The 71124-nt window shown below is 33.2% G+C and overlaps 9 protein-coding genes and 1 long non-coding RNA gene across 12 annotated transcripts; 8 read left to right on the top strand and 2 right to left on the bottom strand.

The window, feature by feature from the left end:
- The first annotated feature begins 5937 nt into the window (after window positions 1-5937).
- LOC114718818 (UPF0481 protein At3g47200-like) lies at window positions 5938-7263 on the top strand. The gene has a single exon (XM_028904260.1). The coding sequence runs from the start codon at window positions 5938-5940 to the stop codon at window positions 7261-7263; it is 1326 nt and encodes a 441-aa protein (XP_028760093.1).
- Window positions 7264-11423: 4160 nt separating this feature from the next.
- LOC114718817 (UPF0481 protein At3g47200-like) lies at window positions 11424-12758 on the top strand. Its single transcript, XM_028904259.1, has one exon. The coding sequence runs from the start codon at window positions 11424-11426 to the stop codon at window positions 12756-12758; it is 1335 nt and encodes a 444-aa protein (XP_028760092.1).
- A 5029-nt stretch (window positions 12759-17787) lies between these two features.
- On the top strand, window positions 17788-20053 carry LOC114718816 (UPF0481 protein At3g47200-like). The gene is made up of 3 exons (XM_028904258.1): window positions 17788-18720; window positions 19761-19876; window positions 19963-20053. Exons 1-3 carry the CDS (start codon window positions 17788-17790, stop codon window positions 20051-20053), a joined length of 1140 nt encoding a protein of 379 aa, XP_028760091.1.
- Window positions 20054-26309: 6256 nt separating this feature from the next.
- Window positions 26310-28794, top strand: LOC114718814 (UPF0481 protein At3g47200-like). The gene is made up of 4 exons (XM_028904257.1): window positions 26310-26346; window positions 27409-27901; window positions 27985-28094; window positions 28136-28794. Exons 2-4 carry the CDS (start codon window positions 27412-27414, stop codon window positions 28727-28729), a joined length of 1194 nt encoding a protein of 397 aa, XP_028760090.1. The 5' UTR covers window positions 26310-26346; window positions 27409-27411; the 3' UTR covers window positions 28730-28794.
- Window positions 28795-32375: 3581 nt separating this feature from the next.
- On the top strand, window positions 32376-33707 carry LOC114718813 (UPF0481 protein At3g47200-like). Its single transcript, XM_028904256.1, has one exon. The coding sequence runs from the start codon at window positions 32376-32378 to the stop codon at window positions 33705-33707; it is 1332 nt and encodes a 443-aa protein (XP_028760089.1).
- An 8115-nt stretch (window positions 33708-41822) lies between these two features.
- LOC114718827 (UPF0481 protein At3g47200-like) lies at window positions 41823-43421 on the top strand. Its single transcript, XM_028904268.1, has 2 exons — window positions 41823-41900; window positions 41994-43421. Exon 2 carries the CDS (start codon window positions 42022-42024, stop codon window positions 43354-43356), a length of 1335 nt encoding a protein of 444 aa, XP_028760101.1. The 5' UTR covers window positions 41823-41900; window positions 41994-42021; the 3' UTR covers window positions 43357-43421.
- A 3323-nt stretch (window positions 43422-46744) lies between these two features.
- Window positions 46745-48752, top strand: LOC114718824 (UPF0481 protein At3g47200-like). 2 transcript variants are annotated; one of them, XM_028904267.1, is made up of 3 exons: window positions 46745-46824; window positions 47020-48156; window positions 48235-48752. In XM_028904267.1, exons 2-3 carry the CDS (start codon window positions 47073-47075, stop codon window positions 48405-48407), a joined length of 1257 nt encoding a protein of 418 aa, XP_028760100.1. In that variant the 5' UTR covers window positions 46745-46824; window positions 47020-47072; the 3' UTR covers window positions 48408-48752. The 2 variants fall into 2 exon arrangements, with proteins under 2 accessions (XP_028760100.1, XP_028760099.1); XM_028904266.1 differs by having other exon boundaries at window positions 47020-48752.
- Window positions 48753-50050: 1298 nt separating this feature from the next.
- Window positions 50051-54803, top strand: LOC114718823 (alkaline/neutral invertase A, mitochondrial). 2 transcript variants are annotated; one of them, XR_003737854.1, is made up of 7 exons: window positions 50051-50993; window positions 51529-51694; window positions 51946-52157; window positions 52882-53375; window positions 53493-53541; window positions 53655-54090; window positions 54723-54803. XR_003737854.1 is itself a non-coding variant. In XM_028904265.1 (6 exons), the coding sequence occupies exons 1-6, from the start codon at window positions 50253-50255 to the stop codon at window positions 53979-53981; spliced, it is 1989 nt and encodes a 662-aa protein (XP_028760098.1). In that variant the 5' UTR covers window positions 50051-50252; the 3' UTR covers window positions 53982-54282. The 2 variants fall into 2 exon arrangements, 1 of the variants encoding a protein (XP_028760098.1); XM_028904265.1 differs by lacking the exon at window positions 54723-54803 and having other exon boundaries at window positions 53655-54282.
- On the bottom strand, window positions 54727-58374 carry LOC114718828 (gibberellin 2-beta-dioxygenase 2-like). The gene is made up of 3 exons (XM_028904269.1): window positions 58040-58374; window positions 55467-55800; window positions 54727-55030 (listed from the first exon to the last, which is right to left on the bottom strand). Exons 1-3 carry the CDS (start codon window positions 58372-58374, stop codon window positions 54791-54793), a joined length of 909 nt encoding a protein of 302 aa, XP_028760102.1. The 3' UTR covers window positions 54727-54790.
- Window positions 58375-69105: 10731 nt separating this feature from the next.
- Window positions 69106-70283, bottom strand: LOC114718834 (uncharacterized). Its single transcript, XR_003737856.1, has 2 exons — window positions 70188-70283; window positions 69106-70005 (listed from the first exon to the last, which is right to left on the bottom strand). It is a non-coding gene; the product is annotated as an uncharacterized LOC114718834 (long non-coding RNA).
- Between the last annotated feature and the right edge of the window lie 841 nt (window positions 70284-71124).

Below are 71124 nucleotides of genomic sequence, written 5' to 3'. Positions count from 1 at the left end.
CACACAAAGAATTAGTATTTATTATAAAAGATCATAGAAAATTATAATTAAATTGAAGGATGAACAATAGCTAATTAATCATTGTGCCCTCATTTAAAAAAGCCTTTTTTTGGGAGAAAATTACCCAGAGCAGGGCTCGAGCGTCAAAAGTCATTGACAATCATTAAGCACAAAGCCCAATTAGAGAAGTCCAAGTCCGATTTGTTTACCCTTTTTGTTTTTTTGAGTAAAGATCAAATGATACTAATTAAAAAAATGTGACATTGCATACACATCACCGGAGCAGCACAAAGTAAAATTAGAATAAAGGCAAGATGAAGGATTTCAAAACTAGAAAATAATTTATAAAAAAAGAAGAATATCCCTAATGATAATTTCTTATGCTCCTTCTACAGAGTTACTTGCACTGGTCGTACATACTAAACTAATTACACATATTAATCTCTATAGTAGTTGGATACATTAAGGAGTTCCTATAAATAGGTAATTTAAACATACATGATTAATAAAGATATTTTATGAAATATAATATCTATTTACTACAAATAACTAACTTAACTAATTTTTTTAATTTTTTCAAATTAATACTGGATCTTATATTAAAAATTGGAGGTAGTACTTCATGTTACTGGATACATATTCACCCAACAAAATGGACACAACGTCAATTCATCGTTCTTCCCTGCACGTCGCATGAAGTTTCACGGAATCAGGTTAACAAAAATCCAATTAATCTGGCCATTAAAAAATCCTACATAATCCACAACATATCCTGCCAATAATGACGGATCACTAAAATCAATATAATGCTTTACTCATATAACTTCAATTCCGCATACGACAGCCGTGAGCCGACGAATATTGAAATTGAAGGGTTGTTGAAGAGGGGAAAAAAACAGGTGTTAAAATATAGTGCAGTTATAATAATATCTCATATGTGTTTAATATAACAACTAGTTGAGAGGTCAAATTTAATCTTAGATATTAGACCTCAGTCCTTATTGTCTCCTAAATTCATATAATTTTCTTTTCAAATATCAATCAATAAGAAATCTGGTCAAGCATAGTTTCAATGTACGTGACTAAATATGATAGTTTAAAAAACCTAACATATATTTGTTACAAATAATTAACTTAAGTAATTTTTTTAATATCTTAAAAATAATGATCTAACTTTTAGATTAAGAACTTGAGGTAGTATTATTTAATAATTTGATTATACGTGAGTTTTATCAATTTGGATTTGGTGATGATAAAATACTCATCTTAATTATAATGTGAATGGCTCCTATTCATATTGAGCAATTCATTTTTTATTCTATTTTTATATTTTAATTTTTTATTCTAACAAGTACAAATGTAAAACAAAATAATCTTCTAATTATTAAGCATTTCCTCCCCCATCTCTCTTTTGAGAAAATGAATTATAAGATGTGAACCGGAACTGTACTGGTGTATGCTGGACACGTGTAACATGTTTCTGTATGTTTTTTATATATAGGGTAGGTACGGTTCAGCAGGGCTAACCATCAACAGGGAGAAAGAAAATTGGAAAAATATTATCAGCTTGAAAGAAGAAAAATAAAAAAAGTTAATCGTTGAAAAACAGATATATAAAAACAAAACCAAGAACAAGCAAGTCTGGAAAGACGACAAAGCTCTGATAGTATCAAATTTTAATCCTATTACACTAAGTATCAAAGATTTAATTTAACAAAACATATCATAATTCCAAGACTAAAATGAAAATCTAAATAAAAAATAAAAATCCATTAGCAAAAGAAGAAGCAGTGAGATGGAGAAGAGAGGGAGGGGAAATAAACACACACAGTTGAGAGCAAGGACAAGGCATGAAGAGAGAAGGAGAGAGAGCATGAATAGGAAGTTTAGCAACTAAGCTCCCGTTTGCTGCGAAACATTCAAAATGTGAGATTGAGATTGTGATTGTAATTAAAAAAATCATTAAAATAATATTTAACATGGGTAATTACTTATTATATAGGATTAAGCAAACCTATAGAGATGATGGGATTGGGGAATACCACTTCTCTTCATGGTATTCTCTAATATCACATATATGGGTTTAGCTAATCCCATATAACAAATAATCTCTTATACTAAATACATTTTTAGTAAATTTTTTTAATTGTAATCTTAATCCTAATATTTTATTTCCCGTACTTCCTACCTAACTAACAGATGAAGCAGACTGCAAGAAACAAAGCAAAGACTTAAGACCTTAGGCCAGGGAAATACTGAAGACTGAAAGCTAGGAAAGGGAATGTTGGGTTAAAAAAATAACTAATCAATGAACCTGGATGGAACTGACGCAGAAATTGATGATGGCGTGTCCCAGAAAGTTTCAGGAATTATGTATGATTGATTTCGGGGATTGTGAAAGACTTTGCTGCTTATTTGACTGCCAAAATTGCCAGCTGCGTGGGTTCCTTCTGTCTGCAGCTCACAAATTATATGACGCAATATTAGTAGCTACATCCTTAACATATCGTTGTTACGAGCACCGGTTTAATTTTCAATTTAATTTTAAATATGAATTTTTAATTATTTTATTTTTATATTTATCTTTTTTTTTTAAATAATCTTTGTAATATTGCACATATTAGAGATTATGTATAGCTAATATATATGATTAGTATTGATATTTTAAAAAAGACACTACTTATATATTTATTATAAATAACTAAATAATTTTTTTAATCTATTTAAATTAGTTAATTAACTCTTATATTAAGGACTGGAGATAATATTAACTTATGCAAAATGTAATATAATAATTAAAGGTAAAGTAAGGAAGACAAAGTCTTTCTGGGAAACTACTAATTGACTTGGCCACTGCTTCACTGAGGTGACAAATATATATACACATTGTGCGAGAGGCCTAGTTAGTTCCTCAGTCGTCAGAAAAGCAAACTTGCGAGGAAGAAGAAAGGCCACCAGCTCATCATTTCTCCGCTGCTCCTATATATCACTAAAAATGTAAGCTTACTTTCATTCTCTAGTTAGTTTCTTTCTGCCTTCTTCTCAATGGATGAATCATTCCTCTTTTGTTCCTCGTACATATGCTGTTAACTCCCTATTCTGCACATATAGTGAGTCCATATATGCCTTTTATTATTCACAGTACCTGAGCTGAAGTTGTCTCTGTTCAAGGCCAACATCGAGTTTTCTTTTTATTATATATGGGCTTTAATATATATGTATCAAAATTTTGAAATTTTTACTTTTAATTGATTATATACTTTGTTTATCTCCTTTTTTCACTTATTCTTTCTCACTTTGATCCGTTTCCGCTCATTCCCTAACTTCTGCATAAATAAGAGTATTTAAGAAAATAAGTTACATTTTTTACATGTTTATTATCTTTAATCAATTTTAATTAACTTTTTAAATTGCATAATTTAGTTATTTGATACTTCTATTTTGAACAGGAGATAGTAGCAAGTTCCAATTTCTCTCAACTCCTTCTATTTTCATAAAAATTTTGGTTTTGATTTGATTCCTTTTGCTAATGACCCTTCCAGTAAGTCGAATGAAACTGTCTTAAATACTCCTAGTTAGCATATTAATTATTTTGAAAGATCAACATGTAAATTTGTTTCTAAAGTTTTTATCAATATTTTAAAAACCAGACCTATGTTTTAAAAACCGGACCTGCTAGTTTAAGCTGGAAACCCGCCAACCTGCCATCAGTTTGGTCTGGTTTAGTGGATAAACTAGGAGGAAACTGACTCAATGTCGATCAGAATGAACCGCTATAAACTGGTTATAACCCGCGTAACCTGCCGAGTTCAGGGATTATCCGAGTCGTGTTTTGAAAAAACCTAGATGCCAAAAAATAACAGAACGATGAGGGAGGCTGAAGAAGAAAGGGAGGTTGAAGACGAAGAGAATGCCAACATAAATTGCAGTGGAACTTAAATCTCTTTCGGAGATCTAGATCTCAGGAGTAGCCAAGAAATCTTCAGGGCAAGTAAGAAATTGAAAAGAAAATGTGGAGGAAAACGTGGGACTTAGATAATTTCATGTGAAGGGACTTGGAAGACGCCAGAGAATGGAGGGAGAAGAAGAAAGGTCGAAAGGGAGGCGATGGTAGAGATTAATCAGAGATGGTGACCTTGGGGATGACGGTGACGCTCGCTTGTTGATCTGTCGTCGCCGTCTCAGTATCAAGGCATGAGAAAATTAGAGATGATTGAAATCAAAATGGTAAAAAAGAAAAGAACTTAGAAGGTACTCTGTTAGCCAGAAAAACGAAAAAGAAGACAGAAGAGTGAGACCAGAATAAAGATGGGTACATTGGTTCATCTTCCCATCAAATGAAATAAGAGGAATTCTTACATGCACCGGGAGTGCCACGTAACTTGTGCTCTGACCAATAGAAATCCTCCAAATCACATGGTGGGACCCATTCTTGTTGCAGTCTTTTATATATCCTCTTTCCTTCTACACGCGCTTTCTTTCTTCTAACTGTCGACTCTCCCGCTCTCTTTTTGCCTTTTGATTTAATTTTCTCTCTCTTCCCAATAAAACTTCTTCCACCCACTTTAAATTTTGTCTCTTTATTTTATTTTCCCATGCCCTCACACGCTCTCCCTCCGTCCCTCTCTCTATCTCTTCTTTTTTTAATTTTATTTAATCTCTCATTTAAATAATACTGTTGCTTTTCCAAATATAAAATTCTAGAATAATTATATAAAAATTTAAATTTTAAAATATTTTGGATAAATAATTCATACCAGTCTTTAATATAAAAACTCGTTTGACTTTTATTACAAATAGCTAACTTAACTAGTTTCTTTAATCTATTTAAATTAGTTAACTAGCTCTTATATTAAGAATCGTAGTATTTTACAATTTAACCTTTAAATTCTTTCTCAACTTTTTAAAATTTCCTTCTTTTTTATGGTTTATTTTATGTTGACGTGTGAAAACTATTTGACAAAAAAAGGACATGTGAAAATTATAAGCAGACTTTGATAAAAGGAATCAAACTAAATAAAATATCCAGTTTGGCTCTTTTTAACTTCAGTGACAAACATTTGCTTATAATAACTTGTGTTTATAAAAGTATTTTTGTTTTTCTTTATTTTTTTCGTGAGATTGCTAGTGCATTAATGTTTTAATCCAACAAAGTAATCCTTCTTGTACCAAAAAATGAATTGTCAAACCTGTTTTACTGCTTTATTGATATTTACGGATGACAGCTTATGTTTATATAAGTATTTTATTTTTTCTTATTTTTTTTGATTAAATTGCTGAAACAATTATATTTTGATAAAAGGTAAACGAACCATTTCAATGTTTTTAGTAAAACTACTTCATAACTCCATTTAAAGCTTAAAACGAAGTGCTATTACTTAAATTATAGAGTAAATAAAATTAAAAATGAAGAAAGAAGGCGAGTGTATGCAAAAATAAGATATAGAGATAAAATTGAAAATGGGTAGAGAAAGTTTTACTGGGAAGAGAGAGAAAATTAAATAAAAAAGCAAGAGGGAAAGTACAGAGGAGAGAGCGTGTGGAGAAGGAAAAAAGATCCACAAAAGACTGCAACAAGCATGGGTCCCACTCTGTGATTTGGAGGATTTCTATTAGTCAGAGTACAAGTTACGTGGCACTCCCAGTGTATATAAGAATTCCTCTTGAAATACATCCGCATCCAAAGAAGCTTTCCGATCAACATCAATTTTAGCCAAAAAATTTTGGGGCAAATTTATACCTACACCGTATATTCAAATTATGTCGCCGTACTAGAGTTCCAAACCTCACAATCAAAGACGGGTATGATTAGCTTTTGTCTTTCAATCTTTACTTCATTCTATGCAGTGATGAAATGCACAACTTGATCCCCTTAATTTATTATTTCAAAATTTGAATATACATTTACACACACACACACACACTCATATACAGATAATGGGCGAAGCAGGCGTAACCGAAGGATTCAATAACATCACGGTCGACATATCGGATTCACTGGTGAAAAGCCTGGAAGACAAATTGCAGAAGCTTCCTCCTTTGTCCAGTAAATGCAGCATTTCTAAAGTTCCCGTTCATCTACGAGAACGAAATGAGAAAGCCTTCACTCCTCGGGAAATTTCAATTGGTCCGCTGCATCACAACAATGAAAGCCTCAAACACATGGAAGAACACAAACTGAGGTTACCAAAGAACTTTCTGTCACGAGCAAATGTAAGCCTACACGACTGTGTCCAACTTTTGAAGGAGAAAGAATTGTATCTACGAAACTGTTATGCAGACCCCATTGAATTTGACAGTGACAAGTTTATTGAGATCATTCTGGTAGATTCGACTTTCATTCTTGAACTATTCTTCAGAAATTTCTCAGATAATGACCTGTTGCAGGATCAGTATGATCATTCTTTTGGCGGCCAATGGAAGCTTATACGGTTCATTAAAACGGACATGCTTTTACTTGAAAATCAAGTTCCTTTCTCCATCATCGAGGACCTTCTTTCATTGACAAAATCAGACATTATTCCCATAAAGACCGGTGTTCGTCGTCCTGCAATCATGCTAACCCACCAGTTCTTCAAAAGGAAATTGAATCTGAGAGACATGGATAGCTCTGATATTGAGGAAAAAGTGGGTGAACTGGAAATACAACATTTCGTTGATTTTGCCAGAATTTGTTGCGTGCCTCCGGTGCTTCCATGCAAAAACAAATTAAAGTGCGTGACTACGCCTAGAGCAACAAAGTTACGTGAAGCTGGAGTGAGGTTCAAGGTGAAGAACAGTGGGACTCCTTTTGACATCAAATTCAAAGATGGGGTGTTAGAAATCTCGCGTTTGAGAATTAAAGATGACACAGAGATTCTTCTGAGGAATCTGATTGCATACGAACGTTGTCACTTGCTCGATAATTATGTGAATGACTTCGTGTTTATCCTGGATCGTCTGGTAGAGACACCAGGTGATGTGGAGTTGCTGATGCATTGTGGGATTATAGAGTCAAAGTTATCGGGAACTCAAGAAGTGGCTTCTCTTATGAATAACCTTTGTCCAGGAGCAACCACGGCGAGAAGAAGGTTCTACTTCTCAGATCTATGCGAGGAAGCGAGTGATTATTACAGAGTGCCTTGGCATAAATGGAGGCTAACTCTGAAAGAGAACTATTTTAGTAATCCTTGGGCCATCATCTCTGTGGTTGCAGCAATTTCCCTTCTCCTACTTACCCTCGTGCAGACTTTATATGAAGTTATCTCCTATTATTTCAAGTAGAAGGCGTGAGCTTCCCTTCCTAGGATCCATCACTTACGTACGAATACGTATGTGTGTCTGTGCCGGTCTCTCATTGCATCCACAGAGAAGATTATATTACTAACGATGTATATATGAGTATTGTATAAGTTGGTTGTACGTTAAGAATGTTTAATGGAAGTTGGTGTTTTAATTTCTTGAAAACGTGTATGTATGTTTGGATTAGATTTTTAGAAGTAATTTTATGATATTCAAAATAAATATGTGAGATAAGTTTTGTCTCAACTTAAACAAAAACATTTGTTTTAAAATGTTTTTGGTGTTTTCCAAACATCCCTAATAAATCTCTCTATTCGATCCGTTGTTATATATGTTTAAGAGAAAATTAATTATTAGCATAAATTAAACATTGCTGATGAATCATGATCAACCATAGTTTTATTAAGACGGGTATGTGTCTTGCTTCATTGGAATATATGCTAATTATATTTATTCAAGTATCTAATTTTTTAATGTCATTGGTATAAAAAGGTGCCATTTATAACCTATCTATTTATATTTCCATATATTGAGATAAAGTTTCAAATTTTAAGATTTGCCGGGAACAAGGTATTTGTATCATCTTCATCTTCGTCATTATTATTGCTGTTATGATTATATTTCAGGCAAAAATCCCTCTTAACACAAGTAATCCTTGCGTCATTATCCCTGGCATTAAAAGGCAGACACGTCTTAGAGCGGCGATATGCTTCTTTTTTTCCGCTCCCCAAATGGCGCTTTAATAATGTATTACTCCCTCCGTCTCTAATTATAAGATCCCTTTTTTTGAATGGATTTGTCCCTTTTTATAAGGTTCCTTTTGAGTTTGTCTAATATTTAATATATTGTTACCTATTTTACCCTTAATAAATTCTCATGTAATTCTCTCCCCATACATTCTCTCTCTATTTATCTCATTATTACTCTCTTACATTTATTAGGGGTATATTTGGAAAAAAAATTATATTTGCTACATATTAATTACTTTTAACTAATTTTAACTGTTTTCTTAAAAAGCGTAATTTGGCCAAAAGGTTTTTATAATTAGGGACAGAGTAGTATACGGTAAAAATTAATCTGAAAGTACTTATAATTTCTTTCAGTTTTGAAGTATCTCTAATTTTTTTCTTCTTTGGTTTAGTGCTTTTTAATTTTCCGCCATTAAATTTGTTATTTCCTGATATTTAAAACTATCAACCAAAGACTAATACTGTTGAAATTTTTTTGTTGGAAAGCCAAAATAAACTGATCCTGTGGAAGAAATGGAAGTAAAACATATTGCTGCAAATTAATCTGTTAATCCCAAGTCATGGGATTATACTTCCTGGCATCATTAATCCTTATTCAACAGTTTTAAATCTCAAGAAATAACAAACTTAGTGGTAGAAAGTTAAAAGACTCGGTAAAAAGGAAAAAATGGTTGAATTCAGTAAAAAGGAAAAAGAAATGGTTGGATCTGATTCAAAACTTATGTATAACTAAGAGAAATTATTATACTAAGAAAACCCTAAGAGTTAATATTCATTGTAAAAGACGATAAGAAATTATAATTTTATTGAAGGATGAGCAATAGCCAATTAATCATTATACCTCATTAAAAAAACACCTTTTTAAATAAAAAAAATTACAAAGAACAAGGCTCCAGCATAAAATAGTTTGATGCTGATCAAGTTTGTAAAATATAATAGTTAGTTGTAAGATTAGTTTTTGTTTTAAAAATAAGACCTCCATCTACTTGATTTCTTAAATTTATAATTTTTTAAAATATTCTTATTAATTAATTGTAAGAGATTTTTATCAAGAAATAGTTTCAATACACATGCTTATAGAAAATAGTTTATAAAAATCAACGTATATTTGTTACAAATAGTTGACAAAAAAAATTTGTCACAAATAACTAATTTATCTAATCTTCTTAATACTTAAAATTAATTGTCTAGCTCTTAATTTAATTAGGGGAGGGTAGTAAAATATAATGTGCGAAATCCCTCTGGACCGTCTTTGCTTATTGTTACAGATATACAAAGTCAATAGACTCTCAGTCTCTTAATGAAGTTCCACTGACCAAACGTTAATAAAATCCAATTAATATGATATTATTGCCATTAAAAGATCTTACATAATCCGCACCATATCATGCCAATAACATCGGGTCACTAAAATCAATATAGTGCTCATCGTGGCCCACCAATTTTTTTAAGAAAAAAATGCAATAGTTTTTGGATGATGTGAATAGTTGACTACTGGTCTACTGTCTCTCATTTAATAATATTAAAAAAATTACTAAATTATTTAATTATAGTATATGTTACATAATTTCTGTAAAATATTTATGTGTATCATTAGGTCATATATCAATTTATAGGTAAAAAATTTAGTTTAGAGAAAAATGATAAATATAAATAGTTTAAAGTAATTTACTAATTTTTTTTAATTTCTTTAAATTAATTAATTAGATCTTATGTTAAGTATTTGAAATACTACCTTCTATCCTAATTATAAGAACTAGTTGACTAATTTAAAAAGATTAAAAAAATAAGTTAATTTAGTTATTTGTAATAAATAGGTATTGTTTTTAGGAAAAATATCCTTGCTAATCAGGTGTATTGGTTAGAACTATTATTATTAGAAGGATTATCTTGAAAAAAAATACATATATATGAGAGACAAAATAGATTGAGATCTTATATTTAAGATTAAAATAAAAATTAAATAAGTTTTTATATTAAGAATAGAAGGGAGTAGTATTTAGCTTGAAATTTTATCATGGATTCTTCCAACCCACGTTGACGATTCTCATAGTGCTGTATTGGAAAACGAAAGATGCCCCCACGCGCACATGACGATGGATGAAAAGGCCTGATCCTCGCAATATATATATTACTGTATTGAAGCAGCAAGCTTGCTTTTTTTTTTTTTTTTAAAGATAAAGAAGTAACAACCTTTAATTAAACCCATTATAAAGCATGATGAAAAAGCCTAATCCTCTCAATATAAATATTACTGTATTGAAGCAACAAGCTTGCTTAAGAAGCAACAACCTTTAATTAGACCCATTATAAAGCATGACGATGGATTGAAAAAGCCTAATCCTCTCAATATAAATATATACTGTGTTGGAGCAACAAGCTTGCTTTTTTTTTTCAAAGATAAAGAAGCAACGACCTTTAATTAGACTCATGATAAAGCATATCCGTGCACGCGGAACTGATACGATAATTTTGACGATGACGTTTTGAAGATTCCCAGAAATCCTCAGGGGCTTTTTCATTTGAAATGAATTAAACCCCCAATTCTTTGGTGTTCCGTGCTAATTATATATGATGATTTTGATGAAAGAAGACACTGCTGGTTATCTGCCAAAATTGACCAAGCTTGGTGCCAGGTTGCTTCTGTGTCTATGCAACTCACAAATTAAATAACAAAATATTGTCAAATTCTGCAGAAGTTTAGTATTATTAAAGGAAGACTTGAATAATTGAATTCACTTGACTTGACCTGTGGCCTAGTTTACTGAGAAGACATATATATTACAGGTTCCTCAGTCATCACCAACCCAAAATTCCGAGGAAGACGAAAGGCCACGAGTTCACCATTCCTCAGATTCTTCCCATTACCCGTCAAAATGTAAGTTGATTTTCGTCCTCCAATTACTTTGTCTTTAATTTGTCTTTTTCTCAGTGGATGAATTGTTCCTCTTCCTCATATGTACGCCGTTGACTCTCCATTTTGCATATATATAGCAGAGTCCACACACACACACACACAGACACACAGAGTACTTGAACTGAAGCTATCTTTACTCAGGGCCAACATCTAGTTTATTTTCTCTTTTACAGCAAGTTTCAATTTCTCTCAAGCTAAGTCCTTCTGTTTTCACAAAAAATTTAGTTTTAATCAATTTGTTTCCTTTTGTTAACGACCCATCCAACCCGTCGATTGAAGCTTTCTGTTAAATGTTCTCTTGTCAGCAAATAATTTTCAGACTGCAGTTTCAATCCATACGACCAAAGACTCGTATCATTCAATCAAATAGCTTTTTTTTTATTTCCATCTTTACTTCATTCTTTGCAGTGATGAAATATACAACTTGTTGATTTGATCTCCTTATTTATCAAAATTTGAATACGCACACACAGATAATGGGGGAAGCAGTTGACCTAACCGAAGGATTCAATCACATCACAGTCGATGTAAAAATGCTACAAGATTCACTTGTAAAAAGCCTGGGAGACAAATTGAAGAAGCTTCCTCCTTTGTCCAGTAAATGTACCATTTGTAAAGTTCCTGCTCATCTACGAGAACGAAATGATAAAGCCTTCACTCCTCGAGAAATTTCAATTGGTCCGCTTCATCACAACAATCTAAACCTCAAACACATGGAAGAACACAAACTGAGGTTACTGAAGGACTTTCTGTCACGAGCAAAGGTAAGCCTACATGACTGGGTCCAACTTTTGAAGGAGAAAGAATTGTATCTACGAAACTGTTATGCAGACCCCATTGAATTTGACAGTGACAAGTTTATTGAGATCATTCTTGTGGATTCCGCTTTCATTCTTGAGCTATTCTTCAGAAATATCGCAGATAAGAACCAGTTGCAGGATCAGTATGATCATTTCTTTGGCGGCCCGTGGAAGCTACGGTTCATTAAAACTGACATGCTTCTGCTTGAAAATCAAGTTCCTTTCTCCATCATCGAGGACCTTCTTTTATTAACAAAATCAGACATTGTTCCCATAAAGAACGACGTTCGGCGTTCAGCAATCATGCTAACCTACGAGTTCTTCAAAAGGAAGTTGAATCTGCTAGATATGGATGACTTCAATATTGAGGAAAAAGTGGGTAAACTGGAAATACAACATTTTGTTGATTTTGCAAGAATTTGTTATGTCCCTCGAGTTCTTCCAAGCAAAAACAAACTAAAATGCGTGACTATGCCAAGGGCAACGAAGTTACGTGAAGCTGGAGTGAAGTTCAAGGTGAAGAACAGTGGGAATCCATTTGATATCAAATTCAAAGACGGGGTGTTAGAAATCTCACGGTTAAGAATTAAAGATGACACAGAGATTCTTCTGAGGAATCTGATTGCATACGAACGTTGTCACTTGCACGATAATTATATGAATGACTTCCTGTTTATCCTGGATCGTCTGGTAGAGACACCGGGTGATGTGGAGTTGCTGACGCATTGTGGGGTTATTGAGTCAAAACTATCAGGAACTCAAGAAGCGGCTTCCCTGATGAATAACCTTTGTCCAGGAGTAACCATGGCGAGAAGAAGGTTTTACTTCTCAGATCTGTGTGAGGAGGTGAGTGATTATTATAGAGTGCCTTGGCATAAATGGAGGCTAATTCTGAAAGAGGACTATTTTAGTAATCCCTGGGCCATCATCTCTGTGATTGCAGCAGTGTCACTTCTTCTACTCACCTTCGTGCAGACTTATTATACTGTCATATCCTATTATTTTAGCTAGTATATATATGTTTGTAATTAATAGGTTTCACCGCTTAGCAGATTATTGTTGTTATTTATCATCGATCACAAATATGTTTGTGTCCGTGTGTGTATATATACCCATCTCTCTATGTATATATAAGTAAGAGAGAGACTGATATTTTAATAATCTTCATGGACAGATCCATGGTTGGGTTACTGTGATTATCGTACTGTAGTTGGTTGTTAAATACGCGTGTGTGTAATGGAAGTTGGTGTTTTGTGAAGACATATGACATCTCTATTGGATCCGTTGTTATGATCGGACACAAAAAGAAGCTAGTGCAAACTCATCACATTCCACTAATAAGAAAAAAAATATTCTCTCTTCTGAGCAGAAGTACTTTCAATCGGACCCATATCACGTTCTCTAGGGTTGTTGAAGAGAACAAAGTTGTTAAAATATTTTTTTAAAAAACATGTTTAGCATCCTAAAATATTTTATGCATTCAACATCTTGAAATATTATTTTTTTTAATATGCTTTTCACATTCCAAATTATATTTTAATGCATCCACATCCTTAATTCCTAAGTATAAATTTGCAATAAAAAATATTTAGATGCTGAATACATCTGAAAAAATAGTTGAAGGCAATCCAAAATATTTTAAAACATTTGATATACCTGAAAATATACTACTTTCGGTCTTTAATATAAGAGTTAGTTTAACATTCAATTTGGTTACAAATATAAAATTTCAATTCACTATATCTTTAATATTTATCTATTTTGCTATTAAATAATTTTCATAATAGCTGCACATGTGTTAATGAAATACTATTAATGGGTAATTTAAACACACATGATTAATAAGAGTATTTTAAGAAATATAACATTTATTTATTACAAATAACTAATTTAACTAACTTTTTTTAATCTCTTCAAATTAATTAATTAAGTATTATATTAAAGATCGTTGGTGATACTTCATGTTACTGGATACATATTCACCCAACAGAAATTGACATAAGGTCAATTCATCCCTCTTCCCTCCATGTCTCTTTATGAAGTTTGACGGAATCAAGTTAACAAAATCCAATTAACCTTGCCAAAAAAAAATCTTACACAATCCACAACATATCCTGCCAATAACGTCGGATCACTAAAATCAATGTGATGCTTTGTTCATACAAAACTTCAATTCTGTATACGACAGTCGTGAGCCGACGAATATTGAAATTGAAGGGTTGTTGAAGAGTGAGGAAAAGGAGATGTTAAAATATAGTGCAGTTATAATAATGAGTCGTATGTAATTAATAATATAACAACTAGTTAGAGAAGTTCGATTTATCATAAATATAAGACTTCAGTTTACATTGTCTTCTAAATTTATATAATGTTCTTTTCAAAACATCAATCAATAAGGAATCCCATCAAGCATAGTTTCAATGTACATAATTGAATAGGATAGTTTAGAAAATCTAATAAATATTTATCACAAATAACTAATTTAAGTAATTTTTTAAATATTTTAAAATTAATTATCTAACTCTTACATTGAGAATTTGAGGTAGTTATTTAATTAATAATCTGATTATGTGTGAGTTTTATCAATTTGGATTAGGTGATGATAAAATACTCATCTTAATCATAATGTGAATGTCTCCCATTCATATTGAGCGAGTCAAGAGGACTAACCATCCACAAGGAAAAAGAAAAAATACAGGGTACGTACGGTTCAAGAGGACTAACCATCTACAAGAAAAAAGAAAATATTGACCAAAAAAAATCGAAAAAAATGATCAGGTTGAAAGGAAAAAAACCAAAAAATTAATCGCTGAAAAGTTTGATAATAAGCAAGTAAGAAACAGATATATAAATTCTGATACATAAAAACAACACCAAGAACAAGCAAGTCTCGAAACACCACAAAGCTATGATAGTATCAGATTTTAACCCTATTACACCCCCAAAACCATGGTTTGAGAGGCATCAACTTTGGAGAAATAATCCGAAACTATAGTTTGGGTCAAAACCATGGTTTTTAAGCCCAAAACCATGGTTTCAAAAGAAGTAAATCCATTCTGCTTCTGGCTCAAATCGAAGAGTATGATTATGCCTGTCAGAGTAGATCTTAATAATAATATGAATTTAACATCCCTCAATTATTTTTTTATAAACATATTTAATCTTATATTTTATAAATATATATACACATATTAATTATTTATTAATTATATTATCTTATGTATTATTAATTATGTTGGTAAAAAATATATTATTAACAATTTATTCCTTCAAATTAAAATATATAATAAAATCTATCTTTATGTAATTATCATATTAACTTATACTTTTTTTAGTAATTTGTATATATAAAAAGTGTTGCTGATAATAACTATCTAAACATTCTCACTTCTCATAATCACTTTTTCATAAAATCTATTCTTCTTATAATTTATTCTTTAGAAGCTATTCTCCAAATCATAGTTTGGTTTCATTCAAACATGTCCTAAGTATCAAAGATTTAATTTAACAAAACATATCATAATTCCAAGACAAAAATAAAAATCCATCGGTAAAAGAAGAAGCAGTGAGACGGAGAAGAGAGGGAGGGGAAATTAAAACACACACTTGAGAACAAGGACGAGGCATGAAGAGAGAAGGAGAGAGAGCATAAACCGGAAGTCTAGGAGCCAAGAGATGACGCAGACGGCAAGAAACAAAGTAGGGACTTGAGACCTTAGGGCCTAGGCTAGGGAAATACTCCCTCCGTTCCTTATTATAAGAGACATTTGATGCTTATAGCATGTTCCTAAATATAAGAGACACTTAAAAGTTGTCTCTACTTTTTTGTGTTGATTTCCTATTTTACCCATATTTATTGTCTCCAACTCACACACTCTCTCCCTCCCACTTCTCTTTTTTTTAATAATTTAATTGTTCTCTCTCATGCTCTCTCTCCTTATTAATGAGGGCATTTTTGAAAAAAAAATTATACTTTTTACACATTAATTGTTCTTAACTAATTTTAACTGTTTTTTTTATCAACGTAATTCGGTTATTCGTCTCTTATAATAAGGAACGGAGGGAGTACTGAAGACTGAAAGCTAGGAAAGGGAATATTGGGTTATAAAAAAAAAAAACTAATAAATGAACTTGGATGGAACTGACGCAGAAATTGATGATGGCGTTTCCCAGAAAGTTTCGGGGATTATGTATGATTGATTTTGGGGACTATGAAAGACGACTTTGCTACTTACTTGACTGCCAAAATTGACAGCTGCGTGGGTTCCTTCTGTCTGCAGCTCATAAATCAAATAACAATATTATTACTTCTATTTTTAGTATAATAACTAATTTAACTTTTAATTTAATATTAAATATAAGATTTTAATTTATTCTGTTTTTTATATTTATCTACTTTTTTTAAAATAGAAATATTTTAGTTAATATATATTATTAATAAATATATTTTAGGTAAGATAATACTTATGTATTTATTACAAATAACTAATTTAACTAATTTTTTTAATCAAATCAAATTAATAAACTAACTTTTATATTAAGAACTTTAGTATTAACTTATACAAAACGCAATATAATTGAGGGTAAAGCAACGAAGACTTGACTATTGACTTGGCCACTACTTCACTGAGATGACAAATATACACACAGTGTGAGAGGCCTAGTTAGTTCCTTAGTCGTCAGAAAAGCAAACTTGCGAGGAAGAAGAAAGGCCAACAGCTCACCATTTCTCCGCTGCTTCTATCACTAAAAATGTAAGCTTACTTTAATTCTCTATTTCGTTTCTTTCTGCCATCTTGTCAATGGATGAATCGTTCCTCTTTTGTTCCTCGTAAATATGCTGTTAACTTCCTATTTTGCATATATAGTCACTCCATATATGTCTTTTATTATTCACAGTACTTGAGCTGAAGCTGTCTCTATTCAAGGCCAACATCGAGTTTTCTTTTTAATATATACGGGCTTTAAAATATAAACATCAAAATTTTGAAATTTTTACTTCTAATTAATTATATACTTTGTTCATCTCTTTCTTTCACTTATTCTCTCTCAATTCCTTTTCCACTCATTCCCTCAGGCACTTAACCACTGCATATATAAGAGTGTTTAAGAAAATAACTTATATTTTTTATATGTTTATTGTCTTTAACTAATTTTAATTAACTTTTTAAGTTGCATAGTTTAGTTATTTGATATTTATATTTTGAACAATAGAAACTAGCAAGTTTCAATTTCTCTCAACTCCTTCGATTTCCACAAAAATTTTAGTTTTGATTTGATTCATTTTGTTAATAACCCTTCCAGTGAATGAAGCTTTCTTAAACATTCTTAGTTAGCATATTAATTATTTTAAAAGTTTAACTTGTAAATTTATTTCAAAATTTTTTATTTAAGAGCAATACTACCTAAAAAAATTTTTTAGGTTCAACGTTGCCACGAAATTATTAAAATAGAGCAATATTGAAAAATTTGACAATAAATGTTAATATTTTAACTCCCAAACACTAGTTTTCTAATGGGGTAGGACAATATTGCTATGTTTTGAAATATCTGAATCCAAAAATACTATCCAAAGAGGCTTTCGGGGCAACATTAATTTGAGCCAAAAACTTTGGGGGCAAATGCATACCTTCCGCGTATTTTCAAACTATGTCACTGAACTAGAGTTCCAAACCACACAATCAAAGACCGGTATCACTAGCTTTTGTCTTTCGATCTTTACTTGTTCTATGCGGTGATGAAATATACAACTTGATGCCCTTAATTATTTCATAATTTGAATATGCATTTGTACACACACACACGTATACAGATAATGGGGGAAGCAGACGTAACCGAAGGATTCAATAACATCACGGTCGATGTATCGGATTCACTGGTGAAAAGCCTGGGAGACAAATTGCAGATGCTTCCTCCTTTGTCCCGTAAATGTACCATTTGTAAAGTTCCTACTCATCTACGAGAACGAAATGAGAAAGCCTTCACTCCTCGAGAAATTTCAATTGGTCCGCTCCATCACAACAATCTGAACCTCAAACACATGGAAGAACACAAACTGAGGTTACTGAAGGACTTTCTGTCACGAGCAAAGGTAAGCCTACATGACTGTGTCCACCTTTTGAAGAAGAAAGAAGTGTATCTACGAAACTGTTATGCAGACCCCATTGAATTTGACAGTGACAAGTTTATTGAGATCATTCTGGTAGATTCCGCTTTCATTCTTGAACTATTCTTCAGAAATGTCTCAGGTAATAACCAGTTGCAGGATCAGTATGATCATTTTTTTGGCGGCCCATGGAAGGTACGATTCATTAAAACTGACATGCTTCTGCTTGAAAATCAAGTTCCTTTCTCCATCATCGAGGACCTTCTTTTATTAACGAAATCAGACGTTCTTCCCATAAAGAACGACGTTCGGCGTTCAGCAATCATGCTAACCTACGAGTTCTTCAAAAGGAAGTTGAATCTGCTAGATATAGATAACTTCAATATTGAGGAAAAAGTGGGTGAACTGGAAATACAACATTTTGTTGATTTTGCCAGAATTTGTTATGTCCCTCGAGTTCTTCCAAGCAAAAACAAACTAGAGTGCGTGACTATGCCAAGGGCAACAAAGTTACGCGAAGCTGGAGTGAAGTTCAAGGTGAAGAACGGCGGGAGTCCTTTTGACATCGGATTCAAAGATGGGGTATTGGAAATCTCACGGTTGAGAATAAAAGATGCGACGGAGATTTTTCTGAGGAATCTGATTGCATACGAACGTTGTCACTTGCACGACAATTATATGAATGACTACGTCTTTGTCTTGGATCGCCTGATAGAGACAGCAGGTGACGTGGAGTTACTGATGCATTGTGGGATTATAGAGACAAAGTTATCAGGAACTCAAGAAGTGGCTTCTCTGGTGAACGAGCTTTGGCCGGGAATGGCCATGGCGAGAAGAAGGTTCTACTTCTCAGATCTGTGTGGGGAGGTGAGTGAGTATTATAGAGTGCCTTGGCATAAATGGAGGCTAATTCTGAAAGAGGACTATTTTAGTAATCCTTGGGCCATCATCTCTGTGATTGCAGCAATGTCACTTCTTCTACTCACCTTCGTGCAGACTTGTTATACTGTCATGTCCTATTATTTTAGCTAGTGTATGTGTCATTAAACAAAATTTCTCTGCTTAGCAGATTATTGTTGTTATTTATCATCGATCACAAATATGTTTGTGTCTGTGTGTGTATACCCATCTCTCTATGTATATATAAGTAAGAGAGAGATTGATATTTTAATAATCTTCATGGACAGATCCTCCGTTGGGTTACTGTGATTATCGTACTATAGTTGGTTGTTAAATGTGTGTGTATAGTGGAAGTTGGTGTTTTGTGAAGAGATATGACATCTCTATTGAATCCATTGTTATGATTGGATACAACAAGAAGCTAGTGCAAACTCGTTACATTAATATCATCATCAATATCAATATCAATCAATATATATATATATATATATATAGAATCTTTTCCACCAAGCCAGCTCAAATATGGCTTATTCTCAGTCTTAGATACATATTACTGTTCGCAAGCCAGTTTAGTTTACCTTGGGCTTTGTTTGAGCCGACTTTAGTTAATGTCATGACTTGGGTTTCGCATTCAGCCCATTCGTTTCCACTTTCCAAGAGCTTTCTACCAATTCAAATTTCAAAATTCCCAAGCCTCCCACCGTGGCAAGTTCGGTTTCGTACTTCTCCTAGCACCTACCTCAGATGCTATAACTTTCCTATCTCCCTCATTCTCACCTCAAATTCTTCTTCCACAAACCGCTCTATGGTTTTTTCTTCTTCACAGTCTTCTTTCATGCTCGTCGATGAATCAGTGCTTCCCTCTTAAGCATTCGGCAAGGCATTTGTGCTCTCTGCTCTTCTTCTAATTTTCTTCATCTCTTCCATCTCCCTCTCACTATTGCTTCTGCTCCTCCCCTGCTCTTCTTTCAAATTTATCTCGTAGATCCCCATTACTGATTATGTAGATGTGTGTGAACGGTGGGGAGATATTCGACAAGCACTGCTCCCAGCAAAATCAAAGTTCTTACCGGGCATCTTCTCTTTCCATGTATGATTTCGTCTATCTACCAATGGGTTGCAGGTAAGTGCAATACGGTACCTACTATCGAAAATCAGTTCTATATCTTGCACATATTAATGGTTCATGACTGCATGCTTCTTTCTCAGGAAATTTGAGCATGACAAGGAGCAATCGAATATGGGTTACACGTTTGTGGATTACACATCAGTAAGAGCTGCGTTTCTGTGTTTCCTATAATTCAACGGGCAGAAGTGGCCTGGTAATGAGAACTGGAAGGTCTGCGAGGCAGCTAAGGGCCAGATTCAAGTGGGTTATCAATTCTTGGTTTGGACTATTTTTTTATCATTGTTATATTCAGTGGACTTTATTTTGGCAACTGTTATGGCAATTTTCTAGGACTTTGTGATATGTAATACATATTTCAAACCAATTTTAAACTTTGAATTATTTTATTGTGTGATGCACTGTCAGGCTTGGGCTCCTGCTGCACTTTATTATGTTTTTTTTTCCCCTTTTCATTCCTTCGTTTAATTAATTTGGGTAAAGTTTCATTTCTGCAAGTGCTCTATTATTCATTGGTGTATACTCAGTTCTTTACACTTAACAATAAACAGTTATTATGTATTTGTCCTATAAAGTCGATTCACAATTCTTATATATTTGTTTTCTTTGTTGGTATTCCAAGTGTAGGAGGTCAGCTCAAACATGCCATGCTGTGTGCCGGGATAATAATGAAGATCCTCTTTGATTGTGAGGCATGGGGTTTATTATTAAAAACTAAAATGATAAGGTTTTGAGTCTAAGGATCGACTTACTTATAATTTTAATTCTTTAACAACATATATAATCTGTGTTCTTGGACTACGTTACATGCACTTCATAATGAACATCTGGATTTACACTTATAATCAATTTAAGTGACATTATTATAATATGCTGATCCTTATAAACAAATGGGTAATGCTCCATCATCAATTTCCCAACTGTATATACAAAGTAGGAAGGACATGAAAGCTTCACATTCTCGATCTGCAAGAGTCAAGAAAAAGACCATAGCATTAATAACAATAATAATCCAATTCATTCTAACATAAACTCACAATATAAGAAGCAATGTTCACCATAAAACTTCAACAACTAACTCATCACTTACCAGAATATGCAAAAGTTATCTCAAAGTTTTCATTCCATGCAATGTTAAAAATTCAAACATTTGTTTTCAAATAAAAAAGTATCAGATCATGTATAAATCAGTGGAAACAAATTCAAATGCTTCTTTGCTGTCAAATACAACCGTGAAGTAACAAAGCACATGATTAAAAAAAAAGACAATATATTCTCATGCTCTGCCAAATGAGACGTGGTAAAAGTTGCAGGTGGATGCTTTTTCTTCTGAATCTAAAGTGCTGTGAGAGATTTTGGCAGTCCAGAAGTAAATGCAGGGAGAATCAGTTTTATATAAAATCAGAGATTTAGAGGATGACTTTTCTGAGGTATTGTCCCTTTCCTCTGCTACGTGTAGATTTCTACATCAGTTTTCTCTTCCTTCTTTTCTGTTTCACAGAGTTTAGCATCACTTAACCATTATTTCTTAAACGTGCGTGCATCAGGAAAACAAATAACATGCTTTGATCGCAAGGCTAACTTTGATTTGTAGAAAGTTTGGGGAAGGACTGTTTTCAGAAGTTTCATTCAGGTGATATTTCATAATTACTAATTACTGACAAAAGGAAATAGAAACATTATTGGGTGATATTGTAGGTATCTATATGAATGTAGATAAGAAAAGCTCTGTTTTGGCTGTCTGAAACTAATAAGCTGGCCCGACCAAGTTAATATATCATTGATTTACACAAATTGTTGAAAATATACCCAGCTTTTGAATAAATTCTAATGTTATGTACATATATTGGCTATCTTATTCTCTCACTGCTTCTATATCTTTTAATTACTACACCTCTCAGTTCCTGTGTTGTAAGCCAATAGCTTCTATATAAAATATGGTGTCGTGTTGTTGTTGTTTTTTTTTTTTTTTGTTTGGGTTGTATCTGGATCAGTGAGTCAATACGAGAAGATTTTCCTAATTTATGTTCTATCTCAGAAAGGAAATATTGTGCCTAAAAAACTTCAATGTAGCTTTATGCATTTTTGATGGAATTAAGAGGTGTAAGGGGGGTCTCTTTTTTAAATGCAGGCACAAGGAACTATAATCCATTAGAGGCTATTAGCTTTTTGTCTTTGGTATACCAGTGAAGCGGTACATGGCAATATCAATGCGTGTAAAAGAGATAAATAAGTTCGCCTGGCGATATGAGTGAGGAAATATTATGCAGAAGCTATCTTAGTGCAAGTTTCTTATTCGTATGTGCTATTGTTTATGCACGCCAAGTTGTCACCATTACGTTATCAACAGCCCTGTCTCTCAAAGATAAGGGTCATCTGCATCAAAGTACTGACCATTCTGTGTAGAACACATTGTTAGGAGTACTATGTCCGGTATTGTTTTATTGTTAGTATTAATCATGTAGATGTTATGAGACACGTTTCCCAGTGTAGCAATATCGTCAGTATGTATATATAATTGGTCAACCACAATGCCTGCATTATAGTTTAATTTTTAAAGCTTCTTTATGAAAAAGAATGAGGACAAACAATGAGGAAGTTTTAAGTGAAGGCGTCATTTTCCCATTTAAGTTACTTTTTTTTTAACATTTGTCTCTTAATCTGAATTCGTTGCACAATAGTATAAATCATGAAATCTAGAGGATCTTGATGTTTAAGGTTGGTAATTTCTATTGCACCTCATGAATCAATAATAAAATATATCATCCCTGTTAGGTGTTTTCCCCGACTTTCAGCACCTTGCAAGTGATGCTGTGTTTCTATTCTTTTATGTGATGCTCATGATTGATGTTATTTTAGTATGGAATTCTTCAAATTTTACACCTGCTCTAATTTTTTCCTTGAATTATTTGGGGGATGTAAGGCAATAAAATATGTATCCTTGACTTGGGATTTAGAAAATCATAATTACAAGAGGATGATTTGTTTGTTTGTTTAAACCAAGTTGGATTATTTGTTTGTTGATGCAATATGATTATTTGTAATTTTATAACCATTGAAGCCCACGTCCTCACACGTTCCATGAGGAAGTAAGCATTTTTTTATCTTGACATATAAAGATTTTTTCCATTATTTTTTATCATTGAAAAAGAAGGTACAGTTACTATTCAATAAATTTTCTATATGAGTTAGGAGCATAGTAGGATGGAAAATATTTTTCCATAATTGTGTGATGGTTGTTAAAAATCAACTATTATTGGAAGATGTAGGAATTTGCATTATGATATCTAAATGTCAACTGGAAGCATAGAGTCATAAAAATAAATTTTTTTTTTGGGGACCAGCCATAAAAGATAAAGTTGAATTCATAACTATGATTGCTACATTGCATTAAAGGCTAAAATGTCATAACTCTATCAATTAATAGTAGGAAATTATTTTAAATTAATTTGTACATGATACAAATGTAATGAAACAAATATGATCATTTAAATCAAGCTTAGAGATTGTGCTTAGAAATGTTCATATCTTCATTTTCTTATGTGTCATGAATTCATGTGAAATATCATGAATTATGATACATTTATGTGTAGTGAAAGGTGAGATTATTTTTTTGGATAAAATAAAATAAAAAATACTTCAAATTACAAGCTTTCCGCGCATTGCGAGAGAAGCACATGCTAGTTCCACTAATGAGGTAAAAAATATTCCCTCTTCTAGGCAAAAGCACTTTCAATCGCAGCCACATCACGTTCTTTAGATTTGTTGGAGAGAACAAAGTTGCTAGAATATATATTTTTTTAAATATATTTAGTATCATAAAATATTTTATGTATTTAACATTTTGAAATATTATTTTTTATATACTTTTTGCATTCTAAATTATATTTTAATGCATTCATCACCCTTAATTGCTAAGTATAAATTTTCAATAAAAAGTATTTAGGATGCTAAATACACCTGAAAAAATAGTTGAAGGCAATCCAAAATATTTTAAAACATTTGACATACCTGAAAATATACTATTTTTGATTATTAATATAAGAACTAGTTTAACATTTAATTTGATTATAAATGTAAAACTTCAATCCACTATATCTCTAATATTTATTTATTTTGCTATTAAGCAATTTTTATAGTAGTTGTGTGTGTGTTAACGAAATACTATCAATAGATAATTAAACACACACGATTAATAAGAAATTTTAGAAAATATAACATCTATTTATTACAAATAACTAATTTAATTAAGTTTTTTTAATCTCTCTAAATTAATTAATAAAGACAGTAGGTGGTACTTCATGTTACTGGGTACATATTCACCCAACAAAAATTGGCATAAAGTCAATTCATTCCTCTTCCCTCCGTGTATCTTTATGAAGTTTCACGGAATCAAGTTAACAAAAATCCAATTAATCTTGCCATCAAAAAATCTTACACAATCCACAACATATCCTGCCAATAACGTGGGATCACTAAAATCAATGTAATGATTTGTTCATGCAACTCAATTCTGTACACGACAGTTGCGAGCCGACGAATATTGAAATTGAAGGGTTGTTGAAGAGTGGGGAAAAGGAGATGTTAAAATATGGTGCAGTTATAATAATGACTCGTATGTCCTTAATAATATAACGACTAGTTGAGAGATTAGATTTGATTATAAATATAAGACTTGATCTACATTTTTTTCTAAATTTATATAATTTCTTTTCAAAATATCAATCAATAGGGAATCCCATCAAGCATAGTTTCAATGTACATATTTGTTCATATTTGTTACAAATAAATATAATTGAATAGGGTAGTTTAAAAAATCTAATACATTTGTTACAAATAACTAACTTAAATAATTTTTTTAATATTTAAAATTAATTATCTAACTCTTATATCAAGAACTTGAGGTAGTATTATTTAATTAATAATCTGATTATGTGTGAGTTTTATCAATTTGGATTAGATGATGATAAATACTCATCTTAATCATAATGTGAATGGCTCCTATTCATATTGAGCGAGTCAAGAGGACTACCCATCTAGAAGGAAAAAGAAAATATATAGGGTACGTACGGTTAAGAGGACTAACCATCCACAAGGAAAAAGAAAATATTGACAAAAAAAAATAAAATCGAAAAAAATATTATCAGGTTGAACGAAAAAAAGCCAAAAAATTAATCGCTGAAAAGTTTTATAATAAGCAAGCAAGAAACAGATCAGATATATAAATTCGGATACATAAAACAAAACCAAGAACAAGCAAGTCTAGAAAGACCACAAAGCTCTGATAGTATAAGATTTTAACCCTATTACACTAAGTATCAAAGATTTAATTTTACAAAACATATCATAATTCCAAGACAAAAATGAAAATCTACATAAAAAATAAAAATCCATCAGTACAAGAAGAAGCAGTGAGATGGAGAAGAGGGGGAGGGAAAATTAAAACACACACTTGAGAACAAGGACGAGGCATGAAGAGAGAAGGAAAGGGAGCATGAACAGGAAGTCTAGGAACTAAGAGATGACGCAGACGGCAAGAAACAAAGTAAAGACTTGAGACCTTAGGACTTAGGCTAGGGAAATACTGAAGACTGAAAGCTAGGAAAGGGAATATTGGGTTAAAAAAAAAAACTAATAAATGAACTTGGATGGAACTGATGCAGAAATTGATGATGGCGTTTCCCAGAAAGTTTCGGGGATTATGAAAGACGACTTTGCTACTTATTTGACTGCCAAAATTGACAGCTGCGTGGGTTCCTTCTGTCTGCAGCTCATAAATCAAATAACAATATTATAATTTGACCTTTAATTTAGTCTTAAAATGATATCTTAATTTACTCTGTCTCTATTTATTTTTTTGAGATAGTCTTATAACAGCTGCACATGTTAAAGATTCTAGTTAATACATATTATTAAACAATATTTATGTATTTATTACAAATAACTAGTTTAACTAATTTTTTTATTTACTCAAATTAGTAAATAGTTTTTATATTAATAACTGTAGTACTCCTCCGGTCCTAATTATAAGACAATTGACTTATTTGAGGAGAGATTAAGGAAATAAGTTAAGTTTGGTTATTTATAATAAATAGTGTTGCTATCCTAAAATATCCTTGTAATTAAGATATTGGCTTAAAACTATCATTATTAGAAGGATATCTTGGAAAAAATGCATAAATATAAGAGAGAAAATAATTGGGTCTTATTTAGAATCAAATAAATTAGTCAAATTGGGTCTTATAATAAGGACAACCGTAATATTAACTTATACAAAACGCAATATAATTGAGGGTAAAGTAAGGAAGACTTGACTATTGACCTGGCCACTACTTCACTGAGATGACAAATATATACACACAGCGTGAGAGGCCTAGTTAGTTCCTCAGTCGTCAGAAAAGCAAACTTGCGAGGAAGAAGAAAGGCCACCAGCTCACCATTTCTCCGCTGCTCCTATCACTAAAAACGTAAGCTTACTTTAATTCTCTATTTCGTTTCTTTCTACCTTCTTCTCAATCGATGAATCATTCCTCTTTTGTTCCTCGTACATGTGCTATTAACTTCCTATTCTGCATATATAGTGAATCCATATGTGTCTTTTATTATTCACAGTAATTGAGCTGAAGTTGTCTCTATTCAAGGCCAACATCGAGTTTTCTTTTTATGATATACTGGCTTTAAAATATAAGCATCAAAATTTTGAAATTTTTACTTCTAATTAATTATATACTTTTCATCTCCTTTTTTCACTTATTCTCTCTCAATTCCTTTTCCACTCATTCCCTCAGGCACTTAACCTCTGCATAAGAGTGTTTAAGAAAATACTTATATTTTTTTATATGTTTATTGTCTTTAACTAATTTTAATCAACTTTCTGAGTTGCATAATTTAGTTATTTGATATTTATATTTTGAACAATCGAAAGTAGCAAGTTTCATTTCTCTCAACTCCTTCGATTTCCACAAAAACTTTAATTTTGATTTGATTCATTTTGTTAATAAACCTTCCAATAAGTCGAATGAAGCTTTCTTAAACATTCTCAGTTAGCATATTAATTATTTTAAAAGTTTAACTTGTAAATTTATTTCAAAAGCTTTTTTTAAGTGCAATACTACCTAAGGAATTTTTTTAGGTTTAACGTTGCCACAAAATTATTAAAATAGAGCAATATTACCTCTTACCATTGAAAATTTAACAACAAATGTTAATATTTTAACTCTCAACACCAGTTTTCTAATGGGGTAGGAGAATATTGCTATGTATTGAAATATATGAATCCAAATAAACTATCCAAGGAAGCTTTCGGAGCAACATTAATTTGTGCCAAAACTTTGGGGGTAAATTTATACCTTCACCATTAATTTCAAACTATGTCACCGAACTAGAGTTCCAAACCACACAATCAAAGACCGGTATCATTAGCTTTTGTCTTTCAATCTTACTTCATTCTATGCAGTGATGAAATATACAACTTGATCCCCTTAATTATTTCAAAATTTGAATATACATTTATACACACACATATGCAGATAATGGGGCAAGCAGACGTAACCGAAGGATTCAATAACATCACAATCGATGTATCGGATTCACTGGTGAAAAGCCTGGAAGACAAATTGCAGAAGCTTCCTCCTTTGTCCAGTAAATGCAGCATTTCTAGAGTTCCTGTTCTTCTACGAGAACGAAATGAGAAAGCCTTCACTCCTCGAGAAATTTCAATTGGTCCACTTCATCACAACAATGGAAGCCTCAAACACATGGAAGAACACAAACTGAGGTTACTAAGGGACTTTCTGTCACGAGCAAAGGTAAGCCTACGTGACTGTGTTGAACTTTTGGAGAAGAAAGAAGTGTATCTACGAAACTGTTATGCAGACCCCATTGAATTTGACAGTGACAAGTTTATTGAGATCATTCTGGTAGACTCCGCTTTCATTCTTGAACTATTCTTCAGAAATATCTCAGGTAATAACCAGTTGCAGGATCAGTATGATCATTTTTTGGCGGCCCATGGAAGCTACGGTTCATTAAAACCGACATGCTTTTACTTGAAAATCAAGTTCCTTTCTCCATCATCGAGGACCTTCTTTCATTAACAAAATCAGACATTCCCAGAAAGAACGATGTTCGGCGTTCAGCAATCATGCTAACCTACGAGTTCTTCAAAAGGAAGTTGAATCTGCTAGATATGGATAACTTCAATGTTGAGGAAAAAGTGGGTGAACTGGAAATACAACATTTTGTTGATTTTGCCAGAATTTGTTATGTCCCTCGAGTTCTTCCAAGCAAAAACAAACTAAAGTGCGTGACTATGCCGAGGGCAACGAAGTTACGCGAAGCTGGAGTGAAGTTCAGGTGAAGAGCAGTGGGAATCCATTTGATATCAAATTCAAAGAGGGGGTGTTAGAAATCCCACGGTTGAGAATTAAAGATGACACAGAGATTCTTCTGAGGAATCTGATTGCATACGAACGTTGTCACTTGCACGATAATTATGTGAATGACTTCGTGTTTATCCTGGATCGTCTGGTAGAGACACCGGGTGATGTGGAGTTGCTGACGCATTGTGGGGTTATTGAGTCAAAATTATCAGGAACTCAACAAGTGGCTTCTCTGATGAATAACCTTTGTCCAGGAGTAACCATGGCGAGAAGAAGGTTCTACTTCTCAGATCTATGCGAGGAGGCGAGTGATTATTGCAGAGTGCCTTGGCATAAATGGAGGCTAACTCTGAAAGAGAACTATTTTAGTAATCCCTGGGCCATCATCTCTGTGGTTGCAGCAATTTCCCTTCTTCTACTCACCCTCGTGCAGACTGTATATGAAGTTATCTCCTATTATTTTAAGTAGAAGGTGTGAGCTTCCCTCCCTAGGATCCATCAATTACGTACGAACATGTATGTGTTTGTGCCTCTCTCTCTCTTTGCATCCAGAGAGAAGATTAAATTACTAACGATATGAATATCGTATAAGTTGGTTGTATGGTGTGTTTTAATTTCTTGAAGACGTGTATGTATATTTGGATTAGAGTTTTAGAAATGATTTTACAATGTTTGACATAAGAGAAGTTTTGTTCTGACTTACCTGAAAATACTTTTTTAAGTGCTATTAGTGTTTTCCAAACACCCCCAATAAATATCTCTATTCGTTCCGTTGTTATATGCGGTAAGTTTAGGAGAAAAATAATGACTACCGTGAATAAAACATTGTTGATAAATAATGATCAACCATAGTTTTATTAACACGCGTGTGTTGCTTCAGTGGAATATATGCTAATTATATTTATTCAAGTATCTCATTTTTTATTGTCATTGATATAAAAGGTGCCATTTAAAACCTATCTATTTATATTTCCATGTATTGAGATAAAGTTTCAAATTTTAAGATTTGTCAAGAACAAGGTATTTATATTATTATCATCATCATCATCTTGTTCATTATTATTACTGTCATAATTATATTTCAGGCAAAAAAAAATCCCTCTTAACACAAGTAATCCTTGCGTCATTATCCCTGTCATTAAAATGTAGAAACGTCTTAGAGCGGCGATATGCTTCTTTTTTTCCGCTCCCCAAATGGTGCTTTAATAATGCATTATATAGTGAAAATTAATCTGAAAGTACTTATAATTTCTTTCAGTTTTGAAGCATCTCTAATTTTTTTCCCTTCTTTTTATTAGTCCTTTTTAATTTTCTGCCGTTAAACTCGTTATTTCCTGATATTTAAAACTATTAACCAAAGACTAATAGTGTTGAAAAATTTTTGTTAGAAAGCCAAAATAAACTTATCCCGTGGAAGAAATGCCGTAAAACATATTGCTGCAAATTAATCTGTTAATCCCAGGTTATTGGATTAAGAGGTTGTGTGTACTTCCTAACATCATTAATCCTTATTCAATAGTTTTAAATCTCAAGAAATAACAAACTTAGTGGTAGAAAGTTAAAAGACTCAGTAAAAAAAAAAAATGGTTGAATTCAGTAAAAAGGAAAACGAAATGGTTGGATCTGATTCAAACCTTACGGATAACTAAGAGAAATTATTATAATAAGAAAACCCCTAAGAGTTAATATTTATTGTAAAAGACCATAAGAAATTAAAATTTTATTGAAGGATGAGCAATAACCAATTAATCATTATACCCTCATTAAAAAAAAACTTTTTAAAATAAAAAAAATTACAAAGAACAGGGCTCCAGCATCAAAAGTTTGACGCTGATCAAGTTTGTAAAATATAAAAGTTAGTCGTAAGATTAGTTTAAGTTTTAAAAATAAGATCTCAATCTAAATAATTTTAATACATATGATTGCAGAAAATAGTTTATAAATCAATCAATATATTTGTCACAAATAGCTGGCAAAAAAATTTTGCAGGTGAGAAAAATTAGTTTTAAAAGAATTAATAAATATAAATAGTTTAAAATAATTTAATAATTTTTAAAATTTTTTTAAATTAATTAATTAGATTTTATATTAAGCATTTGAAATAGTAATTAGCTTGAAGCTTTATCATGAATTCCGCCAACCCACGTTGGCGATTCTCATCGTGCTATATTGAAAAATGAAAGATGCCCCCGCGCACATGACGAAGGATGAAAAAGCCTAATCCACCTCAATATAAATAGTACTTTATTGAAGGAACAAGCTTGCTTTTTTTTTTTTTTTTCCCAAAGATAAAGAAGCAACAATCTTTAATTAGAGCCATTATAAAGCATATCCGCGCACGCGGAACTGATACGATAATTTTGATGATGACATTTTGAAGATTCCCAGCAATTTTCACGGACTTTTCACACACTCCAAAATGAAATCAACTAAACCCCACTGTGTTTAGTCAAGCTTTTGGTGCTCGGCAATATTTAACTACTACCTACTTCATTAAATATTATTGCTTTCTCAGTTAATGAATTGAGTCGGGTTGTATTAATAACTAACTTAACTAATTCTTTTTTTAAATGATCTTCCTGTAGATTATACATACTACTACCTCTAGTTCTTAATATAAGATCTTGTTTGACTTTTACTTTAGTCTTAAATATAAGACCCCAATCTACTTTGTCTCTCATATTTATGTATTTTTTTTCCAAGGTAGTCCTTCTAACAATGGTAATTCTAGTAACTAGATTAGCAAAGATTTTTTAGAAAAGACAATATTTATTTATTACAAATAGTTAACTTAACTTATTTTCTTAATCCCCTCAAATTAGTTAACTAGTTCTTATAATTAGGACCAGATGTAATATTATTGATGCTGATTGGGAATATACATTAGTCTGGTTTCACGGGCTTCTAAAAAGCAATAGATAGTCTATCATTCCAGCACTGAATCAGAAATAGAGTTCTTGCTGATGTTCTTTGCTTCGTGAATTTGGATTTTTCAGCAAATTATCGTTGTCTGAGCAATTTTCCGTCCTTTCCTGTCTTTTTCTGCTTTTTTATGTTGTATTAGCTCTATCTCAAAAATTAACGGAGGAAGTAGGGGATGAAAAAGCCTTGTCCTTTGAATATTGCTGTATTATTGAATCAACGATAAACTTCAATTACACCCGCTAATTACAAAGCATATCCATCCATCCATCCATCCATGTACGCGAAACTGATACGGTAATTGATGATGATGACAACGTTAAGAAGATTCCCCTCACGGGCTTTTCACATCAAATAAATTAATCCCCCAGTTCTTTGGTGTTCCGTGTGAATTATATATGATGATTTTGATTAAAGAAGACACTGCTGGTTAACCGCCAAAATTGACCCAGCTCGGGGCCGGGTTGCTTCTGTGTCTATGCAACTCACAAATTAAATAACAAAATTAAATTCTGCAAAAGCACAGTATTATTAAAGGAAGACTTAAAATAATTGAATTGACTTGACTTGACTTGTGCCCTAGTTTACTGAGAAGATGTATATATTGCCGCTTCCTCAGTCATCACCAACCCAAACTTCCGAGGAAGACGAAAGGCCACCAGTTCACCATTTCTCAGATTCTTCCCATTACCCATCAAAATGTAAGTTGATTTTCATCCTCCAGTTTCTTTGTCTTTAATTTGCCTTTTTCCCAATGGATGAATCGTTCCTCTTCCTCACATGCACGCCGTAGACTTTCCATTTTGCATATATATAGCAGAGTCCACACACACACACAGAATACTTGAACTGAAGCTATATTTACTCAGGGCCAACATCTAGTTTATTTTCTCTTGTACAGCATGTTTCAATTCCTCTCAAGTCCTTCTATTTTCACAAAAATTTTAGTTTTAATTAATTTGATTCCTTTTGTTAATGACCCATCCAATCCGCCGATTGAAGCTTTCTGTTAAATGTTCTCTGTCAGCATATTATTTTCGGACTACAGTTTCAATCCATACAACCAAAGACTGGCATCATTCAATCAAATGACTTATCTTTTAATTTCCCCCTTTACTTCTTTCTTTGCAGTGAAGAAATAACAACTTGTTGATCTCCTTATTCATCAAAATTTGAATACACGCACAGAGATAATGGGGGAAGCAGTTGACTTAACCGAAGGATTCGATCACATCACAGTCGATGTAAAAATGCTAGCAGATTCACTTGTAAAGAGCCTGGGAGACAAATTGCAGAAGCTTCCTCCCTTGTCCAGTAAATGTAGCATTTGTAAAGTTCCCACTCATCTGCGAGAACGAAATGAGAAAGCCTTCACTCCTCGGGAAATTTCAATTGGTCCGCTTCATCACAACAATCTAAACCTCAAACACATGGAAGAACACAAACTGAGGTTACTGAAGGACTTTCTGTCACGAGCAAAGGTAAGCCTACGTGACTGTGTCCACCTTTTGAAGAAGAAAGAATTGTATCTACGAAACTGTTATGCAGACCCCATTGAACTTGACAGTGACAAGTTTATTGAGATCATTCTGGTAGATTCCGCTTTCATTCTTGAACTATTCTTCAGAAATGTCTCAGGTAATAACCAGTTGCAGGATCAGTATGATCATTTTTTTGGCGGCCCATGGAAGCTACGGTTCATTAAAACCGACATGCTTTTACTTGAAAATCAAGTTCCTTTCTCCATCATCGAGGACCTTCTTTCATTAACAAAATCAGACATTCCCAGAAAGAACGATGTTCGGCGTTCAGCAATCATGCTAACCTACGAGTTCTTCAAAAGGAAGTTGAATCTGCTGGATATGGATAACTTCAATATTGAGGAAAAAGTGGGTGAACTGGAAATACAACATTTTGTTGATTTTGCCAGAATTTGTTATGTCCCTCGAGTTCTTCCAAGCAAAAACAAACTAAAGTGCGTGACTATGCCAAGGGCAACAAAGTTACGCGAAGCTGGAGTGAAGTTCAAGGTGAAGAACAGCGGGAGTCCTTTTGACATCAGATTCAAAGATGGGGTGTTGGAAATCTCACGGTTGAGAATAAAAGATGCGACGGAGACTCTTCTGAGGAATCTCATTGCATACGAACGTTGTCACTTGCACGATAATTATATGAATGACTATCTCTTTATCTTGGATCGTCTGATAGAGACACCAGGTGACGTGGAGTTACTGATGCATTGTGGGATTATAGAGACAAAGTTATCAGGAACTCAAGAAGTGGCTTCTCTGATTAACGAGCTTTCGCCAGGAATTACCATGGCGAGGAGCAGGTTCTACTTCTCAGATCTGTGTGAAGAGGTGAGTGAGTATTATAGAGTGCCTTGGCATAAATGGAGGCTAATTCTGAAAGAGGACTATTTTAGTAATCCTTGGGCCATCATCTCTGTGATTGCAGCAGTGTCACTTCTTCTACTCACCTTCGTGCAGACTTATTATACTGTCATGTCCTATTATTTTATCTAGTGTATGTGTAATTAAATATATTTCTCTGCTTAGCAGATTATCATCGATCACAAATATGTTTGTGTCTGTGTGTGTAGCTGTCCCTCTATGTGTATGTACAAGAGAGTGACCTGGTATGTTAATCCTCATCGACAGATCTATGGTTGGCTTACTGTGATTATCCTTCTATAGTTGGTTGTTATAGGAAAGTGTGTGTAGGATTAATATAATTTTTGGTACTTTAAATTTGCGGTTATTTTAGCTTTGACCTCTTAAGTTTCAAACAATAAGTTTTGGTCTATCTAGGGGCAAAAATAGTCTTTGTTTTTATTGAATTATAAAGACTAATATTTTAAATGAAATGAAATTTGAAAAATCAAAACCTATAGTTTGAAACTTGAGAGATCAAAAATTAAAATAAGAACAAACTTATGAGATTAAAAATTGTATTAATCCTGTATATATTTATATGTCATGGAAGTTGGGGTTCTGTGAAGACATATGAGTAGGGGTGTTCAAGGCCGACCCGTCCCGGTCGACCCGTTCCGGTCCCGGTCTTATTGGGACGGGACGGATCCGTCCCGAAATTTTTCGGGACGGGACAAAAAAGGGACCAGGACGGGACAGGACACGGGACGGGGTCGTCCCGTCCCGGTCCCGTCCCGGTTCCTTTTTTTTAAAAAAAAATTAATTTTTTTAATTTTTTATATAATATCATTTTTTTCATATTTTTTTAAGATTTGAGACTATTGTATGGAACTATGGATATATTTATTTAGAGTTTTTATATTTGTTAATGATTTGAGATTATTGATGATTAGAATTTTTAGCAAGTTTTATTGTGTTAAAAGCTTTTGTTTAGAGTTTTTAATAACTATTATATGTAATATTTTGAGCTTTTGTTTAAGAGTGCCCAAACAAATAAAAAAGATGTTTTTATAAGATTTAAGCTCAAAAAAATATAATTAAAAAAATTAGATTTTTTTAAAAAAAATTAAAAAAAATAAAAAAATAAAAAAAATTTATTTCGGGACGTCCCGGTCCCGTCCCGGATCCGTCCCGTCCCGACCAGGACCGGGACAACCCCAGGACGGGCCGGGACATGGGACAGAAAGTCTGTCCCGTTACTGTTCATCGGGACGGAACCGGGACGGGCCTGTCCCGGTCCCGATCCGTCCCGTGAACACCCCTACATATGAGATCTCCATTGGATCCTTTGTTATGATCGGATGCAACAAGAAGCTAGTGCCAACTCATCACATTCCACTAAAGAGGAAACAAAATTACTTCCAATCGGAGCCATATCACGTTCTCGATCTAGGGTTGTTGAAGAGAACAAAGTTGTTAAAATATAGTACAATTATATATAATACTACCTCCTGTCTTTAGTATAAAAGCTTATTTGACTTTTATTTTAATTCTAAATATAAGACTTCAATCCACTTTGTCTCTCATATTTATTTATTTTTCTCACAAAGTAGTCCTTATAATAATAGTAGCTCTAACCAATATACTTGATTAGCAAGAATATTTTAGAAAAGACGGCATCTATTTATTATAAATAATTAACTTAAATAGTTTTTTTAATCTACTTAAATTAGTCAATTAACTCTTATATTAAGAATCGGAGGTAGTACTTCTTAATAATTTGATATGATGTGTGAGTTTTAATTACCAGTTCGGATTAGGTGAGCATATAAAATGCTCAAACTTAGAGTGTGAATGGCTCATGTTCAGATTGAGCGACTCAAAATTTATCTTAATTTTTATTATAACAAGGTACCAAATGTAAAACAAAATAATCTTTTAAATTAGTAAGCTTTTGTAGAAAAAAACATAGGGGTAGGTATAGTACCTAGAAGGGCCTAAAAAAGTTGGGGTTCAGATCCTCTCAGCATCTTTTTTCTCAACGTCCCTCGGTATCTTAAAATCTTATCCGTTCAGGTGATCCAAGCGCTCAAAGTGCACCAGCTACTCCTCCGGTCCTAATTATAAGACCCAATTGATTTATTTGAGGAGATTAAGGAAGTAAGTTAAGTTGGTTATTTATAATAAATAAGTATTGTCATTCCTAAAATATCCTTGGTAATTAAGTATATTGGCTAAAACTATCATTATTAGAAGGATTATCTTAGAAAAAAATGTATAAATATAAGAGAGAAAATGGATTGGGTCTTATAATTAGGACCAAATAAAAAGTCAAATTGGGTTTTATAATAAGAACCGGAGGAGTATTAAAAAGGAATCAACACCTAAACATCTCTTTCGCTCTTCCCGCTTCCGTATTCCTCCACCTTCCGCTCTCCTGTTCCGGTTCTTCTTCGTCAATCTCTGGCTCAGTCGCTCTCGCCTCTATTCCTCATCGCTTAGCATCCCTCCTCCTCCTATGCAGGGCCTCTGCTGTATTAGCAATGGGAAAGTCAACTCCTAACTCTATCAAGAACCTCAATCAACTCCAACCTTAAACTTACAATCACCAGCACGTCAGCCACATCATATCCAGGCACAGTCTATTAAGGATAACCAAAACAAGCATCGAGCAACTCAAATAAACGACTGGAATCAAGTAATTAACGGCAGATCTTGAAAGTAAATTTGAATGTGTACATTACAGGTTTGAGGGGGTCGGCTTCGGTGAACAAGGTGAGCACCGTCTTGTAGTCAACGGGATTAAGGGAAGCAGGCCATATCTTCAAAATATCAGCCGGCTTCCCATGTCTTGTGCAGAACCAGGATCTGGTATAAGTTGGCGCTGTAGGAGAACTTGAATCAGAAGCCATGTTGCAAATTACGGAGTCACTTTAATATCTACTAATCCTCAATTCACCGAAAGCAGATGAGTAATGAATGGAGGGTCATTAAACATCTTGGATTACACTATTTCTTAGTGATTGCACTAGCTAGCTCGTTAGCTTCATCTGCCATTGGTGATTCAATTTCATATTTGGTTAGAGAGCTTGATTCATTTTGTTATACAATGGAAAAGCAGACTTGTATTCATTAATTTATATGATTATAAACCGTGTTAAAATCTCAAAAATATTATTACATCACAGTGATTTTTTTTCCTTGTAAAAGAATCTGAGTTTTCTGACTGATGGTAAAAAAAAAAAATTGAGATGAAGCGGTACGATAAAGGGATGTGAGTTAGAAAATACTTTTGAAAGGTCGAATGACTATCAATTTATGTTTTCCAAATCTGAAGTATTTTACTAAGAATAAATAAATACATAAAATTGGTAACGCACCATCCACCCTTTTGTTATATGCGTAGTAGTATTGGAAAGCAGTTGTGGAAGGGCCAATCATGCAGTTTTCACAGAGGATGGAGACAACTTATTTTACTTCTCAAAATCCTTATACCCACCCACACAGATTCGTCCCCCCGTCTCTCCCCTTGTCTAATCGTTGCGTAAATTCCTAATGACTGAAACGAGGAGGAGGGATGCTAAGCGATGGGTAATAGAGGCGAGAGCGAGAGACTGAGGAGGAACAACCGAAATAGGAGAGCAGAAGGTTGAGGAATACTGGCGAAAGAGGAAGTTATAGGCGTTGATTCATTTTTAACAGCTGGTGCACTGTGTGCGCTTGGATCACCTGAACGGATAGAGTTTAAGATACTGAGAGACGTTGAGAAAAAAGACGCTGAGAGGATCTGGACCCAAAAAGCTGGCAAACATAAAGAAGGGATTACTATACTTTTTTTTGTTGGAGAATCTCTAAAAAATACTTTTGAATTTAAAAATTATAAATAAATTTTGTTTACTATATTTTAATAACAATTGACAACATTTAAAAAGTAAATGACAATAAGATTTTGTAGTAAAGTACAAATATTCATGTTCGAGGTACTATTGGGTAATAAATGTGGACATTTATTCTAACAAGGATTTAAATATGGATTTCTTACGAGGGACTAATCCCTTTCACTACATCCAATTCTTATTGATTAAAACTAAAAGTTATTATTAATAATAGATCTCTTAACAATTTTTTCAGAAAAACATATTAGATAAATTATAAATTTATTAATTTTGGCTTGCAAATAATAGAGAAAGATTTGTGAAGATTTTTATTTATTGCAAGTTCCTAAAGGAAATTATTAGTAAATTAATTTATTTATATTAATAATTAATTTTTCTTAAAAAAATTTATTGCTTGTGAGTATTTTTTTCATTTGGAGGCAATCTTAAGTTTTAACCTTGCTCACCAGTTCTTGGGGCCACACCTGATGCCCTTCTTTTCTTGTTATCAATGATTCTGTTGGGCTTCAGGCCCACTCTTTGAAATTTGGACTTGTTCCCCCCCATATTTTCCGGGAGAGGTGAAAAACATTAATGGACTTCGGTTTGGCCCAAATATATATACTATCTCTTGTTTTTAATATAAGATTAAGTTAACTAATTTAAAAAATTAGAAAAATAAAAAAATTACTTAATTATAACATATGTTATATGGTCTCTCTGAAATAATCATATATGTATCATTACATTATATATCAATTTATAAATCAAACAAATTAGCTTGAAAAAAAAATGGTAAACATAATATTTTAAATTAATTTATTTAACTTTCTTAATTTTCTTAAAAATGAGTCTTATAGTAAGGACAAGAGATATTATATATATATATATATTTTTACCATGTTGATAAATACATGACCTCTCTGAAATGGGTCTTTTATTAGGGAATGAAGGTACTACCTCCAATCCTTAATATAAAAGTTAGTTTGACTTTTATTTTGGTCCTAAATATAATACTCTAATATATTTTTTTCTCTCATATTTATCTATTTTTTTTCAAGAAAAAGAAAATATATAGGGTAGGTACGGTTCAAGAGGACTAACCATCTACAAGGAAAAAGAAAATCGAAAAAAAAATTATCAGGTTGAAAGGAAAAAAAAAAACCAAAAAATTAATCGCTGAAAAATTTTATAATAAGCAAGCAAGAAACAGATATATAAATTCTGATACATAAAAACAAAACCAAGAACAAGCAAATCTAGTGAGACCACAAAAATCTGATAGTATCAGATTTTAACCCTAGTACACTAAGTATCAAAGATTTAATTTAACAAAACATATCATAATTTCAAGACAAAAATGAAAATCTAAATTAAAAATAAAAATCCATCAGTACAAGAAGAGGCAGTAAGATGGAGAAGAGAGGGAGGGGAAAACACGCACACTTGAGAACGAGGACGCATGAAGAGAGAAGGAGAGAGAGCATGTACGGGAAGTCTAGGAACTAAGAGATGACGTAGGTATTTATATTATTGTTATCGTCATCTTGTTCATTATTATTACTGTCATAATTATATTTCAGGCAAAAAAGATCCCTCTTAACGCAAGTAATCCTTGCGTCATTATCCCTGCCATTGAAATGTAGAAACGTCTTAGAGCGGCGATATGCTTCTTTTTTTCCGCTCCCCAAATGGTGCTTTAATAATATGTTATATAGTAAAAATTAATCTGAAAGTACTTATAATTTCTTTCAGTTTTGAAGCATCTCTATTTTTTTTTTCTTCTCTTTGTTAGTCCTTTTTAATTTTCTGCCGTTAAATTCGTTATTTCGTGATATTTAAAACTATCAACCAAAGACTAATAGTATTGAGAAAATTTTGTTAGAAACCCAAAACAAACTGATCCTGTGGAAGAAATGGCCGTAAAAACATATTGCTGCAAATTAATCTGTTAATCCCAGGTTATTGGATTGAAAGGTTGTGTGTTCTTCCTAACATCATTAATCCTTATTCAATAGTTTTAAATCTCAAGAACTAACAAACTTAGTCGGTAGAAAGTTAAAAGACCCAGTAAAAAGGAAAAAGAAATGGTTGGATCTGATTCAAAACTTACGTATAACTATATACTGTCACGAGCGAAGTTAACAATAATATTGCCATTAAAAGATCTTAAAGAATCCACGACATATCCTGCCAATAACATCGGATCACTAAAATCAATATGGTGCTTATCATGGCCCGCCAATTTTTTTTAAGGAAAAAAAATAGTTGTTGGCTGATGTGAATAGTTAACAATGAGTCCACTTCTTTCTGTCTTTAAAATTACCAAATCATTTAATTATAGTATGTTTTACATAATCTCTGTAAAATATTTATGTGTATCATTAAATTACATATCAACTTATAGATGAGAAAAATTAGTTTGGACAAAAAAATAAATATAACTAGTTTAAAGTAATTTAATAACTTTCTTAATTCTTCTAAATTAACTAATTAGATTTTATATTAATCACTTGGAAGTACTACTTAGCTTGAAGCTTTATCATGGATTCTGCTTCCAACCCACGTTGACGATTCTCATAATGCTGTATTGAAAAACGAAAGATGCCCCCACACGCTCATGACTCCCCCCCCCCCCCCCCCCCCAAAAACAAGATAAAGAAGCAACAACCTTTGATTAGACCCAATATAAAGCATATCCCTGCACGCGGAACTGATACGTAATTTTGATGACGACGTTTTGAATACTCCCAGCAATTTTCACGCACTTTTCACGTACTCCAAAATGAAATCAATTAAACCCAAATTTTTTTGGGCCATATAATTAAGTGTTAATTATATGATGATGGCGATTACTTAAAAACCCCACTGTGTGTTTAGTCAAGCTTTAGGTGCTCTGCAATATTTAACTACTTTGTACTTCACTGGATATTATTGCTTTCTCAATTAATGAATTGAGTCAGACTGTGTAAATAACTAATTTAATTAAATTTTTTTAAAATAATCTTTCTGTGGATTATACATACTATTATTGATGCTGACTGGGAATATACGTAGGCTGGCTTCATGGGCTTCTAAAAAGCCATAGATAGTCTATCGTCCTAGCACTGAATCAGAAATAGAGAGTTCTTGTTTATGTTCTTTGCTTCATGAATTTGGATTTTTCTGCAAATTATCGTCTTTCTGAGCATCTTCCTGTCGTTTCCTGTCTTTTTCTGCTTTTTTCTACGTCGTACCAGTATGCGTCTAATATTGGTGTAGCACTGTCTCAAAAATTGACGAAGGAAGTAGGGGATGAAAAAGCCTCGTCCTTTTAATATTGCTGTATCATTGAATCAACAATAAGCTTCAATTACACCCACTAATTACAAAGCATATCCATCCATCCATGTACGCGAAACTGATACGGTAACCGATGATGACGACGACGTTAAGAAGACGCCCAGAAATCCTCGGGGGCTTTTCATATGAAATGAATTAAACCCCCAATTCTTTGGTGTTCCGTGTTAGTGATATGATATGATTTTGATTAAAGAAGACGACTTTGCTGGTTAACTGCCAAAATTGACCAAGCTTGGGGCGGGGTTGCTTCTGTGTCTATGCAACTGACAAATTAAATAACAAAACATTGTTAAATTCTGCGAAAATATAGTATTATTAAAGGAAGACTTGAAAAATCGACTTGACTTGTGCACTGCTTTACTAAGAAGACATATACTCCTCTGGTCTTTAATATAAGATCCATTTAACTAATTTGATTAGATTAAGAAAGTTAGGTAAATTAGTTAATTATAAGAAAAGTGACATATTTTTCCTAAAACACCATAATCATCTTTCTTAATACTCATCTTCCTCTTCTCCTTAATTATGATTGAGAAAATATCTATAGGGGTAATTTAAAGAAAATTGATAAATATAAAATATGAGTCTTATATTTAGGACTAAAACCAACTCAAAAATTGGGTCCTATATTAAGGACCGGAAGAGTATATTACAAGTTCCTCGGACCGCAGTCATCACCAAACCAAACTTCCGAGGAAGACGAAAGGCCACCAGTTCGCCATTTCTCAGATTCTTCCATTACTCATCAAAATGTAAGTTTATTTTCGTCCTCCGGTTACTTTCTCTTTAATTTGCCTTTTTTCTTAATGGATGAATCGTTCCTCTTTTGTTCCTCATATATATGCCGTTGACTTTCCATTTTGCATATATATAGCAGAATCCACACACACGCAGTACTTGAACTGAAGTTCTCTCTACTCAGGGCCAACATCTGGATTTTTCTCTCTTGCATAGCAAGTTTCAATTTCTGTCAAGTCCTTCTATTTTCACAAAAAGTTTAGTCTTAATTAATTTGATTCCTTTTGTTAATGACCCATCCAAGCAGTCGATTGAAGCTTTCTGTCAAATGTTCTCTGTGATCAGCATATGATTTTCAAACTACAATTCCAATCCATACAACCAAAGACAGGTATCATTTAATCAAATGCCTTATTTTTTAATTTCCACCTTTCTTTCTTTGCAGTGGTGAAATATTCATCTTGTTGATCTCCTTATTTATCAGAATTTGAATATATACACACACACAGATAATGGGGCAAGCAGTTGACTTAACCGAAGGATTCGATCACATCACAGTCGATGTAAAAATGCTATCAGATTCACTTCTAAAGAGCCTGGGAGACAAATTGCAGAAGCTTCCTCCCTTGTCCAGTAAATGTAGCATTTGTAAAGTTCCTATTCATCTACGAGAACGAAATGAGAAAGCCTTCACTCCTCGGGAAATTTCAATTGGTCCACTTCATCACAATAATCTCAACCTCAAACACATGGAAGAACACAAACTGAGGTTACTAAAGGACTTTCTGTCACGAGCAAAGGTAAGTCTACATGACTGTGTCCAACTTTTGAAGAAGAAAGAATTGTACCTGCGAAACTGTTATGCAGACCCCATTGAATTTGACAGTGACAAGTTTATTGAGATCATTCTGGTGGATTCTGCTTTCATTCTTGAACTATTCTTCAGAAATGTCTCAGATAATAACCAGATGCAGAATCAGTATGATCATTTCTTTGGCGGCCCATGGAAGCTACGGTTCATTAAAACTGACATGCTTCTACTTGAAAATCAAGTTCCTTTCTCCATCATCGAGGACCTTCTTTTATTAACAAAATCAGACATTCTTCCCATAAAGAACGATGTTCGGCGTTCAGCAATCATGCTAACCTACGAGTTCTTCAAAAGGAAGTTGAATCTGCTAGATATGGATAACTTCAACATTGAGGAAAAAGTGGGTGAACTGGAAATACAACATTTTGTTGATTTTGCCAGAATTTGTTTTGTGCCTCCAGTTCTTCCAAGCAAAAACAAACTAAAGTGCGTGACTATGCCAAGGGCAACAAAGTTACGCGAAGCTGGAGTGAAGTTCAAGGTGAAGAACAGCGGGAGTCCTTTTGACATCAGATTCAAAGATGGGGTGTTGGAAATCTCACGGTTGAGAATAAAAGATGCGACGGAGATTCTTCTGAGGAATCTCATTGCATACGAACGTTGTCACTTGCACGATAATTATATGAATGACTATCTCTTTATCTTGGATCGTCTGATAGAGACACCAGGTGACGTGGAGTTACTGATGCATCGTGGGATTATAGAGTCAAAATTATCGGGAACTCAAGAAGTGGCTTCTCTGATGAACGAGCTTTCGCCAGGAATGACCATGGCGAGAAGAAGGTTCTACTTCTCAGATCTGTGTGAGAAGGTGAGTGATTATTATAGAGTGCCTTGGCATAGATGGAGGCTAACTCTGAAAGAGGACTATTTTAGTAATCCCTGGGCCATCATCTCTGTGATTGCAGCAATGTCACTTCTTCTACTCACCTTCGTGCAGACTTATTATAGTGTCATGTCCTACTATCTTAGGTAGTATATATATGTGTGTAATTAAATAGGTTTCTCTGCGTAGCAGATTATCATCTATCACAAATATGTTTATGTCTGTGTGTGTTCCTGTCTCTCTATGTATATATATAGAAGAGGGAGACCTGGTAGTTTAATCTTCATCGACAGATCTATGGTCGAGTTACTGTGATTATCCTACTATAGTTGGTTGTTATAGAAAAGTATGTGTATAGACATTCGTGTGGATAGACAAAGTTGATCTAAAGGCTAAAGTTTTCAATAGTAATTCAGAATTGTTTGTTCGTGGATTGATTTTTTAATCCGTCATAACTTTTCTAGATGCCCCAAAATGCTAGCATTGGTTTTTTACTGTGGTTCAATGGTTTTGCTTTGTTGAAAATTTCTTTGCTTTTTGGAGAAATCGACTATTGACAATGTGAAGGAGAAGAAATTATCTACTACTTCCGATCCTAATTATAAGAACTAGTTGACTAATTTGAGGAGATTAAAGGAAAAAATTAAATCAATTATTTGTAACAAATATGTATTATTTTTCCTAAAATATACTTACTAATCAAGTGTATTGGCTAGAACTACTATTGTTAGAAGGATTACTTTGAGAAAAAATACATAAATATGAGAGACAAAATGGATTGGGGTCTTATATTTAAAATTAAAATTAAAATCATACAAGATCTTATATTAAGAATCGGAGGTAGTATAAATAAAGATGAATGGAGAAGCCGAGAAGGGCAAAATATTATCAACTAGCAAGCCCTTTTCACATAAACGTCCATTGACGGCGTCAAAGGGAATTAATGAGTTCCAAGGCGTGGGGTAAATCTAATCCACATGTCAGGTGTTGATTGGGGAACAGGACAAACTGGATATAACGGTTGCCCTTAATGTAATTCTTAGTATTTTAAATTTGCTGTCATTTTGATTTTGATACCTCAAATTTCAAACCACATAAATTTTAGTCTTTTTGGGGGCCAAAATAGTTTTTGTCTTTATTGAATTATAAAGACTAATTTTTAAATAAAAAGAAACTTGAAGAATTAAAACCTATAGTTTGAGACTTGAGAGATCAAAATTAAAATAAAAACAAATTTAAAAGATTAAAAATTGTATTAGGAAGTTGGTGTTTTGTGAAGACATACGAGATCTCTATTGGATCTTTTGTTATGATCGGATACAACAAGAAGCTAGTGCAAACTCATCGCATTCCACTAATGAGGGAAAAAAAAATATTCTCTCTTCTGAGCAAAAATACTTTCAATCGGAGTCATATCTAGGGTTGTTGAAGAGAACAAAGTTGTTAAAATATAGTACAATTATATATAATACTTCTTAATAATTTGATATGATGTGTGAGTTTTAATTACCAATTTAGATTAGGTGAGCATATAAAATGCTCAAACTTATAGTATGAATGGCTCATGTTCAGATTGAGCGAGTCAAAATATATCTTAGTTTTTATTATAATAAGGTACCAGATGTAAAACAAAATAATCTTTTAAATTATTAGGCTTTTGTAGGAAAAGCAAACATAGGGGTAGGTATGGCACCTAGAACGGCCTTAAAAAGTTGGTAAATAAAAAGAAGGGCATACCTTTTTTTTTTTTTGAAGAATCCCAAAAAAAGTCTTTGAATTTTAAATTCTAAATCAAGTTTGTTTACTAAAATTGATAATATTTGAAAAGTAAATGACAACATAATTTTGTAGTCATTTTTCTCTCTTTTTTTTTTGGTTAGGCACAAATATTCATGTTCGAGGTACTATCAGACAATAAATATGGACACTTCTTCTAGCAGAAATTCAAACATTAGTTTATTTTGAGGAACTAACCCCTTCTATTACATCCAACCCCCATTGATTGAAATTAAGTTATTATTAATAATGGATCTCTTAAAAATTTTGTTCTGAAAAATATATTAGATAAATTATAAATTTATTAATTTTGGCTTGCAAATAATAGAGAAAGATTAATGAACATTTTTATTTATTACAAGTTCCTTAAGGAAATTATTAGTAAATTAATTTATTTATATTAATAATTAATTTTTCTAAAAAAAATTATTGCTTGCGAGTATTTTTGTCATTTGTATGCAATCATAAATTTTAACCTCGCTCCCCACTTCTTGGGGCCACATCTGATGCCCTCCTTTTCTTGTCAATAATGATTCTGTTGGGCTTCACCTTCACGCCCTCTCTTTGTAATTTGGACTTGTTCACCCTCATATTTTCCGGGAGAGAGGAAAAACATTAATGGACTTCCGTTTGCCCCAAATATATGCACTATCTCTAGTTTTTAATATAAGATTAAATTGACTAATTTAAACATGATCTCTTTGAAATAATTATATATATTATTAGATTATATATCAATTTATAAATCAAACAAATTAGTTTGAAAAACAAATGATAAATATAATATTTTAAATTAATTTATTTAACTTTTTTAATTTTTTCAAATTAGTCAAATGAGTCTCATAAAAAGACATGAGATATTATATATATATTCCCATGTCAATAAATACATGATCTCTACCACTGGCCTCTTGGCCGAGTGGTGTTTGTGTGTGTGTTTGGGTGTGTTCGTGCGGGTTCGAGCCCGCTCCTTGTATCACCAAAAAAAAAATACATGATCTCTTTGTAATGGGTCTTATATTAATGAACGAAGGTACTATTTCAAATTCTTAATATAAGAACTAGTTTGACTTTTATTTTAACCCTAAATATAATATTTTAATCCACTTTGACTCTCATATTTATCTTTTTTTAAAATTATCGTTGTAGTGGTTGCACATATTAAAGGTTTCATCAAATGATAATTATAACTAATGCACTTAATTAGTAAGAGTGTTTTAGGAAAGATAACATCTATTTATTACAAATAAATAACTTAATTATCTTAGTCTACTCAAATTAGTCAACTAGTTCTTATATTAAGGACTAGATAGACTCCTCTAGTCCTATTTATAAGTAATTTTTAACATGCTTCATAAAAACCAACGAAAACTTTAAATTTCATTAACTTTTATTTAAAATTCAACAACTTTTTAATTTTATCTCTATTTAATGTACATTATACTTTATGTAAATATAGTCAACACAATAATAAATGTGGGGTAAAATTATACATTTATAAAAATGTCTTCTCTTTCTATACTATAAATAGGATCAGAGGAGTATTACATGTGTGTATTCCTGGTCGAACTTCTGGTGCGAACTTTCCAAAGCTGAACGAAAAGTAGGTCAAAAAAAAAAAACGGAGGGGCTAGGTAGCAGCCACCATTGACTTCTTGGTGGCCTATTGGCAACTTGCAAATTACATCGTTGGCGTCTGCCTAGGAGAAAAGAAAAGGTTTATAATGAAAGATTCAAGGAAGACCTCTGTCTTCTTCGGCCATTACCAAATTATATTGGGGAAGCCAGCTCCATCAGAAGAAAATGGAAGACCATTTCATCATTTCTGGTTCGCTCAAAAAGGTAAACTCTTCACCTTTTCTTAACTTTTCCTCTGTTTTAGACCATATATATGATTCCTGTCCTTCGATTTTGCTTCTGATGTGTCATATTTCTATTAATCCTTGCAAACACATGCATATATTTACCTTTGACTCTCACACCTGTGAAGAAATTCTATCAATTCATGATTCTGTGTTTGCCTAAATATGTTTGTAGTGATCAAACACACGACTTGCAATCTGTGTTTCAAAATTCAAACATAAGACAATATGGAGGAGGTAAATGATAGAAAAGAAGGATTCAACCATATCAGTATCGATGAAAAAGTGTTATCAAATTCACTTGCAAAACGTTTGGAAGACAAATTGGAGAAGCTGCCTCCTCTGTCACCTGAATGCTGCATATATCGAGTTCCTGCAGAACTACGTGAAGGCAATGAAAAATCCTTCACTCCTCAAGTTATTTCTATTGGTCCTCTCCATCACAACAACGAAAAGCTCAAAGATATGGAACAACATAAAATGAGATTCTTGAATGACTTTCTCTCACGGATTCAAGTAAGCTTAGATGACTGTGTTGAACTGTTGAGGAGAAAAGAAGTGAAGTTGCGAAATTGTTATGCAGATCCCATTGAGTTTGATAGTGATAAGTTCATTGAGATCATTCTAATCGATGCAGCTTTCATTGTTGAAGTGTTCTTGAGAAATAGTATTAGTTCTGATGATTACAAGGTTCAGAATAATCGACATGATCATTTTTTTGGTAGACCATGGAAGCTAAAGTTCATTAAGAATGACATGCTTTTACTTGAAAATCAAGTTCCTTTCTTCATCATTGAGGACCTTCTTTCACTCACTGGATCATCCATTCCCATCAGGAATGATCACAGGCATTCAGCAATCAAGCTAACGTACGAGTTCTTCAAAACGAGAATGTATCTGAAGGATGTTGATGCCTTCAATGCCATGGAAAAAGTAGGCCAATCCGAAATACAACACTTTGTTGACTTCGCCAGAATTTGTCACTTGCCACAAGAAATGCCACACAAAAGTAAACTAAAGTCTCTAACTTTACCTACTGCGACACAGTTGCACCAAGCAGGAGTGAAGTTCAAGGTGAAGCAAAGTAGGAATCTTTTTGACATACAGTTCAAAGATGGAACCTTGGAGATTCCACGCTTGAGAATAAATGATGCTATGGAGAACTTTCTGAGGAATCTCATTGCATATGAACATTACCACTTGAAAGATAACTATGTGAATGACTATGTCTTCATCCTGCATCGCCTTATCGACACGCCTGAGGATGTGGAATTGCTTGCTCAGAATGGGATTATTGAGTCAAAGTTAGCAGGTAATGAAGAGGTGTCTTCTGCTATCAATAAGCTATCTCCCGGAATGACTCTGATCAGATTCAATTTCTACTTCTCAGATCTGTGTAAGGAGCTCAATGATTACTATAGAGTGCCCTGGCATAAATGGAAGGCAACTTTAAAACAGGACTACTTTACAAATCCATGGGCCATTATCTCTGTAATTGCAGCAATTGTGCTTCTTATACTCACCATAGTGCAGACATATTATGCAGTGGCTTCTTACTATTAGTTGTTTCCCAAAAAAAAAAATGTTACAAATTTTTTTTTTCCGTGGTACAAAAGTTTTCGGCAAGAGATTGGACTCACCCACAAGCCAAGGATAGGGAGAACTAACTCATGATCTATAGGAACTAGCCCAAACAGGGATGTGCATACATCCTGTTAATCCTAACCTTAGTAGTATTCCCGCTTCACTTAGCTGCGAGTATGCCTCCCTAAGTGCCACGACAATCTCCAAAATTGAACCTTTTCTGTTTGGTAAGAGTGTCCAACTCTTTGACTACTGAACCCATAGTGCGATGTGTTGTTACAAGTTTATGATGATAGATAAATTTATATTTGATTTTTATGCAAATTAGCTGAGCATTTGCCATGTATTGTACTGATTTGAGCTTTTGAGATTAGTTATTGATGTTGAACAATTCGTTTTTAAAAGGACAGATGGAGGCATGAGTTTGTAATTACAATTCAACTTGTTGCTTTCATGTATAGAATAGTTGCTTTTAACAAAACAGAGGAGTTAAAGGCATTATAATTTGATAAAATGGGTTGAGAGGGGCAGAGCAGGAGAATAGATTTAGGAATTTTGGTTACTGGTGGGTGAGATATTCTTTTTATATTTTTTTCGCATTTTATTTTAAAGACTGTGACAATTTATTATTTATACTTCTAAGAATAATTTAAGTTAAATCAACTTAGTAATAATGTTTCTACTTCTCTATTCAAAATTAACAAACGTATTTAAACTAATATCAAATTTTGACCCCAAAAAAACTCATATCAACTTCATGAACTTACACAAAAGATTCACAAGAATTGCCCTAAAATTAAATAAGTATTGTAGTGAAAATACAGAAAAATTGCATGAAAATTAACCACGTGGAAATTGCATGAATTTGAGCAAAGATTACACGAAAAATTATTTTTAAAACAGAACAACACAAAGTAAAAAGTGGAAATCTATTGGCAAAATGAAACAAAGCAACAATCGTATTAATAAATACTAAAATGACGGCATTTTTCTTTCTAATTTTTATTTATATAATGATTTATACAAATAAATACAGAAGGTCCCATTTCACGGAAAAAGTGCATTGATAGGCAAATAATGTAACGTAATCAATACAAAGATTTTTTTTTTTCCCCAGTTTGCATGCAGTGAATTAATTGCAAACCCAAAAAAAAAAAAATGGCCTGAATGCTGTACATATTCTAAGATTTAACACAACTTTTTTTAGTTAATTTTTTAAGCTTTTTTTTTTTACTCATTTCATGAGGTACGCACAATAATTTTTTAATTCTGAAATATTTTTATAATATTTAAAATTTTGAAATTATTATATTGTATCGCGTGGGAACTGGAAAATATCTAGTAATAAGAAAAACATGAATACAAAATAAATTTTATTTCAGTTAATGAATTAATAATGACAATGACAATAATAAGGCGGAACTAAAATGTAAAAATTGGAAGAAAATATTCTTCATGATCATGACCAACTGGCTCGTCACCACATTCTGGTTGGTTCAGGATGCTTCTCTGTCTTCCGCCAACAAGAAACTGCCAAGTGCAAATCTTCTCTTTTGTGTGCAGCTTGAGCTTCCCTTCTCATTTCTGCTATCCTCAGAGTCCTTCACTTCCTTTTATCCGAATTGTAAGTCAAGCTAAATCCTTCTGGATTTCCCTTTCCACTCTCATTTCCCCTTTTTTGATCATATAATTGCCGGATACCGATTTCTTCTCTAGTTGATAGATGAAGTCTTAATTCTCAGTTCTCCAGAACCATTTCTCCTTCTTTGCTTTAGTTAGTTGATCATACATATTGATATTGGGAGCTGAGTTGGAATCTCTACAATGAAGCCTTGTAATAGAATCCTAAGAAGATATAAAAGCTCATCAATTTTTGCATTTTCTCCGAACGAGCTCGATAATTCAGTCAAGGACATCTTGTCCAAGTTACATCCCAATTCAATACATCACCGTAGATACCATACTAGGAATGCTGAAATTGCGTGGTATACCCGAGTGATCAATACGAATTGGAGAAATTTTAACATTTCTCGTTCAGATAGGAATCAATCTAGACTTTTTAGTGCTCCCGGCGGTGTCCATATAGGGGTTAGCAGGAGAATTTCATCGATACTGAGCTTATATTCCTATGTTAGAAATCATTCTACATCAGTTGATTCTCGTGTTAATGAGAAAAACTTTGAGAAAGTTCACATTCAAGGTGGATTAAATGTGAAGCCCTTTGTGATTGAAAGAATTGAGACTGATCAAAACAAATTGGAACAAGTCTCTGCAGAAACAATTAATGGTTCGCATGTAAATATAGATAATCTGAAGGGTTTGAATAAGGTTGAAAGGGAGGTGACTGAGATTGAAAAGGATGCTTGGAAGCTGCTTCGAGGTGCGGTTGTTACATACTGTGGGAATCCAATTGGGACCGTTGCAGCTAATGACCCTGCTGACAAACAGCCACTAAATTATGATCAAGTCTTTATCCGTGATTTTGTTCCATCAGCACTTGCCTTTCTCCTCAATGGCGAAGGGGAGATTGTCAGGAATTTTCTACTTCACACATTACAGTTGCAGGTATTTTGTTTTCATAATAGCTTCATCGGTTTGTACTTTTATATGGTGTTTCTTCTGTTGAATGCAAAAGTATCTCTAAGCATTATGCTTTTAGTAAGCAAGCCTCATCCGGTAAGAATTGCTGCGTATATAGTTTTCCAACTGTTAAGATTGTGCAGTTTAGCTTTCCTGCAAGTTGACAAATTTTTAGGCAGTCTGTTGCTTAATGAATGTTAGGGGCTTATTTCAGCTTCTGCATAAAGGATGAGCCAAAAGGGGGCCTTTCGATGTCTTATTAACATTCCTTATTTTCTCATTTTGAATTCTCATGAGTAAAATCTCATTGTCTTGACTGTTTAAATTGCATTTAGTTAATGACATTGTTTAAAGTGCAATTAGTTAATAAGTGATGGAAGAATGGCGCAGAGGGAGTGTTGTTAGAGGTTGTGTCAATAATGGTGGTCGATTATTCTTTTATGGAACTTCAGTAATTGGCTCTTGATGACCTCGCCTTATTTAACAATTGAATTAAAAAACAATTGTTTACATTTGCCAGAGTTGGGAGAGGACTGTCGACTGCTACAGCCCAGGGCAAGGTTTAATGCCAGCAAGTTTCAAAGTTAGGACTGTGCCCCTTGATGGAAGCAATGAAGCATTCGAGGAAGTTCTGGATCCTGATTTTGGTGAATCAGCTATTGGCCGCGTTGCACCTGTTGATTCTGGTATGTTGAATTTCACCGTGGAAGCTCAGACATTATGGTTTTGCTGCATGGAATGTTGCTGCACAATCATTGGGCTTTGATATTCTTATTGACAAGTACAATATTATTAATATTGTGGTAAAGCATGAAAATTGTTTCATTGATTTTACGTTTGTAAGACCTCCTTGCCTATCTCCTGTTTATATTACAAATTTATAATCCAATATCACGCCTCAAATATTAAAGCCCTATCTTGAATATCTTGCTGACAGGATTATGGTGGATTATCTTGTTGAGAGCCTATGGGAAGCTCACTGGTGACTATGCTTTGCAAGAGAGAGTGGACGTCCAGACAGGAATAAGGCTGATTCTCAAACTCTGCCTAACTGATGGTTTCGATATGTTTCCTTCTCTTTTGGTTACTGACGGTTCCTGCATGATTGATAGACGGATGGGGATTCATGGTCATCCTCTTGAGATCCAAGTAAGCTAAGAGTGTTCTAAGCTAATCTTGTTATTTCTATATCGCGTTGTGTACTTGAGATGAACATTGATGATGAGCTAGTGATTTACTGAAACGAGCCCTGATTCATTTTATAGTTGGCCCCTGAAGCCCATCTTTATGACAAAATCTGAGGACAAACCCTGGTTTTCTGAGCTTTTCTGAGTTCTCTGGAAGGCCTTATGATGCTCATTGCACACAAAGATGGTTAAACAAAAGGAAAAAAACTATTCTTTTTAAGATACACCGAACAATTTCTAAAATTCATTCAAGAAAACTAGATTCTCTATTAGTACATTAACGCTAGATTGGAATGTTTAGATGTGAGCATTCTGACTAACTCATGGTGAAAATGATTGTTATTGCTTATCTGAAGGTTACTGCATCATCATTTTAGAATTAGCTTTGAATGGGGCGTGCACTTTCAATGCGTAGAAAAGAATTAAACTTAGCTACCTGTCTATTACATTGAAATGGGATAATTTATAATGCTGTGCGGTTGCATTATTAGCCTGGAAAAATACTAGGAATGATAATTAAAGATAGTAGCCACCTGAAATTCCATGTAGCAATCTACCACGTTACATCATTGATTAGACTCTATCCCCCATTTTCCTATCTGAAAATTAATAAATCTTGCCAGTCTGAATACTGCTCCCTTGCTTAAAAGTTTCTCTTCTGGTGGTCTTGAATTTCTATTTTACAGGCATTATTTTACTCAGCCTTACTTTGTTCTCGTGAGATACTGACAGTCACTGATGCAACCAAGAATCTTGCTGCTGCCATTAGTAATCGCCTGAGGGCACTCTCCTTCCACATGAGGGAGTATTATTGGGTCGATAAGAAGAAGATTAATGAAATTTATCGTTATAAGACTGAAGAATATTCTACCGATGCTGTTAACAAATTTAACATCTATCCTGAGCAAATTCCTTCTTGGCTAGTAGACTGGATCTCTGAGGAAGGTGGCTACTTCATTGGCAATTTGCAACCTGCTCATATGGATTTTAGGTTTTTCACACTGGGAAACCTTTGGTCCATTGTTTCTTCTCTAGGCACCACAAATCAGAACCAGGGAATATTGAATTTAGTGGAGGCCAAATGGGATGACCTTGTCGGTCAAATGCCTTTTAAGATTTGTTATCCTGCGCTAGAGCGTGAGGAATGGCGCATAATCACTGGTAGTGACCCGAAGAACACGTAAGCTTCTTTGGTTTTCTTTATTTGGTTTAGGTTATTCTTTAATTCGCTGGGTGCATTCTTTCCCTCTGATGAAGTCACGTGCAAATACTGAATTACTGGTGAAATTGCTTGCAGGCCTTGGTCATACCATAATGGTGGATCTTGGCCAACCCTTCTGTGGCAGGTAAGTTTGATATTTGTTCAGAACAAATGATCTATGAGATAATTGATTTGTCGACATACTTAAATTTTATCCATGATTGGAGGACATGACAATTAGTACGTTATAAATTTCAGTTCACTTTAGCCTGCATCAAGATGGAAAGGCCTGATTTGGCGGAGAAGGCTGTTAACTTGGCAGGGAAAAGGCTTTCCATGGATAAATGGCCAGAGTATTATGATACCCGAAAAGGAAGGTTTATTGGCAAGCAGTCCCGGCTGATGCAGACATGGACTATTGCTGGTTTCCTTACCTCAAAGATGCTCTTACAGAATCCAGAGAAGGCATCCTTGTTGTTTTGGAAGGAGGATGATGAACTTCTTCAGTCTTGTATCTGCATGCTTAGCAAAGCTGCTAGAAGGAAGTGTTCGCGTTTTGCTGCAAGGCCACAAATTCTTGTTTGAAAGAGGAGCATCTCAAAGTTTCAACCCTCTTCTTTCAGGCTCCGGTGGTTCAGTGGCTTACATGGGCATGCAATGAAATCACTATTTAGATTAAAGCAATCATTTGAAGGTGACGTCATTCAATAGCAGAATTGATTCTCAAGAAACTCCATTTTATATAATGGAAAATACCGTCCTCCAATTTAATCTGAGCTGCTATACCGTTTAGTGACAGCAGCTCATTGTATAAGTTTCTTTTTTGTACCATCAGAAAAGCTTTAAAAGGGTTTGATTAATAAAAAAGAGGAATAAATTTAGTCAATTGTTAAAAGCCGTATAAATGAGGTGCATGTTTAGTCAAACTTAGATATGACACGTCTGCATGTTCTTTTATAATTGACCTCACAGTTCTAGGATGGCCAGAAATTGCATGTTGGGTTGGTAACATCTTGTTTGCATTTCAGTATGTTTTTTCAGTGAGCCGGATATAAAGAGTAACCCGGCTAGTTCTTTCGTGTTTGATCAATAATAGCTCTTTGTTCTCTTTTACTGTCTGTCATTGTACTACCGGCCTTGTAAATCCTGGAAGAAACTACAAAAATTGTAACAACTAGACAAATTCTCATTGATGAGTGAGCTACAAAAGTGCTAACTTCATTTGGCACCATTGTAATCAACTTTTTCCCATTGTTATCGAGTTGTCTCCCACTCCGCTCAACTTTTTCCTCCTTTCTGGGGCTGACTTGCTCTCAGCATGCGCAGGAAGCAAGTTTTTCACATTGATTGGTGGGGGTGGGCCAGAAGAATGCCTGCTACTGGTCTACTTGTGCTCACATCCTGAAATGGTTAATCCTGTGATCACCAAGCCTGAGAGAGTAAGCAGCTTGCTTGTATTCGGCCCAGGTGAAAGGTCTGTAAAGCGATGGCCTCTGGGCGGTAACCATCTCCGGGAGAGCAGCTATGCAGGCATTTAGAGGTGGAGCCCCAAAAAATGCCATTGACATTCTGGACTTGTGTGAGTTTGTCATAGCCCTATGCCTTACACTTACAAATCTGCCATTTGTCATCACCTTCACATGAACAAAACCACACATCAGCTCCATCAATAATAATAATGGTCCGTCTCAGAGCGTATACTGTCACAAACACAATGCTTTTTATTCCGCTTTCTTGAGCAAACTACACTGTTTAAGCAAACTCCAATCTTTTTGTGCTTAAGTAAAACACTATTATATTCAGTTTGTTGGTGATATACATTGATCTGACTGGTTCTGGAATCTGAAATGGTGTGTGGACCTACGCAGTAAAGCTGAACTCAGAAGGCAACAATCTAATAGCAGTGATACCCACTTCATTTCACCTGTCTTGCAGCCGACTATTCTTGCTTTATTTGGGCCTTAGGATGGGACCCATAGTTACACAAAATAAGAAGAAAAACCTAGTACAGTCTTGGATATTGCTATGCATGGACATGATTACTGGTGGATATGAGGTAGAGATAGATACCTGTAAAGCATCACCAACATTAACAAAGAAAGCAGAGGGGTCAGGGGAAACGGGGAACCAGAGGCCATTGGGGAGGGAGATCTGGAGGCCAGCAACATCGTTGGATCTGAGGAGGCTCAAGATCTGAGGGTCAGAATGCTCGCCAAAGGCAACATTGATGTCCTTGAGAAGGAGAGGAGGGTAGTGATTGAGCCTGAGGAGAGAGTCACTTTCATGGTGTCTGAGGAGGTTGCTGAAAGCCATAGTATCGGGGACCCCCAGACCCTCTGCCATTAGCTCCAATATCTCACATGCCAGCTCCCTCACTGCTCCTACGTATTCACTCACACTACACCTGTCATCATTGTACACACATTTCATGCTCAATTCACATGCCTTTCCTTTCCTCCTCCCACACTTCAAAAATTTGCCCCACCCCCACTTTGATTCCAATAATTAATTAATTTATTAGTACTCTGTTGCTTCAGAATTCAACATCATAGATTCTCAGTTTGTACTGTACGGTCAAAGCAAAAGATACTTCAGAGACTTGCATGTTATTTTGACTGGGAGTAAAGTAAACAGTTGTTGTTAAATTATTAATGCAAAAGGAAAATTATTGCTCAATCCGCATGAGCAATTATACTGGAAATGACAAGAGAACGTAACTATTATCAACTCAAGAACTCTAAAATTTTTAGATGGCAAATTACTTGTATGAAGTGTACATTAATTCTTTTCCTGATAAAAAGTAAGTAGTTGGTTGATTTGACATTACATTGTCAACTTCCTGATCACATGGTGTACAGCAATATTTAAAAAATTGAGTTCCATTCTTATGGGATGGTACATTGCAGATAATTATTGCATATTACAGTTACACGTGACAAAAGCTAACGGTTAAAAGCAACTACTTCACTTGCTGAAAGTGGATAGGCTTTGCGAGCTAAGGCTGCCAGTAATAAAATCAGGGAAGATATTATTCTAGTAACAATGATTTATTAACTTTTTGGATTTTCATGTTTGATTTGATGGGACGTTGTTAATGTATCCATGACACGTCATTCTATCAGTCGTTTCAATTCAAAAGGTACTTGAAATGAACCCCCACTCTTTACCTCTCATATTTTATTCTTTTTTCTTTTTTCTGAAATTTATATGAATTTTTGACACTAATGTATTTGAAAATTTTGATTATATAATGCTTCTTAATCATTAAAAAAAATAGATCACGATAAAAGCTAACTGACAAGGATTAATTGGAAATATTATAATAATAAGTAAAAAAAAAAGAAGGGGCTTTTAAAAAATAAAGTTTAATAAACTCAAATCATGAATGACTTGGCATGGGTGCGGATTTTTTAAGGAAGGCTGACATGACATATATGTCATTCAAAGAAAAGAGTAAAAGGAGGTAACATGTTTCTGACAAATACTATCTCACCTTCTAGGACATTTTTTTCCCTCTGTAGTCCCCATGTGCCATCAGAATTGGTTTTCCCCCAACAAATTGCGTTATACTCAGATTTTAAATATAAAATCTATTTTATAATATAATTTATATTATAAAATTGATTTTTTTTGATGAAGTATAAAATTGGTTTTATATATTAGAGAAGTACTATCTATTATTAAATTATATTTTAATTGTTTTTTTATAGATAAACAAATGATTATTTGAGCACAAAAATATTATTTCAACTTTCACGCCAAACCAAATTTTTGGAAAAAGAAAAATTCTGTAAGCTCAATATATCAATTATATTAAAGTATTTATAATTAAGGTTTTTTTTATTTATTGGTTGTTATGATCTTGACATAAAATGGCCGCCCAGCGTAACTAAATATAAATTTCTTACCAACAGGGAATAATAGTATTCCAATAGAAAATTTGATGTTCTTCCCCCAAAATAAACTTGCACCAATGCCATGCAAACTTAAATTAATCACTTTATAATACATATTATAATGAGAATAAAGAAATCTATACAAATTATGTATTTCAAAAATAAAAAACACATTTTTGAATAACGTTAAAAAAATTTAAAAATTTTGGATAAAGAAATTTGACGTCCCAAAATATCACAGCAACAGATAAGCAAAATCTTAACATAGGAATAATATAAAACTAACAATACATCAGCAGACAGATGGAAAAGATTAACAGTTTATTATACCTTATAGGTCCCAAGAATTAACAGGCAAAGTATATTTTTAAAAAATGGTGGCTATCATTGCTGTTTATTTCCATATGTATAGACACACACACACACACACACCACAGCTTTATTTTTTGCCAGCAATATATATACCACAGCTATATATATCTTCATAATTGAAAGATATTATTCCTCATACCCGGAAGGAAGTGAACAAAACTAATTAAACCAGCCTACGATGGTTTGTGGTTGAATGGTCTGATTACTTTCAAAACTTTCTGAATCTTTTCGCAGTAAGAGAGAAAGGGGAGGGAAAATCATATTATATATATATATATATATATATATATAGACACACCAAGCATGCAATAAATGAAACTAATATGAGTGGATTATGGAGAGGAAGGAAAGTAGAAAGTGTGTATATATATAAACCTGAAGCTTGGGGGGGTTAGCTGGGAGAAAGATGAGGAAGAAGGAGAAGCGTTGAGGAGAAGGTAGTCGAGGCAGCCGACGTCTCCGCTTAAGCCGATGGTGTTGGAGCCGTAGCCGGCGACGGCATGCTTCTGAGCCACCGGTTTGGCGAAGAAGGCGAAGGCTTCTTCTTCCATGGTGGTGATGATGTGCTCCGGCACACCATGCTTCACCACCTTGAAGAAGCCGTACTCTTGGCTCGCTTTCACTATCTGCTCCGACACCGCCCACCTCTCCGCCGACAGGTCCACACTCGGAAGCTCTAAAACCGCCGGGTTTGCAGATGCCATCACCATTGAATCTCTCTCTCCTCTCCTCTCTCTCTCTCTCTCTCGGTGTCTGCAGAAAAAGGAGGAGATAGATGGAGCCCTTATTAGTTGGATATTGAAGAACAAGTTGGTGAGGAATCAATGGGCTTTATATCTGAAAACCAGCAGAGAGTACTGTGTTTTCGCGTGATGGATCCATGAAATAACAAAGAGAATTAATAGATACAGTTCAATAATTAATTTTTGTATGATGCTGCCTTTTTATGGTTATTTTTGTACTGAAAATATTTCCCAAGAAATTATAAGCATTCCGAAGCTTTCTTTTATTTAACAACACCCCAGAAATATTTAAATGAAAAAAATAGAATAAGTCTTTCATGAATTTTCTTTAAATTTGTTTAAATTACAGTTAGTTTAATTACATGTAACGTAAAAATGATAATAAAGTAAACTCTCATGTCATAAATATAGGACGAGGCAGTCTAATGAAAATATTCTCCACATATAATCGCTTAGCTTGGAGAGGCTCATTAACTTGATGAGAGTGACGCAAACCCAACTCTCTAAGGAAGAAAAAGAGCATCCTTTCTGAATAAATGCCATTTTCTAAAAAATAAATAGATATAACCAAACTAATCTTATTAATAATAAAAATATATATAAAAAATAATTTACTTAAGTGTTTTTATCGATCTATTATCGAGTACAAACTGGGGGTACAGAAAAAGGAGTCCTTGTTTGGGAAATGAGAACTTCCGTTTCACTTTTTTTTTTCCTTTTTGTATTTTTTGTCTTAATTAGCCTAACTTTTGGGATTCGTACGGTATTATGCACTAGGGTTTGGGCAATATATGATATATTGGCGGCTTCAAACTCTAAGGGGGTGTTTGGATAGAAACCAAATCATGGTTTCAGAAGTGCTTTTACGGATTACGAAGTAAATATGTGGAGGAGATTACCTCGTTTTGCGGAAAAGTGCTTCTGAAACCATGGTTTGGGGTTTCCCAAACACCCCCTAAACCTGTAGCTCAACCGCTATCAAACACCTGCCTTGTGAGAGTGAGGTTGTAAATTCAAACCCATTCATAAAGATTATAATAAATTATGATGAAATAAAAATTGAGACTGAAATTTAATTCTTTTGTTCAAAAACTAGAATGCACAAACTGATAAGATCGATAAGAATGTTGACGTTCTTCAATATTCTTTCATTCATGGCTTTCCATTCCACTCTGTGTGTGTTATATGGTTGGTCCCCCAACCCACTGCTGCATTTCACTGGCTCACACATGTTAAATGTTTTTTGTTTCTCGACCACAGAAACTCAGATAATTAATGGTAAAAATACATATACAAACACCGTAATATAAATATAAAAAACAAAAACAAAAATATTCAGAGTTTTCTTTTTTAAAATTTTTTCGGGCCAAAAGAGTTCTAATTTAAGTAATTATTATGCTTAGGTTCAATTTCGTGCAATTAAATTCATTCCATGAGTCGGAACCGCAGCAGTGGGGGGGGAGGGACAACGTATTTTAGTACAGATTTCTCTTGCATGCAATTGTATTAAAATTAAAAATCATGTTACCAACAAGCTGTTGTTTGAGATAGTAGGTGGTCTCACCTGTAAAAAAAAAATACAATTTGAATTCCGAAAAACATACTTATTGAGGGGATTTTAACCTTAATATTCACTCAAAGTGGTTTAAGAATACTCTAGTTATACCGTCACGTCTGGTCGGGCATATGCATGTTAGGAAAATTTATAAAAGAGACTATATATATATATATATATATTCTGTAACTCTTATATTATAAGGCATTTTTTAAAAAAAAAAGATTACACAATTATTACACGTCATCAAGCACCGATAAATATGTAAAGATCCCAATAATTGAATTATTTGGTTTAATATATAGAACTATTAAAATTAATTTAAAATAATAAATATGTAAAAAATATATATAGTTTTTTTCCTCAAAAGACTCCTTTATTTATAAGTAAGCAAATGACATAGGGTAATAAGGAGGAAAAAAATAGAAAAATGCATGAAAACAATTAATTAGAAGTAAAATTGATAAAATTGCATTTAATACGTATGCAACCCTAAAATAATTATTATAAAAAGGACGAGGGGATTTAAAAATTTAGATCTTATAAAAAGAGGCAAAGGGGGAGTAATCCAAGAAATTGCCAACCATATCATATCACACGCACATTATTGTGAGAACATCTACATTAATACATGCATGACTTCCTGTTGAAATTACAAACAAACAAAACCTTACAAATTAAGCTACATTGTTACATTTTACAGGTTATAAACAACATGATTAACTATATATTTCAATGTTGAGATAATTATTGTACTTAAAAAAACGTGTAATTAATTAGCTAGATATATCATAAATAAATGAACAGTGGTGTTTTTTACGAGTACTGTTTGGGGATTCAATTATTAATGTTACATTATACACCAACATGCCCCTTGTCATTATTATATTCTTCAATAATTGTCCACCACCAACCTCTCTGCCTCTCTCACCATTCACTCTTTCTGTTTTCTTGCTTCTCGCCTCCTTCTTCTTGTTCTTATATTTTTGTTACCAAAGAGAAATATTAACCTCTCTCTCTCTCCCCCCCGGCCCCCCAAAACATAAGTACTCAGTTATTAAAATTTACAGAGATTAGAAAACTGATTTTTGTCTAAAATATTTTCTCCTTCTAAATCTACTCCTTTTTTTTTTAATTTTATGGTGATAAAACCATTTATATGGAAAGATGATTTAAAACGTCCTAAAATTTTGAATAAGGTGTTAAAAGGGGACTATTGTTTACAATAATTGGGTAATATATCTACGGACAAAGGGAGTACTATACACGTTAACTTCATAAAGAGTGCATTTATCAAGCCAAACATTCTTAGAATTACAAAATCAAATTAAAGCATCACATTTAATATTTATATTAGTACTAATAATAGTAGTGAGCGAAGAGGATGGTGGATTTATCACCCCCATCGCCAAAGCAAAACACATTCCCTCTTAATTAGCAAGTAAATTAAGTTGTTTTGTTCATTCATCTACAAATCCAAACAAGAAAGGAATTCCTAAAATTTATGATGGTTAATGATCAGTTTCACCGTTATTTTTCTATTTACATATTATAATTAATAACAAATATTATAATTATTTATGAAATTATATGTAATGGATTGAAAATGATACTTAGTTCTGCCTTTGTTCAGACTTTAAATAATAAATATAGGTACAAGTGTATTTTCCTTTAACTCCGCACAATTTTTTTTTCATTTCTTAATTTTATAAATTTTTGCGAGTCTTCTGGCCCTAACATTAATGATTAGTTTTATTAATAAAACATATGAACATTAAAATTTTAAATGCTCATAAAATATTTTTAATTCTTCACAATAATAATTGGAAAAAATATTATTTACAATTAACGATGTCAGCATCAGAAAATTAAAATATTTTTAAAATTAAAAGACTAAACTAAAAGCTTAAATAAAATTGAAGAAATAAATGTACCCTTTTCAGTTTTCATAACCATGTAATCATTGGTCAATTCTCAACTCTCTCTCATCATGACTTTTCAGAGTATTAATCAAACTTAAAAATTGAAACCCATCCATTGATGTTTCTTTTCAGTGAACCAAAAAAGGAGAGGGAATGATTTTTTATTTTACGACAGATGGAAATTTCGTAGAGAGACTCGTTTTTATTATTTAATATTTAATATTTTAATAATATCCTTATAAAATAAATCTTAGCCATTAAAGTTTAATCTAATGATAAAAATATTAAGTGGAAAGGAAATGGAGAGAGGAGTTAGTGGAGACATTCCTCTCCTGTTCTGTGTAGGTTTTAGTTAGTTTTGGTCCGTCAATGATAGATTATGCTAAAATAATATTATATTTTGTTTTTAATATAAGAGTTCATTTGATTTTTATTTTGATCATAAATATAAAATCCCAATTCATTTTATCTCTCATATTTATTTATTTTTCTCAATGTATTATCATAACAATGGTAGTTATAGACAATATACTTAATTAACAAAGATATTTTAGAAAGACAATACTTTTTATTACAAATAACTAACTTAACTAATTTTATTAATCTAATCAAATTAGTCAACTAACCCTTATATTATGAACTGGGATAGTAATATACACAGATTAGACAGGAAAAATACTACCTCTGGTTCTAATTATAAAATCTTATATGCAGACTATAAATAAGGTCTTATAATTAGAACCGAATGTAGTATTTGCTTGTTATTAGTGGATATATTAAAAGAACTGATGGTTTTATTTTTTAAATTCTATACATTATCTTTAATCACATTGACAAATTAAAGTGGACTCATTTTAACAGATTAATAACTTTAAGTTGAGTGTGATTTCCGTCCGTTACGTTTTATCTCAATATTCTGGAACTAGATAAATCCAAATGAAATAATAGGTGAAATCTGTATATCATATAAAATTTTTTAATACTTAAATTTACACACACATGAATATTTTTAGTTATAAAATATTTTTTGCATTATGTTTTATGTGCCAAAAGAAAAGGAATGTTTCACAATATATTTGTATGACTGAGGGCTTCTCATGATCGAGACTATTAAACTAAAATCTGAAATAATTGGGAGCCTGATAATTTGTTATTGAAAAAAAAAATTGAACAGTTTAAATTTCACTTCAAAACGAACACCACTTATTCATCCTTAAAATGAGCAGGAAATTCAGGCCCACAGTGTCTTGGCATGGACATGCCTTTTTGAATTTGTTGCGAAACATGATAATAACACAACCAAATAAAAATCCCACACACACACGTATACGTACATCAATCCCATTTATATATTTATATATATATATATATATATTGTGCAGTACTCCAAAGAAAAGAAGGACCCATAGATTATTTGAAATGAGTTTCATCATAATATTTCCTAATTTTTTCTTTTTATAATACTCATACCTTTTTTCAGCTACTTGAAGACACATAAATAATGCACTCTAGTATAGACTAATTAACAAAACAGAATTAAACGGCATAATCTGATAATGGAAGCAATTTTTTGATATTATATAATGCGACTGTGATATTTTGACGAGCTCATTTTTTAGTGCAATATAAAAAGAAATTACTATTTTTGTCGGATCAAGATTGAACAACAGTGATTCAATGAATTCGAACTAAATAAAACAATTTCTCTTGAATATTCTTTTCATCTTTCGACACACAAGAGAATAGATAATAATTTGAACTTCTTAAAATTATGTGTTATGAATATAATAATATTTTTGTGGATGTCTATATATCTCCCATTATCTCCTATATCTCCTATTATCTCTATATTCTATAATTATCTCATATTATTATGTAATCTATAGATTCTATCAAAGATGTAAAGCTGTGCCTATAAATAGAGGCCATGTATAATGTACTGGATACTCTTGAATGGAATGAGAAATACTATATTTTGTTAATCATCTCTTCCTCTGTATAATTTTTTTCCTATTTCTTCTTTTTTTATAACATTATATTATTTTTATAACCTTTTTGCGAACGTATTTTTCTGACATTTAAAATTAATTCTCGAAGAGACTGAAAAATAAAATAAAAAATTCAATAAGAATTAAAAAATAAAGGTATAAAATTATAAATATTGCAATTAATTCTTCATAAATCTCATATATATAGCATGCAATATTAGTGGTCGGAAAAGACAATTTACAAGCGTAAACAATAACTTAAGTTGAAAAGTAATAATAATTGTTCTAAATTATAATTATTTTTGTTTCTAGATTTACCCCTAATTAAATGATTTACCTTCCCACATAAATGTTATTATCCTTAATCTGTTCTGTAATCTCTCCCATGGGTTGGGGATGGATATTTGTGAAAAAAATCAAATCATTTGATGGAATTCAAGCACTGCGCGATAGGACACTTATATAAATATATAAATATATATATTTGGTTACATAGGACACTTATATTTTGAACTATGATAATGATAACTCTTCACAAAGTGACTAATATAATAAATATGGAGAGAGTAATGATTGGAATAGGTTGTCTTATAATAAGATCAAAAGGATTGTAGTCAGACGCGTAATATTAATAATCAACAATAATTCAACAGAAAAAGAGGAAATTTAAAAATAAGATCAAGGGAGAGTTAGGTATTTGATGAGGGCATAAGACCCGTAAAAAATAAGCCAAAAAGAAAACTGACTGGATACTAAACCGATTGAGACAGTAGTTTAAGGATTAGTTGGTTGGATCAAAGTTAATTCGAGATCAAACCGATCATATTAAAATAATGTAATTTAGTTGAAAATAACAAAATACAACATCATCAATAATCACTAATAACAAAATACAAGAAATTATTACAATAATAATTTGATTGTAATAATAACAAAGTATAAGAACATTGAGAATTTTAATCTTTATGATTCATCAATAATTAAAATTAATAATCATTGATACCAAAAATTTCATTAAAATTCATTTAAATTCACAGTGACTAAAATGTTAGGAGCTGAATAAGAAAATAGGACCAATAAAAACATATCATTCAAACCAGTTTACACTAGATTTGATTGGTTCGATACCAGTTCAATGTCTAAATCACACAAGACCACTGGCCCCGGTTCACTGGTTTTCCTGTTAAACCAGCAAGTTCAGTCCAATTTTTTGTTTCTTGATACAAAAACATCAACATCAATTTTTGTCAACATGGATGGTGTCATTAACTATGTCAAATATTCTATGAACATGCATCCACATCAACATATAATCACAAATAATGAAAAAAGATACAGCAGGAAAAAGGAGAGGAAGGAGTAGTTAATTCATTTGTGATAGACACGACATGGACATGCTTCTCACTTGCATTATTAATGTGGGGGTCGCATCCATCGTCACTCATTTTCATATCTCTTAACTGTTCCATGGACCAGACAAGTGCTTCTCATGCACGCTCGCTACCCACACATATATACCAACATGTTATGTGGATTTTTTTTTAACATTTATTTCAATGAAGTGCATTTTTTTTTTTAAATAACGTGAAGCATTGGAGAGGGGTAGATATGGAATAATCCAGAATAGATAATAGGAGTAATAAAGTGATAACAGTAGTAAGTCGTTAGGCAAACGTCAAACATTTACAAATCGGGTGTACTATTGCCAATTGCCAAAGCGGATTCAAAACATTATGCATTTACGTCTTCCGGTGACCAACAAAAGTTGGTCAATAGGCAAGAAGTCAGTTTATAACCTACAAAGTCGTGAATTCAAATCTTATTGTCGATATGAGGATTTTGTTGGTAGGTGATATATAAGTATCTCTATAAATACTCTTTGAGCTTGAAAATATACCCTAATCTTGGTAAGCCTCTAGACCTAACTCATCTAAATTTTTTTATAGAAATGTGTGTGTATATATATAGAGAGAGAGACAGACAGACACACACCTTCCAGTGATCCTATGCCTTTCAAATTCTTGAGAGAGGGGGGGGGGAAGAGTATTATTGGAAGGAGTCTATCTCACAAGTAAAGCTTAGACTCTAATAAATTCAAGGTACTGTCATCCAACTGATTAATCTCTTGTTATTGCACTAAATATGAGCTTTTTCAATATCATAACATCACACATGTACATATATAGACTGATGTTCTATAATATTGTTAAATATCTAGTAACGTTGTAGCAAAAACTGAAACTACTGTTATTGTCCCGGCATAACTAGATAGCTGAGTGGGAAATGAAGGCCCACGATCCATGGGGCATAGCCCAATGCTGCAAATCTAGTTTCTAGGTAGAAAAGCCCAAGCCTAAAATAGAGCGGCCTTTCTTTGGGCCCAAAAAGGGCAAAGTTTGAAACTTTCTGGGCCCGATTACACCAATAGAAAAATTGTTTTTTTTCTTTTTGCAATCTGTTTTCTTTTCTTTCTTTTTTTTCCTTTTGTTAGTGAAGAGAAAGTGTAAAAGAACAAGGAAAAACAAAAGAGAAAGGAGAGCAGCCTGCACATTCTGCTTATCAGATTTGAACCATTCCCTACATCCCAAAGATCAGTAAACAACAAAAGATGGGAATAGAAAGGAAAATTCTTAATTATTTTTTAATGATAAGAGATTTGTTTTTATTCAAATATTATTCTTTTTAAGATTATATATAAATGTTTCTGTTTGCGTATTTGTTTTCTAACCTTAGAAATTCTTGTGGCGCATATGAAAATGTCAAAATAAGAAGAAAAGAAAATCATAAAAGAAGGAAGTGCATGATAATAATAATGCAAAGTCTGAAGCCTGTGTGGGATGAGGCAGCATACTACTGTTTTGGGGTGGGCCCAATGAGAATGGGAATAATCCCACGAAAAGAAGAAGCATCTTGACAAGGAGTGGTGAGGGCATTATTGATGTGTCATTGTTAAAGGGAAGGGTATTGGAAGCGAATAATACAAAGCTTGAACTGTTGCAGCAGGCACAAGACTAAGTAGAAATAGCCTTTGTTAATTGTTATTATTTGTCATATACTAAAGTTATGAATTTCAACTTTATAAATTATAAATATTTTGTAAACAACATTACTCTAATTATGAAAGGCAACATGAGAGAGAGAAGTAGGACTAGAGATAACAGAAAAACATATACAGATTCGGCTCAGACTCAAATTCAGCCTCAACTTTTAAATCTTAATTATAGTTCAGACCTATTTAGCTAAAACCTTTCAATATTTAACCTAGTTTCACCTTGGATGTGTGGTCCTCTTCTGCATGGGAAAGATGGTTAAATTGTCCATATTTTTTTTTAAAAAAAAGCTAAATAGCAGTGAAAATGAATGAAATGTTAAAAGAATAAGAATAGAAGAGAGGGCAGGGGGTCCCCAATGGCAATGAAAGAGCCATGTTCGCATGTAACCTAAAGATGGAAAAAGCATTGACTCTGGTGGGCCCCCATGTTGGTTGTACCTCCTTCATCTCTTTGCCAATTTCCATGCATTTCATTTCATCATATTCTTTCCCTATTTAACTTTAATCTCCCCTCTTTCCAACCCTCAACCAAAAAGAAACACTAGCTTTCTCTATTGATTTTGCAAAAACCTTTAATTATATAATGCTGTAAATTTTTTTACATATTTTTTGAAAATTTTTTTAATGATAATTAGCAATAACTTTTTCTTTTTTCACTCATAGGGAAAAAAAGGATGAATAATGATTGAGTCACACACAAGTTAAAGGCAGGTAGCTTTTCAAGGTTCCAATTTTAGGCATCATGATCATTATTTTGTGCATCAAGTCATTTTGAGGAACCTCAAAAAATATACTCCTCTAGTCCTAAATATAAGATTTTTTTTTTTTTTGTATTTAGGACCGGGAGAATATATAGATAACTTTTCTCCATCTCATAATTACATCTAATTATATAACTTCACATTTGGCCCTTCTCTTTATAGCAACATCATATTAACGCACAAATCACACTGTTCTCTGCATGCTATTTTGCAGTGCAGGCCCTCCAATGAGCTTCATCAAAGTTCATCTCTAAATTAAATTTCTTTAATCTGTTCCACAAGATATGACCAAAGATCCAAAGTTTTGCATCGTTTGGGGCAAATTAGTCTGAAAACTGTGACCACTTTGAACCCCTTTTTTTCTTTGCTTTTGAGTACAAAGTGTACTACTCAGTCAAATACAATGGCAAGAGCCGAAAGATTTCAATCCCACAAAAAGCAAGCTATATCCGAGCTTTTAATAAGTTTGTTTATTTCAAACTTGCAAGACCACGTTTGAAAGATGATTATAAGAGAAAGAGTTAAAGAATGTGTTTTTTACTGTTATTATTTGAGTTAAATGGACACCTATGAGAAGTTGCGGCGACGGCAAAAAAGCAAGGTTGGAAGAAGTAGTTGTTGTTATGTTGATGTAATCGAATAATGTTGAAGTTAATGTTTTTTGTTTTTTTTTGTTTTTACACAGAATCATAGGCAACCCATTTGAGAAAATGGAGCAGTAACAGAGAGAAAGATCATTGTCTCTGCACATGTCATCTCCATAAGTAGGGCTACCATTTGTAGATCACTGATTGAGAAAAACTATGAACTATTATTATTCACATTTCATGCTTTGTTGAAAACCAAACAACCTTTCTCCATCCTTCTTTTGTTTTTTGATGCCGACACATACACACACACACACACACACACACGCACGCACACAGAGTCTTTTTGAACAATAATACTTGATTTTGAGTTGCCCTTTGAGTGAAGAAGAAGAATTCTATATAGATGCAGGCTGGAGTTTTTTGCAGAAAAAACTTGAGGAAGCATGTAAAGAGAGATGGGTTTAGGACCACAGAGAAGCAAAATCCAAATACAGTTTCATCATGACTTATTCCTTAATTGTCTTTTGTATAAAACAAGGAAAGCCAAAATCAATATATAAGACAGGGAAATATCACAGAATTATCTCATCCTCCTCCTCTTCCTTTCTCTCCCTTATTCCGGGTTTTTGTTTTTTCCTCTCAGAGTTTCTTCAGCTTTATTTCTCAATCCTCATATATACATGAACCGTATGTGTTTATATATTTACTTTTCTTGTGAAATATTTGGGGCCGATATATATAAGGTCAGAGAGAGAGAGGGGGGGCTCCAATAATACAGTGGATATGTGTACAGAAAGAGAGCAGTCACGAGAGAGAGAGAGAGAATTAAATTAAAGGGCAGAGATCAAAGAGAATATGTAGACACTTTCTTAGCCAAACAACATATAAAACAACGAAACTGAGATGCCTGCAACTACAGCAGAAGCAGCAGCAGCAGAAACAGCATAAACATTCTGCACACACTATGATACAAAAGCGAAAATTGATTGCCTTAACAGAATAACTTGATACGCACTTGGCTTTTCAACTCTCACACAACATCCCCATCTTTCTTTAACTATTATTACTCTCGATCTGGGCTTCCTCTTACCACAATCATAAAAGCAAAAACCAGCCCCTAAAGTCTACTTCAAGTCAAGCTTCATCTGCATTGCTGGCACATTTCAAGAAGCCCTTTTTGAGGGGTTTCAAGGGCTTTTCCTTTGTAGTTTTTTTTTTTTTTGGTGTCATGTCATATTAATAGGAATTGTTGCATGCTTGGCCGAAAACTGAAACAGCTCAGGAGGGATAGACAAGGAAGGAGAAGATGAGTTGGGCGGAAAAAGGGAAACAGAGGGATCAAACACTATATCAGCAGATTCTGATATAGAGTCTTTCACAGAAGTGAGAACAAAGACCACAGACCCCACATGGGGTCTTACAAGGTCAAGAAAAGGTCTTACAAGGTCAAGAAGACTCAAATAAGAAACACAAATGACAGAAGAAGACGGGAAAAATGGGGGGTAGAACTTAGATGAAGAAGAGACCCTATAGTGAGTAATTTAAAAGCTCAGGTAGGATAGCACCGGATCAGAAGAACAATGGACTATCGTCCACAAGTAACATTCCAGAGGAAGCATCATCATCATCATCAGCTTCAGCTCCAAGGAAAGGTTCCTTCTGGCCATGGCAATTGCTCACAATTCTCAAAGAGCCAGACACATGCATGGTGAAGGAGCCCTTACAGGGACCTGCAATATAAGATCATCGTCATCGTCATCTCAGTACAAGCTTTAGCATGCTGATCAAAGAGGAAACACGGATTACGCTTATATAAATGTCACTGAACTTGTAGATATGTATAAAAGTGAAGAAGAAGAAGAAGAGGAATGATATTATATATATATATGGAAGATGGATTAAAAACTGATACCTTTATCGAAGAATCTGTCCTTTGGTTTCATTTTTTGAGAGTCTCGTGACAGAGAGAAGGGAAGAGGATGATTGTGTTAAGACGGATGCAAAGAGAAGAGGGAGAGGCAGAGGAGGAAGGAGGGAGCTTATATGGGCGAAAAAGAGAAGGAAGGAAGGAAGGTGGGGGAGGCAGCCAGTGGGCTTTCATTATGGACCTGAAAGTGACAGGTCCAAGGCCCACAAAAGAATGTAGAACCCGACCTGATGATGTCATCCGGGCGGGTCTACCCATATTTGTCTGCCTATTCTGCCCCACCCACACCAACACTCCCAAATTAATAGCCACTAGGTAATAAATAAATTTAAAAATTAAGTAGAGTATAACCTTTTATTCAGTATTACTTCTTTACCAGAAAAAAAAATAGTGCCCATCATATATATTTATATTGCATGATTCAATAATAAATAGCAAAATTCATTTAAATCTATTTCGGTAGAAAAATAACAGTACACTATGCCACACCAAAAAAAAAGCACGGAATTCTAATACGAGTACTTTTTTGGCGGATCCTCAAGATGAACCTGACAGATTCATATAATAATTATTTTAAAAAAAACGATTACTTTTAGCTTTTCAACTATTTTTTGTATTGATTTGTACTGGCTTTGGTTGATGCCACGTCCCTATCTTTATTTATTATTTGGAGGGAGGGGGCAGCGGGCACTATGTGGAGCTTATCGCCTATTGGATTGCACAGGGTTGGCCATTTTGTTTGTGGGCATTTTTTTAATTAGTAAGATGGATTTGAATGACCTGAAAAAAAATTTTTGGCCAAATAAATGAGCTGAATTTAATCAGTTGATATTTTTTCAAAATCATATTTAATATTCTTCTAATTCTAAATATAAAACCTCTTTTATAGTGTAAATTATATTAAAAAATATTATATTTAGAA

The sequence above is a fragment of the Neltuma alba genome, unplaced genomic scaffold (assembly GCF_004799145.2).
Source record: "Neltuma alba isolate B1F8T4 unplaced genomic scaffold, ASM479914v2 tig00011872_pilon, whole genome shotgun sequence".
Taxonomy (NCBI): Eukaryota; Viridiplantae; Streptophyta; class Magnoliopsida; order Fabales; family Fabaceae; genus Neltuma; species Neltuma alba.
Note: the sequence above shows the minus strand (reverse complement) of the source record. Positions and strands in the feature narration are given on the sequence as shown.

What these genes read in the sequence shown, in the direction of transcription:
- LOC114718816 (XM_028904258.1), top strand. Translation starts at nt 17,788, where the DNA reads ATGGAAGAACACAAACTGAGGTTACTGAAGGACTTTCTGTCACGAGCA. An exon ending in TCTCAGATCTGTGTGGGGAG is followed by an intron (nt 18,721 to 19,760) that starts GTGAGTGAGTAT and finishes CTGATTATGTAG; the next exon opens with ATGTGTGTGAACGGTGGGGA. An exon ending in TATCTACCAATGGGTTGCAG is followed by an intron (nt 19,877 to 19,962) that starts GTAAGTGCAATA and finishes CTTCTTTCTCAG; the next exon opens with GAAATTTGAGCATGACAAGG.
- LOC114718828 (XM_028904269.1), bottom strand. Translation starts at nt 58,374, where the DNA reads ATGGTGATGGCATCTGCAAACCCGGCGGTTTTAGAGCTTCCGAGTGTG. An exon ending in CTAACCCCCCCAAGCTTCAG is followed by an intron (nt 55,801 to 58,039) that starts GTTTATATATAT and finishes CAATGATGACAG; the next exon opens with GTGTAGTGTGAGTGAATACG. An exon ending in ATGTTGGTGATGCTTTACAG is followed by an intron (nt 55,031 to 55,466) that starts GTATCTATCTCT and finishes GTTCATGTGAAG; the next exon opens with GTGATGACAAATGGCAGATT.
- LOC114718814 (XM_028904257.1), top strand. Translation starts at nt 27,412, where the DNA reads ATGGGGCAAGCAGACGTAACCGAAGGATTCAATAACATCACAATCGAT. An exon ending in GGCGGCCCATGGAAGCTACG is followed by an intron (nt 27,902 to 27,984) that starts GTTCATTAAAAC and finishes TAACAAAATCAG; the next exon opens with ACATTCCCAGAAAGAACGAT. An exon ending in ACTTCAATGTTGAGGAAAAA is followed by an intron (nt 28,095 to 28,135) that starts GTGGGTGAACTG and finishes TGATTTTGCCAG; the next exon opens with AATTTGTTATGTCCCTCGAG.
- LOC114718817 (XM_028904259.1), top strand. Translation starts at nt 11,424, where the DNA reads ATGGGGGAAGCAGTTGACCTAACCGAAGGATTCAATCACATCACAGTC.
- LOC114718823 (XM_028904265.1), top strand. Translation starts at nt 50,253, where the DNA reads ATGAAGCCTTGTAATAGAATCCTAAGAAGATATAAAAGCTCATCAATT. An exon ending in CGTTGCACCTGTTGATTCTG is followed by an intron (nt 51,695 to 51,945) that starts GTATGTTGAATT and finishes TCTTGCTGACAG; the next exon opens with GATTATGGTGGATTATCTTG. An exon ending in GTCATCCTCTTGAGATCCAA is followed by an intron (nt 52,158 to 52,881) that starts GTAAGCTAAGAG and finishes TCTATTTTACAG; the next exon opens with GCATTATTTTACTCAGCCTT.
- LOC114718813 (XM_028904256.1), top strand. Translation starts at nt 32,376, where the DNA reads ATGGGGGAAGCAGTTGACTTAACCGAAGGATTCGATCACATCACAGTC.
- LOC114718824 (XM_028904266.1), top strand. Translation starts at nt 47,073, where the DNA reads ATGGAGGAGGTAAATGATAGAAAAGAAGGATTCAACCATATCAGTATC.
- LOC114718827 (XM_028904268.1), top strand. Translation starts at nt 42,022, where the DNA reads ATGGGGCAAGCAGTTGACTTAACCGAAGGATTCGATCACATCACAGTC.
- LOC114718818 (XM_028904260.1), top strand. Translation starts at nt 5,938, where the DNA reads ATGGGCGAAGCAGGCGTAACCGAAGGATTCAATAACATCACGGTCGAC.